Here is a 72,089-nt window from a genome sequence, read left to right on the forward strand (position 1 = left end):
AGGATGTGAGTCCAGGTCCCAGGTATGCCTGCCTTCCAGGGCACAGGAGGTGGGAGGGGACACTTCAGACAGCAATCAGCAGGACCCAGACAAGCGACTGAGTGCCCACACCCTGTGTGACCCACCGAACACCTGCAAAACTTTCCACCCCTCCCGGGCCACCTCCCCAACCTGGAGCTCACAGCTCTCCCACTGCAATGAGAGAAACAAATTCTCGGTTGATGGATGAGGTAAACTGGAGTGGAACCGCCCGTGATGCAAGAGGCCAGAGGCAGCATCTCATTTTCTCTATTCCACCCGTGAAAAGCCAGCCCTCTGCCCCGGGCAGGTCTGTCACTGGGCTCTCGGTGTTTGGCAGTGGAGAACTGCAGTGGAGTGCCTAGACCTTCTCTGTGTCCTTGGGCAAGTTATTCACTTCTCTGGACCTCGGTTTGTTTCATCTCATGAGGAGGACAAAGATGCCTGCCCAGTAGAGCAAAGTGAGGATGAGATGTTATCCTACCTGCCCTCACCCAGCACAGTATGCTGCGTGTAGGGAGCGTTTCATCAAGGATGGAAGGGCAGAGTGTATTTTTGAGTTGTTTCAATTCACTATCAAAGTGGAGAGAACCAGAGACAGTTATTTATCATTTAAGGACACAGAGTAATGTAATAGAGAGTGCTGGGCTGGCCAGGCAAAAGATTTCATTTCCCTGTTGTATAATCTTAGGTCTAGGACCCTCTCCAAATTCAGGTTTTTCTATCATTAATAGAGATCATCATGTTTGCCCAGCTCAAAATACTGCCAAGACTCCACGGAGTTCCCAGATGTAAGGATGCTCTGTGAATCCCAATGCATATAAAAATGTTGTTGTGGTGATGATATTCATGATAAAGATCCAACCTTCTCCCTTGTCATCAGGGGCACAAATGCGCCCTGCTAGGAGCAGAGGAGGCATCTCATGTTAAGGGCAATGCCATGAGGGGGACCGTGTGATTAATGTCAGAGTCTGTAACAGCTGCTTGGGGTGAGCCATTCAGACCATCCGTGTCGAGGACTCGGCTGCTAATTTATTTACATCTGAGGATGACAACCAGGGAAAGCAATTAGGACTTGGGCATCTGCCCTTTGGGGATCCTGATGGCTGGAGCTGAAGCCGTGGTGCTGCAGAAACCTTCACAGAGTCTGCTAACTGCTAACGAACTTCCTTTCGCATTGGCTCAGTCTCACCGTCTCTTAATATGTCAAACAAGTCAGGTCTGTCTCCCAGTCCGTCATCTGTTCCCAAACTGCACAGCTGCAGTGCTGAAGGGGATAAAGGTACAGGGGGCCAGGGGTCTCAAGGACTGATATTTTCAGAGTTCTTTACAGCTATCAATTAATGAGACCTGGCAACAACCTGGAAAGTAGGGCAATATTATTATCCCTGCTTTGTGGATGAGAAAGCAGGCTTCAAAAGAATGGCTCGCCCAAGGCTAAGTCATCCATCAGAAGAGCTGATGCAGCATTAGACGGAAGAGTTCCTGACTCCAAGTCCTTGGCCAAGTGTGTGCTTCCTCAGTGAGCTGATCAGTAAATGAAGGAGACTTACTGACTGCGCTCTAAAATGACGCATGAACCCCCTCCCACATGCAGTGGCAGATGCTAGGTTCAATTTAGATCCCAAAGCTGGGAGAGCTTTTAAACACAGATCCTAAAACCTGAATAGTCCAAGAAAATACCTTTGGATGCACTGCTTCCTTTGGAATACAAAGAGGTAGGTGTGTCTTAGAGTGGATGTTGTTTTGACTGCCTAGCATCTGAATAGCTTCTCGTCCAGAGGCGAAGAGAGGTTGGCAGGGCTCCCTTCCTTTCCCCACCTCCCCAGGCTACCGTACCCCAGTGTGTACAGGCTGTCACCTCAGTCTTGTCAGGTTCTTTGCAACCCTATGGACTGTAACCCACCAGGCTCCTCCATCCATGGGATTCTCCAGGTAAGAACACTGGAGTGGGTTGCCATGCCCTCCTTCAGGAGATCGTCCCAACCCAGGGGTCGAGCAGGGGTCTCTTACGTCTGTCTCCTGTGTTGGCAGGAGGGTTCTGTACTATTACTCATACCTGGGAAGCCCAAAAGAAGCTTAATTAGAGCCAGTGTGTGGTACTGGGAGAGCAAAGCTGGGGGCTGGGGGCCCTGACTCCGCAGAGGTGCCCGGTGGTGCAGCGGGGTGGTTTTTCACCTCCCTTATCTTCCCAAAGCCTGTGCTCCAGTTTTCCAATCAATTCCAATAGACTTTCCTGCCTCAAGTTAACTGGACCCTCTTTCTGTTATTTGAAACCCTGGCTATAGTTTTTCACCTGGAAATGTAAGCGCTTGCCAAGGGTATGAAAACTGCCAGCTGCAGATCCCATTCATTGCTGGTGGAAGGACAAACAGGCAATAATACCAGGGAGGGCAACCTGGCAAAGCTGTCATGAATTCCTTGACCCAGCTCTCCACCTTCGAGAATTTATCTAACGTGTGTGTGCGCATGCTTAGTCGCGTTCATGGAATTTTTCAGGCAAGAATACTGGAGTGAGTTGTCATTTCCTCCTCCAGAGGATCTTCCCAACTCAGGAATTGAACCTGCATCTTCTGTGTCTCCGGCATTGCAGGCAGATTCTTTATCCACTGAACCAGTGGGGAGTCCGCATGAATACTTACACAATTGCAAAGCTACTTACGAAGTTGTTTTGCACTTGTATACCTGTGAGCAAGATTAGTCACTGTAGTAGCATTTGTAATAGCAAAATATTTGAAAGGATCTAAAGGTCCATTTCCAGCAGACTGATTAGATAAATTATGGTATATACATAGGATGGAAAGCTGCCCAACTCTTTTTTTAATGGGATATTTTTTATGTGTTGATATGAAGAATCCCCCCAATAAGCCAGTAAGTTAAAAAAGATTCATAACAGTGTATATAATATGATACCTTTTATAGTAGTAGGGTGGAGAAAGCGATGGCACCCCACTCCAGTACTCTTGCCTGGAAAATCCCATGGACAGAGGAGCCTGGTAGGCTGCAGTCCATGGGGTCGCTAAGAGCTGGACAGGACTGAGCTACTTCACTTTCACTTTTCACCTTCATGCATTGGAGATGGAAATGGCAACCCAATTCAGTGTTCTTGCCTGGAGAATCCCAGAGACAAGGGAGCCTGGTGGGCTGCCGTCTATGGGGTCGCACAGAGTCGGACACGACTGAAGCGACTTAGCAGCAGCAGCAGCAGCATAGTAGTAGGGAAAAAATAAGAATCTGTATTTGTTCTTGCTTCCATACACATAAGGAAACTCCAGAAGGAAACAAGAGAAACTAAAACCAGTAGTTTCCTGTTGGGAGGGGAAGGGGGCAAATATGAAAACAAAACGGGGGCTGAATATTTTTCACTGGGTGCCTTTTTATGTTAAGTTTGTTAGTCATGTCAATAGGCATCTATTCAAACAGCTACTTTTAAAAAGGCCACCCCAGAGTGAAGGTGGACGAAAGACTCATTTGACGGTCTCTGCCTTCTCACCAACCTACCCGTCACCCTCAGCATGTGGACAAAGCACACCGGTAAACAGTGCCTTCGGGCTTGTCAGATTCCAGGCAGTGACTCCCTGGTGGTCCAGGAGCTAAGACTTCTCCCTCCCAGTGCAGGGGCCAGGGTTCAATCCCTGGTCAGGGAACTAGATCCCACATGCCACAGTTAAGAGTTTCATGCCACAGCTAAACCATCCAGAATGCCACAATGAAGAACGAACACCGTATGTGCATCAGCTAAGACCTGAGGCAGCGAAATAAACAAATAAATGTTTTTTAGAAAAATAGTCCAGGGTATGCAGAAGCCTGCCTCTGAGACTTTTCATTGGAGGATGAATGGGAACAGAATCTGCTCCAGAGTGTTGAGGTTAAAAGGCAAAATAGGTTGCTGAAAAGCAAGAAGATGGTTTCTAGTGCAAAAGAAAAAGAAGATTCACAGCATCCTTTGATTTGTAGAATCCAGAGAAATTACATTTCAGAGACATCCACGCTCCTAAGAAGGGTGTCTCCAAGACATACAATGCACTGGACCCTGCTGTCAAGGGACCCCCTCAGACACAGGGCAGTAGCTCATCCCCCACCAGCTGTTGGGAAATATGGGGTCCTGGCAAATTACCTGCATCAGTGGAGTATGTCTGGGGTGATGATTTTACAGATACTGCCTAATGAAGGCGTTTGAGCTTTCTCTCCTGCAGGTGCACGGATCAAACTCAAATGAAGGTCCCCAAGATAAAATGTACTTATTTATCCTCTAAGCCATCTACTTGAAAATCAATAATATTTCAAATTTAATGAGTTGTAAGACAAGTAAATTAGAGTCTGGAGTAAGCCATATTGATTAGATGGTTCTGTCAACTGGAACCCATAACTTTCCTCTGTAATTAAGTATTCCATGGCAGTGTATGATGATGCACTCAATACTGGTTGCTTTCATGAGGCGATCACAACTCTGGCCATTCTTGTATTGAGAGCATTGCCATGGCTAGGGAAACACCCGCGCCCACTCTGCCCGACTCTGCCACTGCCCTCTTCCCCAGCAGCAGCAGGCTTCAGTGACAAGTGGCTTTCCCAGGCACTAATCACCCTTTGCTTCAGTCACAGGGCCTCCGCAAATTTGAACATCAAAGTGAAGAACAGCAATTTTTAAAAAAATTTTAAAAAATAAAAAGCATCATGGAAGAAACTGCCTTCAGTAAGAGAACATCTGTGGAATGATGTGTAACTGTTGGAAGCTCTTTCAAGCTCCCCTAGCAGTTTGCATTTCACAGAAGCTTGAGGATGGGCAAAGTCGATTTCTCACCAAGTTGACTACAGAAGGGACAGAAGGGCAGAATTTAAAACATCCACTGTCACCATTCAACATCAAACGTCCTACTTTTCAACACTAAATCACCTTGCCTACATCAATCTTTCCTGCCCTTTCTGAAGGGAACCTTATTTCTTAGATCTGAGTAATGGTAGCTTTTCAATTAATTAATTTCATTAATGTGAGGTGGAATCTCTGACCTGGTAGGAGTCCTGGATCTTTGAAGGGAAGGGCCCCCTTACCCCCAGCCCATTTGGCTCAAGAAGAAAAATTCAGAGATTGTGTGAGACATTGAACCACAAGGCAAAGCCTCACTGGTTTGAATAGGAAAAACAGAAACATAAGCAGCACTCTCTAGGTTCTGTTACTGAGAGTATGGACCATGGTGTGGTGTGGGCGTCAACCTGGGAGCTTGTCACAGATGCAAGCTCTCCAGTCCCTCACCCAAAGCAGCAGACTCTGAATCTGCATTGCGGTAAGATTCCCAGGTGATTTTTATACTCATTTGGGTTTGCATAGCGCACCTAGATTTGCACTGTAGCTCTGCTCTTACTAATCATATGATCTTAGCCAAGTTACACAGCCTCTGTGTGTTTTTTGGCCCCATATGCAATATATGGGGCTTTCCTCGTAGCTCAGTCCATAAAGAATCTGCCTGTGGATGCCTGCAATGCCGGAGACCTGGGTTTGATTCCTGGGTTGGGAAGATCCCTTGGAGAAGGAAATGGAAATCCACTCCAGTATTCCTGCCTGGAAAATTCCATGAACAGAGGAGCCTGGTGGACTACAGTCCATGGGGTCGCAAGAATCGGACACGACTAAGTGACTAAACCACTACCATGCAATATATAATCTTGAGTGGCAAAAGCAGATTAGCAGGAGAGAAAGAAAAGAGATCTGGAGCCTGATGAGAGAGAAAGAAGCACCTTACGCTGTGCTAGAATATCTGAAGCTCAAGCAGCAGAAATGATTAGGCATCTTATTCAAGAATACAGAAATCCAGTATTATTGGTGTCATCTATCCCATGACAAATCTCTGCTTAAAGCAATCGCACAGTTCATATGGGGGATATCTAGGGAAATAACAGAGAGAAAGACACTCAAAGAGAAAGAGCCATCAACTCTCATTTGGGTAGATACTGATATAGAAAAAGAATGTAAGCAGAGAATAAAGATACGGTAAAAGCCAGAGATGACCGGGAGAAACGCAAAGCTGTTGGAAATGGTAGAAATCGTGGGGAGAACACGGACTTCCTGAACCAGCAGTCCCCAGTCTTTTTGGCACCAGGGACCAGTTTGGTGGAAGAATTTTTCCATGGATGGTGGGAGGGGGGTGGTTTGGGGATGATCCAAAAGCATGGCATTTATTATGTTAATCATAATCGGTATTTGCAGCCACTCCCCACGCTAGCATCAGCACTTCAGCTCCACCTCAAATCATCAGGCATTCGATTCCTATAAGGAGCATGCAACCTAGATCCCTTGCACACACCGTTCACAGTCGGGTTCGGGCTCCTGTGAGAATCTAATGCTGCTGCTGTTCTGACAGGAGGTGGAGCTTGGGTGGTAATGCCAGCCATGGGGAGCAGCTGTCAATACAGATGAAGCTTCACTCATGTGCCCTCCACTCATCTCCTACTGTGCGGTCCAGTTCCTAGAGGCCACAAAACAGCACCAGTTTGTGGCCCAGGAGTTGGGGACCCCCTTCCAACCCATGAGAAATAAGGATGGGGGTCTATTTTCTCCAGAGTCTCAGAGCAAAGGTGAACTCAGCTGGTTTCAGAGTGCACATTCAGTACATGGTGAGATTATTATTAGCCCTGACAGCCTGGCATCTCAACCCCAACCACATATCTACTCTTCCCCCATGGTGGAGCCTTCGGAGTGGAAACCCCACCAACAATGGGGAAATTTCAGAGAAGCCAAGTGGCAGTCTGATACCCACCAGGTTTGCAAACAGACTTTTGCCTTAGAGGATTTCCAGCTTTTATGTTAATAAAGAAGCCTCAGCTCATGGGTCTTGAAGAGCATTTCTAAAATATAAAAGGAAAAACATGGCCTCTATCTAACACGATTCTATTAAAACCCCCAATTTTCAGAATCCTAATATGTGTGACCCAAGAGTCAAGGGATTGAAAAAGATTGTGGGCTCAGGGGGAGCCTGGAGGTGTGAGCTTGAGGCTCACACATGTGCACGTATTAATGACTCCCTCCAGCCCCTTTCAGGATTCCACAGTGCTGTCAGTCAGGAGAACCTAGAGAGAACTCCAATTAAACCAAATGACTGCATCACACAACATTTAAGAATGCACAGATTTTCTCTTTTTTAGATGGCCTCTTAGAGGAGTGATGGCCGTTAACACAAAGAGTGAAATCAATTACAAAGAACCAGCACCATCCAATGTTCAGTTTTCTGGCCCCCCAGGAAAATCTTAAGCTTTCAAAGCTTAAAATGAAGGAAACATTCTTGAGAGAGACCATCAAAGTTCATTTGTCCCATTAAATATCTCTGGTTCTCTTGGCATGATTACTTTCTATAAATGTTTAAGACTCCTAATGTGTCCTCTTTTTCCATGAAATAGAGGAAAATTACTTAAGAGCCGAGAACTTATTTATCTGGCTGACTCATATTCTTTCTTGTAGTCTCAGCTCAAGTATTTTATCCTTGGAGAAGCTTCTCCTGACACACACCCGCCCCTCCACCTGGCTGGAGGAAGTTGTCTTACTTCTGAATGCCTTTAGCAGTGTCCTCACATCACTACCTTATAACTTCTTGTTTTTTTAATTTATTACTATTTGCTAAAAATATTTACTTATTTGGCTGCATTGGGTCTTAGTTGCATGATGCGGAATCTTTCACCGAGGCGCCTGGGCACTAGAGTTGTGGCACATGGGCTTAGCTGCCCTGAGGTGTGTGGAATCTTAGTTCTCAGACCAGGGATCAAATTCGTGTCCTGTTCATTAGAAGGTGGATTCTTGACCACTGGACCACCAGGTAAGTCCCCGTAACTTCTTATTTTATGTTGAGGTTATCTTCACCTGTCTGTCCTCCTACAAGACTGTATACTGTTCACCACTGTACCCCTAACACCTGACACTGTGCCTGGCACAGGACAGAAAATCAGTATTCGTGGAACTGTTAAAATCAGCAGAAAACTAATGGAAAAGGATTCCAGTAGCCCAGAGACTGTGTTACGATAATTAGAGACTTCTGTTGCTTTCTTCCTAGGAACATTAGACTCTTCTTCCAGCTTCATGGACAATCAATCTAAAGAAGATGGTTTCCTTGAAATATGGAGACAACTAAAAATTCTCAAAAGCAGCCTATGCTGTAAGCTAAGCTGGGTGAGGGGTCTTGTCTTTCCTATTTGGCAAGCCCAGGTCTGGGTGCAGGGTCTGCCCATGGCAGCCACCAGCAGTGGAGAGAAGGACATGTCACCCAGACCCCCTTCAAGGAAGAACCTGCTGTCCTCTGCACACAGCCTTCAGTCATTGACACCTTCAGAAATTGCTTCAGCTGTGCCTTCTCTTGCCTGAGGTCATGGTCTTCCCAGGACAGCCTTCATTCCATGGATGAGCAAGGCAAGGAGACAGAGGCACAGCCATTCTGACCAAATGTGCCCACAGGACAACCCCAACAGACATCATCTGCTCCAAGTCCCCCCAGAGACTTCTGGTTTGATCATGCCATGGTGTGACTCCTCCCTCTATCCAATAAATATTGGTTCCTAATAAATACTTTGCTGCTCAAACTCCAACTCAGTGTCTGCTCCAAGAGAACCTGACCAACAACCAACAAATGTTTGAATGAATGAATGATCAAAAAAAAAAAAAAAGAATCTATAAATAGATTAGGGCTTCCTTGGTGGCTCAGTGGTTAAGAATATGCCTGCAACGCAGGAGAGATGTGTAGGAGATTCAATTCCTAGGTCATAAAGATCCCCTGGATAAGAAAATGGCCACTCACTCCAGTATTCTTGCCTGGGAAATCCCATAGACAGAGAAGCCTGATGGGCTACAGTCCATGGGGCTGCAAAAGAGTTGGATACAACTTAGTGACTAGAACAACAACATAAATAAATGTACAAACAAAGAAGTAAAAGATGTAACTAGAAAATATTTCAACTGCGGTAAGTGACTCCAACTGTCACCTAAAGATACAGTTGGACTACTGGGGACTGACTTCCCAGGCAGCCCCACCTGGACAGTGGAACCCAGCATCTATGCCTGACTGTGTCTTTGGTCAATTGCCATAACATCTCACATCACCCTTCCAGTATCCCTGTTGGATGGAAATTCATCAGCCTCGCATTTAAAAAAAGGAAAGGAGGCTCTCAGAGGAGAAGGAACTTGCTCACCTATCACACAGCTAAGTGAGTTGCAAAGTTGGGATACAAAGCCTTCTGCCTGGTTCCCAGGAAAGTTACTCTGCGGTTCCTATCATCTTCCACCATTAATAGCAAATGTACTCTTTGCAATATGGTCAAACAGACTGGCTGAAAGCAAATATTCGGCTGAACATTACCTTCTATCCAGCTGGCTGCTCCAATAAGAAACTGTTATCCTTGTTCCAGACACACCAGCTCATCCCTGTGTGGGCAAACAGATGCTGCCTGGACAGTTCCAGTTTCCTTTCTGGTCACAGTGACATATGCAATGCTGCTTTTCTATGTGATGAATAATAGCAAAAGTAATATTTAATACCAGTAATGATAAAATAGTTTAAAAACCACCTTTATTAGCTTAAGAATCACAAGGAAATTTCTTATAACATTTATCTAAAATGAGGATGGAATGTCATCTAATAATTATGCAATGACATAGCATGATTTCAAACATTAAAAAATAGACTGAGGAGAAAGACTATCAGAAACCCTCATTTGCTCTGATCTTTTTGAAAAAGAAAAATCGCAAAGTTACCATCCTTGCATTCCTGAAATAAATTCCACCTGACCATTACAAGATTATGAGTCAGGAATGAAATGGATCACTTATAGAGACGTGGATGGACCTAGAGACTGTCATACAGAATGAAGTAGGTCAGAAAGAGAAAAACAAATATCGTGTATTAATACATATATGTGGAATCTAGAAAAACGGTGTAAGTTGATTTTATTTGCAAAACAGAAATTGAGACAAGACGCAGATATAGAGAACAAACGTATGGACACCAAGTGGGGAAAAGGAGGAGAGGGGTGAATTGGGAGCCTGGGACTGACACATACACACTGCTATGTGTAAAATAGCTAACTAGTGAGAACCTAGTGTGCAGCACAGGGAACTCCACTCAGTGCTCTGTGGTGACCTACATGGAAAGGAAATCCAAACACGAGGGCATGTAAGTATGCATATAGCTGATTCACTCTGCTGTATAGTAGAAACAGGTGGCTCAGTGGTAAAAAATCTGCCTGCCAATATAGGAGACCTAGGTTCGATCCCTGGGTCAGGAAGATCCCCTGGAGAAGAAAATGGCGACTCACTCCAGTATTCTTGCCTGGAGAATCCCATGAACAGAGGAGCCTGGTGGGCTACAACCCATGGAGTCACAAAGAGTCAGACACAACTGAGTGACTAAACCACCATCACCAGAAACTAACACTACATTGTAAAGCAACTATATGCCAATAAAAATTAATTTAAAAAAATACCAAGATGATGAGTGCAGTTCTGATCTGAGCTAGGTTACCTCCTGTGTCTGCGGCTGGGTCCACCTGACCGATCTCCACAGAGTTTACCGTCCATCGTGCCAGCTCTATCTATTGGCAATAGCTGGGTTTGAAAGAGAGAGTGGACACATGTGCGCTTGCCAGCCTGTGCTGGCATCGAGTTTGCCACTGTCGCATGGATCAACACAATTCACGTGACTGAGCCAGAGCCCAGAGGGAGAGGACCTTCCAGTTACTGGGCAAGAAAGGTGGACACAGGAGGCCAGTTAGTGAAGCCATCGTGTGACCATTCTGGTCAACACCTTCCAGCCACAGAGCACCAGGAATACAACGGAACAAGTTGGGTTTATTACCCATTTCGATGAGGATGAGCCCAGCCTGGAAACCCTTGAGGCATCTTAGTAAAGAGTATCAGAAAGGGGTTGTGATAGGATTTGAGCTCGTCTTAGTGATCTGGGGATACAGGGCTTTGCTTGGAATTAATGCTCCCAGAAAGCAGAGGTAATGCTAAGCTTGGGCATCTTAATACATCTTATCTAGAAGGAGGGAAGACTAGACAAAGGCTAACGCTGTCCCTGACACACACACTGCTACATTTAAGATAGATAATCAATAAGGACCTACAGCATAGCACAGGGAACTCTACTCAGCATTCTGTGATGATCTTTATGGAAAAAGAATCTGAAAAAGAAGAGATATATGCACGTGTGCTCAGTTGCTCAGTCGTGTCTGACTCTTTGTGGCCCCTGGACTGTAGCCCATGACACTCCTCTGCTCATGGAATTTCCTAGGCAAGAATACTGGGGTGGGCTGCCATTTTCTTCTCCAGGGATCTTACCCATCCAGGGATGGAACCCGTGTGTCTTGCGTCTCCTGCATCGGCAGGTGGATCCTTTATCACTAGCACCACCGGGGAAGCCCCAGATATACGCATAAGTATGACTGAATCACTCTGCTGCACACCTGAAACTAACACAACATTGTAAATCCACTCGCCAACAATAAAATTAAGTTTTTTGAAAAGCAGGGGTCATTCATATTAGCCACGGTATGCAGATGCTCAGTCACTGTAGTTTGGACAGTGGCCACGTTTGGTCAGCATTCAGACATGGTCATGCAGTGGTCTCGTTTGTCATGAGCTATCACAGTCGCTGAGCAGCCGGGGCTGATACTGATCTACACAGTCATCTACGACCAACAGGAGGGCACTAAAGTCCCCTTTGATGCTGGCTGGGTCAGGGAGGTCACGGTGCCTTTTCTTCTTATATCACACACACAACCAGTTATCATTGGACTTAATGCTTTCACCATTCATCCCAGGAGGTGATCAAAATAACTCAATACAGAAAAAAAGCTTTGATATAAAAGCACCAATAGTAAGCACTGAAGAATAGAACACCGAGCTCTCTCCAAATACATGTTATAAATGTGCTTCCACAATATCAAAAACAATTACCAAATGAGACATATAAGCAATATAACAAGGACCTATTCATAATAAATATAAGAATAGAAAACCTCATATTAGCAAAAGTCAAGAAGGAAAAAATAGAGGGTGGGAAGGAGTTAAAATGTATGACCTTTTTCATTTTAAAGAAGTCAAAACTCAGCAGTTCTTTTTGTTGTTGTTTGGAGAAATATACATGCCAAAGATTGTTGCTAAACTTAATGAAAACTACTTACAGTGTGAACAAAAGCAGAATATTTACCTTCCACATGATTGGGGGAAAGAAAAGCCAAAAAAGAAAATTGTAGCCTAAAATGGAAAACAAAATAAGCAAATATTTTGCTTATTTGCTCACAAATTTGCTAGCAACTATTTGGCTTATTTGCCAGTGCAGGAGATGCAAGAGACATGGATTCAGTCCCTGGATGGGTAACAGCCCTGGAGAAGAAAACGGCGTTTTTGTCATAAACAAAATGCCTGCAGACCAGACACCCCTCCTTTTTGCACCCCACCCCTGCCTCCAGGGTGCCCGGGTTCACCCACTATTTCTCACAGCATCACAAGCAGTCCACTGCTTGGTCTTGGCTCCTCTGAGTGACTCTCTGCAGAGTGGAGGGCTCCACCTGGGTGGGTCTCAGCACCAGAGATTATTTCTAAGAACAAAACTATGGAGTTGTGCCTGGGTTTGGGGCTTCCCAGGTGGCACTAGTGGTAAAGAACCCAACTGCCAGTGCAGGAGACATAAGAGACTCAGGCTCGACCCTTGGGTTGGGGAACATCCCTGGAGGAGGGCATGACAACTCACTCCAGTATTCTTGCCTGGAGAATCCCATGGACAGAGGATCTTGGCAGGTTACAGCCCATAGGGTCGCATAGAGTCGGACATGACTGAAGCAACTTAACAGCAGCAGTAGCATGGGTTTATCTATAAAATTATTAAATTCATAGTAACGAGAGGCTGGTTAAATAATTAAGTTCCACCCTTACAATAGAATAATATATAGCTATTAAAAATGATGAACTAAATAACATTGAAATAGGTTTTCAGGACACTATGGAATATACAAGTGGACTGTAAAACAAGATGTATGGGCATATCAGGGGATGATATTGTTATTAAAATACCGATAGACATGAGCATAATATGAACCCAGGTTCACATAAAGGTGTAGACATAGGTGGAGTCAGGTACAAAGATACTCATAGATGTGGACACAGACCAAATGTTAAGAATGGTTACCTCTGTGTTGTGGAGTTATACACTGTCTTTATTTTTCTTTTTTCCTATCTCTATTTTATTTTTACCAGAAACATAATTTTTTCAATAAGGAAGGATTAATTGTCGCCCAGGTGTGTTGCCATGGAGCTCTGCACCTCTATGAGTGGATGCCCAGCTCACCTCTGATTGTCTGCTGAGTGGGCTGTCTCTGGATCATGGTCCTGGGAGGCAGGACCACCCTCTGCTCAGTACAGACGCAGTGCCACATGCTGAGCTGTCAGTGAGGACATATTTGCAGAGCTCAACTGAATGCACTGAATTGTCAAAAGACAGACGCTGAGCAAATAGACGTCTAAGCCATTCCCCGGGAAAGAGAAAATGTAATTGATTCTAATTGACCGTAGTTGTTAAGGGCTTCCCCAATGGCTCAGTGGTAAAGAATCCACTTGGCAAAGCAGGAGACCCTGTTCCATCCTGGGGTTGGGAAGATCCCCTGGAGAAAAAAATGGCAACCCAATCTAGTATTCTTGCCTGGGAAATCCCATGGACAGAACAGCCTGGCAAGCTACAGACCATGGGGTGGCAAAGAGTCAGACACGACTAAGCACATATTCACATATAATTGACCAGCTTTCAATCTGACCGGAGGACAGAGACTTCAGAACTCATTTGTCCAATGAAGCAGGAATTGCGGGTGTTAAGGAAAAGATGAACAAACCCTTGGAAGCGTTCATGAGGCTTGATGGCCACTTCTCCGGGAGGTCCTCCTAGCCTATTGGTGCAGGTGTAGCCCTGATGCTTTATCCAGCTGGCATCAATTCCTTTCAGGCAATTCAGAGGGAGGGTTTTTCATGAAACTGTTTGGGGAATGGAGCAAGTCCCCAGATGGGCATATCAGCAGAATTTATTTTTCATTTTATCCCCACGTGTTCGTGTCTTTCTATACTACTACTACTCTCTGAAACGTATGCACTGGTTTTTCCCTGAAGACACATAGTTCTTTCACACATACTGAGCCTAGTTTTCCCATTTTTCAAGTTTCTCTCTGAGAGTGAGATCTTTGAAAGACATGTTAGTTCTGTAAAGCGTCTAGACGTTTATTTACTTACAGATGGCTATTGCTGAAGGAACGAAGGCACCTTAGCACCATCTGACTGTTTGGGCTTCCAGAAGCACACAGCCTCCCGGTGACTCACCTCATCCTTATAAAACATGTGCGAAAGAGCAAGTAGCAAGTGGAGCATCACCCCGATGTAGAAACTGAGGGTTGTGAACTGCAATTCCTGCCTAGCACCATAAGCTTAGGTAGTGTGTTGAATGGTGACCTCCAAAACGTACCTCCACCCGAACCTCCCATGTGTCCTCATTAGGAATAAGGTCTTTGCCAATGGAATTCAGGTAAGAATTTCAAGACCAGACTGCCTTGGATTCGAGTGGGCACTAAATCCAATGACAAGCTCTTAGATGAGAAGGGAAAGGGAGATTGACCGAGAAACACTCCGGAAGAAAGTCGTGGGAAGATAGAGGCAGAGACTGGAGATGCGCTGCCACAAGCCAAGGGATGAAGGAGCCACCAGAAGCCAGAAGAGGCCAGGAAGGATTCTCCCCAGAGAACCCTGGAAGGAGCAGGGCCCTGCTGACAACTAGATTCTGGTCTCCAAAATTGTGAGAGAATCAATTCTGTTATTTTAAGCTACCAAGTTTATGGTAATTTGTTGTAGCAGCCCTGGGAAATGAATATTTTCCTAAAATCACAATTCTAGGACACAGCAGACAGATTTGAACCAGTCATAGGAGCTGACGGGACTGTGTGTTTGTTCACAAGCAAGTATGCGCTTAAGTTTTCTGCCCTGGCTTTTCCCTGTGTAGCCCCCAAATTGGTGACATGTGCAAGACAAGGCTGAAAATGTGAAAAGCAGGGTTTAAGTTTGGAAAGCATGCTTCTTTCTCTTCTAACCCATCTCACCCTGAGACACTACCCAATATTTAACCACATCACCAATCTCGGAAGATAGGAATGTATAAGAGTTAAGAACGTGGGCTACAGAGTGGACCAGACCTATCATCTTAGAACTGCGTGACTTTGGCCAAGTTGCTTCACTTCCCTGAGCTTCAGTTTGTCTGTAAATTTGAACAGTACATGAAATAAACTTAGCAGAGGGCCAGGCACACAGTACTCAAGGTTGAAAGTGTTTAGTCAGCGTTGAAGTGGATATATAAAGACCAAGAGGTAAATACAGGGATTGAAAGCAGTAAGTAGCAGATAGAAGAAAAGTACAATGCAACTTTGACCACCACTCTCCATTTCCCATTTTATTCATCATTGAGGCTGAAGGTGAGTGATCAAATTAGGGAAGATAAAAATTAGGACTTCCTTGACAATCCAGTGGTTAAGACTCTGTGTTTCCAATGCAGAGGGGGAGGGTTCGAGCCCTGATTGGAAGCTAAGATCCCACATGCCACACAGTGTGGCAAAAAAATTTTTGTACATTTTTTTAAAAATTGGAAAGTTGGAAGAGTGGATAAATTTGATGGGAAAAACAGGAAGAACCACTACCAAGAAGAGAATCCCAAGGAAAGGCATCTAATGATCCTTAGCTATTATCATTGGTGCTGTTGAATCAAGATATACCATTGCTGACCTTGGCTTCAACAAAGAAACTCTGGCACAACTCAATAAGCAGCTTGGTCCAGAGACAGAGCTATGAAAAGGGAATAAATTGAAGAGCAAACGAAACTTATTTTTAACATAGTATCTTAAAGATGATGACAGAAAGGACTAGACTTTGAGAGCCACCCTTGGTGCCAGTTAGTAATATGACCTTGGACAAAGTCATAGCTCCTGATTTAGTTCTGTCTGTGAAAGGGGGGGAATTTATTCTCTCCCTCCCTCTCTCCCTGGAGGGATGGGAGCAGATCCGAGACAGAACTTTGTGTGACAGGAGCTCTCTTTGAGAGGAAAATGCTCTCACAATGGCAGGTAATCTGCACCTTTCTGATGGCGCATCTTCTCCACAATGAGAAAGCCTCCCTCTAAAGTGCTGCCGGCTGCGGATTATCACAGAGCTGGGTTTTCAGGTCATTTCTCCCTCCTGGTATCAGGCGCTGATCAGCAAATGGGTTTATGAAGAGGGACTGCTTGCCTGCTACTGTTCATAATTTCCCAGGCAGGAACGGCAGCCAGAAGTGACAGCCAAGCCTCCCAGGAGAATTGCTGAATTTGCCAAGGAGCTAAAATGCACTTCGTAGTTTACGGATTAAACCATTATGCTCCCTGCTATCACTGTCTCCATTTACAGACCCTCAGAGCCACTGAATGTTAAGATCTTCTGAGGATCCTGCAGGCTCTAAACCCTCAGCAGTCCCTCCCCTCCCTCCTTCCCCTCCACCCACAGTGTAACCACCATCAATACATGGAAAATTTACAGTGGGGCAGTCACTCTAGCTCTTCCCCTTTCAAATGTGGGCACCGGGGTCTGGAGACGTGAAAACCTCCAGCAAAATCACAGGGAAGATTAAAGGCAACAGTGGGTCCTAGGACCCCTCAGCCGATGCCTTCCTTCCCTTGGACACTCACAGAAAACAACGTGTGTTACTGAGTCTGATCTCCCATCCCCACCCCACTCACACTCACAACCTGAATCCATGCAAGGAACTCCGAGCTCCAGGAAAGACCAAGACTTCATAGACACCTGGGTGATCCCAAAGAGAGGCTGCTTTCCTGTGACTGATTATTTGGTTCTGGCTTCCGGTTGCGCAGCAAAATTCATCTTAATTACATTCCCTTCAGCCTTCCCTCTCCCCTGGAGTGAAGGTGAACGTACAGACCTTCCATAGCTCCTTCCTCATGAAATATGCTCATGGGCAGCAAGGGTACAATGATATACTCTGGTGAAGTGTTATTTGTTGAAGAAATATCAAACTGAACTGGAAGAAATGAGGGCCATCTGTGACCCCAAACTTTTTCCCCAGTGGGCTCTTCCACAAGAGTGGAGGTTATGGTATCTTTCTGGGGTCTACTTCCCGGTAACCCTACCAGTCACCACCTCCACCCTCTCTTCTAGCATCTGTCTTGTGTTCCGTGGAGCTTAGTCCTTCACCTTGAAACGCACAGGCCTGCCACCTGCTTTAAGGCCAACAAGAGGACTGTGTTCTGCCTTGCTTTATCCACAGCCTCTCTCTGGATTCCTCTGTCCTGTTCTTCCCAATCAGCCTCTCAACCTCCTCCTGCTCCCAAAGCTCCTACCCCTAGGGCACTAATGCCAGCATTGTGATTCACTCTGAGATTCACCTCAAACATCTTTTATTCAAGTAACCAAGAAACAGCGATCGTTTGCTATATTAGGTGTTCGACTAGAGAGTATTCAAGGGCAAGCAAAATAGACATGGTCCCCATAACCTCTTTCTGCGCCTCCACCTCCTCATCTGTAAAACAGGGGCAGAGGACAATTATATCAACCGCACCCAGTCCCTGAGATGATCAAATGAGTTAATTTGGCCTTAAAAGAGGGCCTGGCACAAAGAAAGTGTCTAATATATGTCAGCTGTCATTGTGATTGTTCTTATTGTTGTCTATAAGGACAGAGGTTTATCAAGGCATCATAGAAGCAAAGGTAAAATTCTAAGTGGTTCTACACCATGCTAGGAGGGTGTCTGCCAGGGGAGGTAAGCTGCTCAGGGACATCAGAGTAGACTGTCTGGAGAAAGTGACCTGTAAGCTAAGATCCGAAGGAAGAGCGGAAAATGGTGAGCACAGAGAGGGGAGGAAAGGCCTTGAGACAATAGATGATGCAAAGGTCCTGACATGGGAAAGTACATGATGAGTTCAAAGGCCTCCAGGAAGGCACGTGGGGCTACTAGAGACAGGATGCAATGTGCAATAGGGGAGTCACACAGGGTCAGAGCAAGCAGAGCCCCTTGGAACATCTTTACCCCAAGTAACACTAGGACATATTGTGATATTTAAGGGGTAGGGGTGACACGGTCAGATTTGCACGTTGGAGAAAAATCAGTCTGTTAGGACTCCTTTCCAGCATCGATCTTAGAGGCTCTCCTCAACCATGACTTCTCCTGGCCAAGGCTGCTATGGACGATTATGCAGGCTGGCCCCTGTACCATTTCAGACTGCCGGGGAGACACCACGCTCACAGACACTTCCGCAGACCTAGACGTGTGCAGTGTCCACTCTGCACATCATGTGCAGCAGCCTTCCATTTATGCTCTTGGATTTAGTTTCTCCCCAGAGTTCTAGTTACACCTTGCAGCCATCAGACCTGGGGTGGGAAACGCTGTTCAACACCTGGGTGAGGGACTTTAAATGAAGGAGCTGTTTACAGAGGTGCTGGCGGGCTGGCAAGCCCACGTGTGGCGCTGCGGTTCTCGGAGACCAGCATCAGCTGGGTGGGGTTGGTCATCGCACCAGCCTTGCTCTCAGGGCTCCGACACCCCGTGAGAAACTCTGCCTGCACCCTCCCTTCATGCTCCCCTCCCTGTCTCCTCCTCCCTACCAAGAGCCAGCATTTGGATCTCATTTCACGAAGGCAAGATTCTCTGATGCCCTACCCCGTATCCTTTCATACTCCAGTGTTAATTCTCAGATCTGAGTCCTCTGGCTCAAACTAAGCGTATTTCAAGCTGTGCCTTTTTGGAGACACAGAATAAAAGTCCTTTTTATCTCAAGTGCCTGGTTCATAGCAATCAAAATCAACTAGGCTTTCGGACTATTGTTGCAGGCGTGGACTCGCAAAACCCTTAAAAGTCAGAAATAACAATGATCTCTTTGTTCTATCCTGTATCCAGCCGTCCTCCTAAAGCAAAGAATACTATTCACTTGGATGGAGAGTGCGGGGAGAAGTGAAGGATAACCAGAAGCATCTGGGGATTCCTGAAGTGAAAATACCTCCTTTAAAAAACCCCAACTTGCTCTGTTTGCAAGTCTGAAAGGTGCCACTTGATAGGGAAGCAGGAGGGGCTGAGAGGCTCACACTAACCCTCTTCCTGGGACTGTTTGCTTCTTAAGAAGGACAAGACACATGACCCTGCTTGAGCTCCCTTAAGTACAGTCCCAGTCTAGTCCTGCTTCCTAAAGAGGAATTATCAGCCACCACCTCGGCTCAATCGAAACATCCCCAGAACTTCTCAGCAAAAAGTTTTGCAAGTAGTGTCCTGAATTACTTTTAGAGGTGGATAACTCCAAGATTTTTTAATGTTACTTATTTATTTCATGGAGGGTCACTTTTCCTGGTCTGCTGGGAATCTGTGATGCAGATGGCTTCGAAGTTAGCCAGAGACATTCAGGGCATGGGAAACAACTTACCTGGTTAGCCTTAATCCTGCAACCAGGGACGCGAACGCCACCTTCTGGGCCCCAGCCCTCTATGAAAGGCGTGAGTCGTGTTCACTGGATGCAGAGAACAAGGGAGAAAGAACTAAAACTGCTCACCCTTATCCATCTCTCATTTGCACTCCTGGCCACATGGGAGAGGATCTCACCATTTGGGTCCAAGGTAGTGGACCTTGGAGATACATTTAATGAAGCATCTTGGGCAACGACCATTGTGTTGGCCCCCTTAGGAGGTTATTCTAGCAACTCATGGTTCACAAAAGCTCACACTGGTCCACTTCCCCAAAGGCTGTTGTACCAGAATGAAAGACTTATTTCTCATTGACTAATTAGCTCCTAAGACCCACTCTATGGAAGTAGATGCCTAATTACTACTGGCTCAACTGCCTTACTCCAGTACTCTTGCCTGGAGAATCCCATGGACGGAGAAGCCTTGTAGGCTGCAGTCCATGAGGTCTCTAAGAGTTGGACACAACTGAGCGACTTCACTTTCACTTTTCACTTTCATGCATTGGAGAAGGAAATGGCAACCCACTCCAGTGTTCTTGCCTGGAGAATCCCAGGGACAGGGGAGCCTGGTGGGCTGCCGTCTATGGAGTTGCACAGGGTCAGACATGACTGAGGCAACTTAGCAGCAGCAGCACCAAACTGCCTTATCTTATTCAGGGAGACACAGTGTAATAACTCCAGGAATTAAAGGAGTATCAGCCTCTCTCTTTGATGTCCATGGGGCTTTTGTGTATAGAAAGGAAAAGGCACTTGTATTTGTATTTTCTTTAATGCTCAATTCATTAAACTCATATACCTAATGAAGGACATTCTGAAAGCCTTTTATTCTTAAGCATTTACTCATTGATTACAAGTTTGAAGAATTTAATTCCCTCATACAGTTTAAACTGCAATTACCAATGTTGTATGGATGATTCTTCTAAAAGCTTTTAATGCGTTGAAGAACAGACAAAACAAAGTACAATGATTTCAAAACTATTTAAAACTCTTTCATCAAAAAGAAGCTCCCAAGTGCAAAACTCATGAATTTAATCTTTTTTTCCCCTTGCATATACTATCCTTTTCAGGGGTTTCAAATTCCATAGCTTCCTAGGGCTTCAGTAATCCTAACAGATACCATTTCAAAAGTTTCCTAGAGTTTTCATGACTTTACTGGACCCAGAAAGAAATGAGCTCCATCTCAAATAAGCTTAGAAAGCAAGTGTGGGATTGATAACCTGGTGGCTTTTAGCCAGAACATATCCTGTCTGGCAGTCCTCTGATGATCAGGCCAGATACATTTTCCCCATTTTCACTTATGGGAAACTTACACCCATGCTTTTCATTTCTGAGGTTAGGAGTCCTCTCCCAAAGTGAGAGTTTCTTTAAGTCTCGACTTAACAGCCAACTATTTTCATTGCCCTATCACTATGAAATATTGACTGAGATTGTTGGTGATGTTGAAAATATATTTCCCCCATTTTGGAAATTTAGTTGGGATTTCTCATAGAGTTAAACCCACACGCACAATGTAACTCGGCAATTCACACTCCTAATTATTTAGCCAAGAAAATAAAACCAGGCTCACAACAAGACTTGAATAAGCATGTCCACAGCAGTTTTATTTATGACAGCCAAAAACCAAAAACACTATCCATCAATAAGAAAATGGAATAGCAAATTGTGGTGTTTTCATATAAGAAAATATTACTCAATAATTAGAAAGAATAAACTGCTATATGTATCTATCTGAATTAATCCTCCAAATACTATGTTAAAAAAAAACAGGGGTATAGTTGTTTACAATGTTGTTAGTTTCTGGTGTACAACAAAGTCAATCAGCCACTTAAAGTGAAAGTCGCTCAGTCGTGTCTGACTCTTTGCAACCCCCATGGACTGTAGCCCACCAGGCTCCTCTGTCCATGGGATTCTCCAGGCAAGAATGCTGGAGGAGATAGCCATTCCCTTCTCCAGGGGATCTTCCCAACCCAAGGATGGAACCCAAGTCTCCCACATTGCAGGTGGATTCTTTGCTGTCTAAGCCACCAGGGAAGCATATCCCCCCCATCTTGGACCTCCTTCCCACCCACTCCCATCCCCCTGGGCCCAGATCATCACAGAGCACTGAGCTGAGCTCCCTGTGTTATACAGCAAGTTCTCACTAGCTACCAACTTCGGGAGCTCATCTTCTGGTGTCCTATCTTTTTGCCTTTCATACTGTTCATGGGGTTCTTGGGGCAAGAATACTGTAGTGGTTTGCCATTCCCTTCTCCAGTGGACCATGTTTTGTCAGAACTCTCCACTATAATCTGTCCATCCTGGGTGGTTCTTGAATGGCGTGGCTCATAGCTTCACTGAGTTACACAAGACTGTGATCCATGTTATCACTTTAACTAGCTTTCTGTGACTGTGGTTTTCATTCTGGAGGCTGTGGAATTGTAGTTCTTGCTTCTTCTGTCTTCCCACTAACTATGTTTTACACATTGTAGTGTATATATGTCAATCCCAATCTTCCATTTCACCCCACTTCTCCATCACAGAGCACCACACACTACATGCTAAGACAGTGACTTTTAGCCAGGGCTGAGTTTCCTGCCAAGGGATATAATGGTATTGTCTGGACACATGTGTGGTTGTCACAGCTAAGTGGGAGCAGATTTGGGGGGTGGGAGCGAGGAGGAAGTGAGCGGGTGACAGGGGGCTGCTGGCATCTTGAGGGGTGAGGTCAAGGATGCTGTAAACATCATACAATACCAGGACCACTCCCCACCAATGGACGCTTGGCCTCAAATGTCAGTAGTGTGGAGGCTGAGAAACTCTGATCTGAGACATGTAATCAAAATCCAAAATAAAAAAAAAAATCCAAAAGAACAAGATCTTTTGGAAGGTGTAAGAGTTCTAGCCCCTTCGTGGATCACAGTCTTGTCATGGCCAAGGGGTTTCTGTAACTCAGTGAAGCTATGAGCCAGGCAGGGCCACCCAAGATGGGCGGGTCATAGTGGAGAATTCTGACAACACGTGGTTCACTGGAGGAGGGAATGGCAAACCACTCCGGTATTCTTGGCTCAAGAACCCCACGAACACGGGGTCACAAAGAGTTGGAAATGACTTAGAGACTGAACAACAGCAAAGAGTTTTACAGTTGCCAGTGGGTGAGCGCCCTACCACCACTGTTCTGAGGCTGACACAAAAGAATAAGGTCAAGTTCAAATTTATAGTAGACAAGGGACATCTTGTTGTCCCTTTCTTATAATATGTAGTTTTCTCAACCACTGAGACTTTCTCCTACATTGGCTGAAACATTTTTGGTTTCGAGTCAAGGGTGACCTCTTTGAGGTAGATTTCATGTAACAGTTCTAATGGTTCTCGTGAAGACAACCTTTGTTCTCCTTCCTTCATCCTTCAAGGAAAAATAATTACAAAGAAAACTCAAAGAACTTTCAGAAAACTCTATTGATAATCTTTCCACAGATTAATCATAGTACTTGGATACCGGGTTTCTTGGTCAGCGGACAGCACTTTTTCTTCAAGAAAATGTCACGTATCGACAAATTCCTACCTTTCCAATTCTGACAAAAAGGAAAGAAATATGGCCTTTCCTAGCCTTCTGAAAGACAGTTCTAACTGGGAGAATCAGGAAAGTTGAAAGCCTTTTTGTGGTACAATAATCTTTCAGTCAAACCAGTAAACTCAATCTCCACCCAAAATAAGTGTGCCTGCCTTTCTCAAAGTGCACAAATATTCATTCACACCTGCAAATATCCCTCCCCATCTCAACCACACTTAGAGACACCCGCAGGCACACACACATGCACAGTCCACGTGCATTTCCAGTCTTTAAAGTTTTTGAGTCAAACATTCTACAGAACAGATATATTTTCAGTCTTCCCTAAGTTAAAGAGGCAGCAAGAAACCCAGTTCAATTCAAATTCACTATTGAAAACCTATTTCAAGCCAGTTGACTTGGTAACCAAGCCACTGTTACAGTTTAGAGCTCTGCCCTGAAAAGATGAGTGGATGGAATAAACCTCTGATAAGCATCAGGATTGTTCCTTCAGGCAGCAGGTTACAATTTGAAGTGTGAAGTCTGTGTTCTTTTACTTCCTTCAGATTTGCATTTTTCCATCAGAAAACTGAAACCAATGTTTGTCAGCTGCACCTTCAGCATTGAGATGGAAGAAGCAAAGGCTGCAGGTGAAAGGGACCTGGCATCCTGCCGCAGATAAACATGACAGTCAGTATTCACCCATGGAGACTTCCCTGGTGGTCTAGTGGTTAGGGGACATGTGTTCGATTCCTGGTCCAGGATGATCCCACATGACTCAGGGCAAGTAAGCCTGTGAGTGGCAACTACTGAGCCCATGTGTTGCAACTGCCGAAGCCCTGGAGACTAGAACCTGTGCTTTGCAACAAGAGAAGCCACCTTATTGAGGAGCCCATGCACCACAACAAAGAATAGCTCCTGCTCACTGTAACTAGAGAATATCCACATGCAGCATCAAAGATCCAGCACAGCCAAAATAAATAAATAAATGAAATGAAAATAAATAAACAGAACCAGCAGCATTAAAAAAACAATATTGACCTATGACTTAGGGCCAAGATCACTTCTAAAAAGCATACCCACAGAGTGGTAAAAAACATTAAGAGCAGGAAACAAATCTAAGCTACCTTTTTTTTTTTTGGCCTCGCAGCTTGTGGCATCTTAGTTTCCCAACCAGAGACTGAACCCTCACCCACAGCAGTACGGAGTCCTAACCACTGGACTGCCAGGGAATTCCCAAACCTAAGCTACCCTTTGTCAGTTACATACCATGGCGGAATGTACTCAGTCATGGCTGTTTGCACAGAAAACAACCTCGATTCAAAGTGTGAGTTAGATATTAGATAATTAGGATGAGAGGGATGCATTTTCAAAGGTCATCAACTCCAACTATGGAAAGGGCAGTGAAACCATTTATTAAGCAGTTACATATGTGCCCTGGAGGATGATGTCAAACTGTCTGATGGAGAGAATCTCATGGAATTCTTACAGAGACTGTGTAAGGTAAGTTTTCGTATCCAGACTTTAAAGATGGGAAAGCTGATACTAAGAATTAGGATAACTTGGGTCAGAGCTTAAATTCAAACCCCTATTACTCTGACTGTAAAGCCATAAGCCTATTACTATGTCAGGAATCCACAGCAGAAATCTCAGTGGGCATGGGGAGTTCAACCTGGTGTTCTGTGATGACCTAGAAGGGTGGGATGGGGTAGGGGGTGGGAGAGAGGTTCAAGAGGGAGGGGATGTATGCGACCTTGTGGCTGATTTACAGCGTTGTATGGCAGAAGCCAACACAATATTGGAAAGCAATTATTCTCCAATTAACAATAAATTTTAAAAAAGAAATCCAGATGAAAAGTAAACATTCTGGAGCAGATATGTGTATACTGACATGGATATAACATGTGCAAAAGGCATAAGAGCCTGTGTTCATAATGAAGATACTTCCAAAGGGAAACAACATTGGCAAATACCACCTCTTTTTGTTTACATAACTGAATTTTGAATATTAGAATTAATCAAAGTGAATAGAGAGAGGAAATGGTAGATTTCATATGGAATTGACAATAGACTTCATGTTGTAGAGATAATATAATTGCATAGAAATTGAACCAGTTCCTAATTTTAATGGAATAGGTTTCATCAATGCTCTAGAAATCCAAGTACTATATGAGAGTGACATTTGTGGGAAAAGACACTTTCATTGTTAAATTTTAGTCACTGATACCATATATCTACACCAACATTTCTCAAATTGTACTTCATGGACCTTTCCTCTTAAAATAGACTCCAGGATTCAAAACCATTTGAAGAAAGACCAGTTTAACAACACAGGGAATTTCTTACTCTCCAAGAAAGAGGCAAAGTAGGCTAGGATGACCAAATGTCCTTGTCCATGGGATGTTCGTTTCACTGAACACATAGCAGAGCATGTTTTCTATAAGGAAAAATTTGGGAAATGTTTGTCTATACACAGTTAGGGGCTAAGAAAAAAGTTTGGAGGGAGTTGAGAAAATGAAAGTTGAAACATTTCACTGTTCAATAACCTTCACAAATCGTTACCTTACTTTATTCTTCCACCTTCGGGCCTGAGAGGACCTGCATCATCCTCAACAGCCATTAACATGAAATTCCCATTTCCTTCCACGTCTGTGACTTTACTTCCTTGACCTTCATTAGAATGAAAAGCATTCAAACTCAGGACGATTGACCTTGTGATTACACGTGGCTTAATGTTTCCGTTTCCCCTCAAATTAAAGTAGCAGGCCATTTCTTCTACCTAATTTCATTTTAACAACTTCCTATTGATCTTTGGGGAGGTCTGAGGAAATCATGGGGAAAGGACTTTGAAGCTCAGTTGGCAGAAGTGTAGATTTAAATCTGTTCATCATGGTGGTTTGGGGGCAGGTTTTTTTAAACATATATAATTTTAATTAATCTATTTATTTTTGGCTAAGCTAGGTCTTCGTTGCAGCATTGACATTTCTCTAGTTGCAGGGAATGTGGTCTACTCTCCAGTTGCTTCTCACTGTGTTGGCGTCTCTTATTGCAGAGGACGGGCTCTAGGGCGCGTGGACTTCGGTAGTTGAGGCTTGTGGGCTCATTGGTTGTGGCTCCCAGTCTCTACAGCACAGGCTCAAGAGTTGTGGCTCACAGGTTTGGTTGCTCTGCAGTTTGTGGAATCTTCCTAGATCAGGGATCGAACCCGTGTCTCCTGCAATAGCAGGCAGTTTCTTTACCACTAAGCCACCCGGGAAGCCCTGGGGGCATGTTTTATGCATGTGATTTCAGTTCATGGCTGCTGCTGCCGCTAAGTCACGTCAGTCGTGTCCAACTCTGTGCAACCCCATAGACGGCAGCCCACCAGGCTCCCGTCCCTGGGAGTCTCCAGGCAAGGATACTGGAGTGGACGCCCCCCAAAGTGTCCAATAAATGATTTGGGGCGACATAAGGTAGACAGATAAAACATCGCTGAAGAAGTGCGTGCAGAGGTATGGAAAGATAGAATTTTGCCTTCAGATTTCTCTCCTCTCATCATAATCTTGAAAGGATTCTTTATCCTTCATGACGAATGTTGGTAATTCTCAGAGAGCATCTGGGAGTTGTTTTCTGCATTACACAGGCAAGATAATGAGCCTGATTTCAGAGTGGAAGTGTCCATACAATTGGGTGGTGGCCTATGAAGCTGCAGGGGAGCGCCACTTCCTGGAAATTCAGTCATGTCACCAAGCATGTTGATGCTGATTGTGGAAACAAAATAGGCGAGAGAATCTGCACTGATTGTGCACCTACTGGATACTAGGCTCATAGGCCAACTGCCTCTCCAACATTAGAAGTTTAATCCATGTCACAAGACAACAAAGTAAATATCACTGACCTCACTTAGACCCAGAGGCAAAACAATGGTCTGAGCTACGAAGCTGGGAGTGGCAGATTGCCATCTCTAAACTGTGCAATTCTGGAAGTCCACATTCCTCTAATGTAAAACACTGCCTTCAGTGAAAGGGGCGGGGGGTTTCACCCTCCATCTTATTTTATACATGATCAGACCAAGAGCATTTTGGGCAGCCCCATCCTTTTCTTGATGCTGTAAGAAGAACACAATCTGAGAAATAAAACTATTCATTTTCTAAAAAGAAGGAACATGGCAAAAGTCAACTTCTCTTCAGCCCAGGTACCCAACAAGAGCAGAAGTCAGGGCTAAATATTTAGCCAAGGGCTTCAGTGGGCACATCACATGTTAAGATATTGAGGATTCAGACATGAAATTTAATACTCCCAGCCTCAAATGCTCATAGCACTATGGGACCACACGGGGAAGTCTCCTTTTCCCAGAAAACACCAATAGATTCAATTTGCAGTCATCTAAAGCCAGATGGGTTTTTTTTTTTTCCTTTTTGATTGACAGTAAGCACAAACGTAAAGTATAAAACTTAATAACTCTTACATATGCTTACCCATGTGTAACCACCACTTCAGTTGAGATGCAGATCCTTTCCAACATCCCAGAAGGCTCCCTCATGCCTCTCCGAATCAGTACCATTCTCCCAAAGCAACCACAGGCCTTATTTCTAGCAGCACAGATTCACTCTGCTTATTTCTGAACTTCGTATAATAAGTCGCACAATACAAGCTCTCCTGAATCTGGCCGGCTTTACTCAACATTCCATTTGATAGGGTCGTCCATACTGTTGCATATGGCAGTGCTTTGTTTTTTCCTATCGTTATGTGGTGTGTAAATGTATTGCAATTCATTGAACATTTATACTGTGAATGGGCATTTGGGTTATTTCCTGTTCGGGCTGTTAAGAATAAAGATGATATGAACAGCCTTACACATGCCTTTAGTGGAATTGCTTAGGCCATAGGCTAAGCCTGTGTTTAACTTTAATACACCTAAAGGCGATATTCCAAGAAAATCTGTGCAAAGTCACTTTTAACCAGTGTGGACTCCTCTCAACTCTGAAGGAGAGTTCCCATGGCTCCACATCCTCACCCACATTTGGCACGGTTAGTCCTCTTCATTTTAGCCATGCTAAAGGGGAAGGAAATGGCAACCACTGCAGTGTTCTTGCCAGAGAAATCCCATGGACAGAGGAACCTGGTGGGCTGTAGTCCATGGGGTCACACAAGAGTTGGATATAACTCAGCATCCAAACAGCAACAATAGGGATGAAAGAGTAGCTTTTGTCATTTAAATTTCCATTTCCCAGTGGTAGGCACCTTTAATTATGGTAGGCACCTTTTCATAATCTCATTGTTTATTTGGAGTTCCTTTCTTGTGTAGTGCTTGCAGGAGTTTTTGGAAATGAGTTTGATGCAGCTTGTGACGGGCCAACTCGATTTCCAACTGCACACTGCATAAGAGTTACAAAAAGGAGGGCTTCCCTGATGGTCCAGTGGCTAAGACTCCACGCTCCCAATGCAAGGGGCTCAGGTTTGCTCTCAGTCAGGGAACTACAGCCTACATACAACAATTAAGAGTTTGCAAGCCACATTGAAGATCAAAGACCTACATGCTGCAATCAGATAAATGCATGAATGCTTTAAAATCTAATGTTTAAAAAAAAAAGACTTACTAAAAGACACTTTCTTCTCTCCAGCCCTTCCCCTCTCTCCAGTCCCCCCCTCTTTCTCCTCCACACTTGCTCCCCCTCCCCACCCACCCACCATGGAGAGCTTGTGTTAGCTAGAGATGGGAAACTCTATTTTAAGCTCAATGGGAAAACCCAATTTCATTTAGAAAACTGAAAGAGATGATGACACTTTGGAAGTGTTCATCTCTGCCTGCTTGTTTTCTGCTCGGTGCCCATTTCACATCTCTATTACGGCTCTGTGATTTACCGTATTTCGTCAGGAAGAGCCCAGCACACGCTCTGTCTCCCAGCATGCTAGAAATACGGCATTACATATATTTAAAAAACCTAAATCACTGTGAGGCCTGCAAAAGATAACCCAGGTATTGATTTAAACATGTCTTTTTGCAACATGCCCTCTGCACACTCCAGGGAACATAAAGTGACATAAAGCTTCCAGAAGGGCCACTCATCTTCTCTTCTGCTGTCACCCTCGGCCACAGAACCATTCCTTCCTGAGTGCTCCCTAGAGGTGAAATCAAGGGGCAGGGTGGCTGAGAGAAGAAAGCTCTGGCTGCAGTAGATTGCTGCAGGCCGTCTGCAGACGGTGCTGTCTGATCTCCCTTTAGGCTATTTTTAAAAATAATAAGCCGTGGTTTCTCTTTCATATCACCTTTCTCCCACAGTGGAGAGTTCAAAGAGGTTCTAGCTTAATTCATTCACTCCCCAGCACCTTCCGAGGTAAGGAAAAATTTGCTCTCCCAGGTTTTGAGAAGGATTTTAGGGTCTGGGTGTATGTATGTTCCAGGTTCTAGAGGAAAAACAAACAAGCAGAAAAAAAAAAACACAGACGGAGATTGGCTTCCTAAAATCCATCACTACGGAGCCAGGAGACTTTGGAGCCCGAAGGAGCATCTAATAGAAACAACTACGCTCAACCCTGCTCAGGGGCCATACTAATCCCTATCGTTCCAGTTTCAGTATATGTGCTGCTGGAGTGTGCACTAGAGGTGAAGGGCTCAGACCCGAGGGGCCTGGGGCTGCCCGAGGTCACACAGAGAAGAGGTTGGAGGTCCCGCCCAAGATCACAGAAACGCTTCATGACTGAAAAGAATAAGACCCACTTTTCTGACTTTCAATGCAATGATCCAAGAGATTAAACATCAACAACATTAAGAAGAATGAGCCCGAGGAAAAGAAGGGGAACTATTTTCATCCTCAAGATTCCGAAGAAGTGAAATCAAAGTTTAGCTCAAGATTTTAGAGGAAATTTGCCTCTGGTGGGGTCAAACAGGGAATAAGCAGTGGGTTAGAGCCCAGATCTGACTGATGCCAAAGTCTTCTCTGAACCACCCTCTCCCTACTGGAAGGTAAATATTTGAAGTACTTTATAATGTTCTAAGAAAGTACTTGGGAATTTTCTTTAAAAGATGCTAGAAAACTAGGCAAGTGGTGTAAGGGCAAAGTAGAACAGAAAACCTTTTTCATTTCATACCCTTTTTTGCTGTTTCAATACTTGTTAACCATTATGCATTTATTACTGTCATTGTCTGAAAAAAGAGAAGTGGTTGACATATTTTTAAGGATTTTCCTGAACTATCAAATATCATTTAATTAAACAAAAAGAAAAAATTATTCTCCTTGTTCAGAATGTGTGCCCCCATTAAAGCATTATTTTATCTTCTTTCTACCCACAGTCCTCTCACCCCCTTTTCTCTAACTATATTTTTCATGTATCCTGTGGGTTTGTTACTTGACAATTACAGCTAAAAATATGCTTGCTTCTGCCCACTCCCAATTTATTATTTTTGTGAGCTCTCACTGCATACAATCTCTCATTATGAAGACTTAGCGTAGGGCTTTACAGTCCTTGTTAACTCAAGAGACACTTACTGGCCACCTTCTGTATGCTGAGCAACTGTGACCCTGCCAGCCAAGAAGTCTGACCCTTGAGCAAAGTGCTACCATGGCATCAGGAGAACACAGAGGTAAGCTAAGATAAGCTCAGCTAAATTAATCAGCTAAGATATTCTTAGAGGACAGAGAAGAAAGGAAAGTGAGTCTGTGGAGAGAGGCAGGGAAGGGCAAATAGAAGTGACCTCTGGGACTTTCCTGGTGGCCCAGGGGCTAAGACTCTGTTCTCCCAATGCAGGGGGCCCGGGTTCAATCCCTGGTCAGGGAACTAGATCCCACATGTCACAAGTAAAGAGCCTGTGTGCTGTAACGAAGACTGAAGATCCCACATGCCAAAACTGAGGCTTGGTACAGCCAGATTAATAAAAGTAAATGTTAAAAAAAAAAAGTGACCTTGGACTTAGGTCTTAAAGGAGGCAATGAATTTTCCAGAAATCAAAGAAGAAACAAGTTACTCCAGGTGTGTGCAGGGGAAGGAGGTGGAGAAATTGACTCACCAGAATGTCCAAGGGCTGCTCCCTAGAAAGAACCAGGCAGTCAGGAATGGGAATGCAGAGAACGCCAGCCAGGAGGCTGTGGGAGAAGGGAATCATAGGGCAGCATAGAGCACAAAAGCAGAAGCATAAAAAGAGGCCAGGCGAGGGCAGGTGAGGACAGAGAAAGGAGGCAGGGCTGCAGGATATATCCACCGGGGGTCTGGATAAATCCCAACACCATCCTCCAAAAGGGAAATCTGTTACCAGCCCAGGGACACCCCCTTTGGTGACAAATCCACATAAAGTCACTCAAGGACGTGATGCATACAAGGGGGAGAGAGGACACTTTGGTGGCACGAGGGGTAGAGATGGATGAGGGGACGTGGGAGCTTCTGGGATGGTCAGCGTGTCCTGTTGGTTTTCCTGGGCAGGGGTGTTTGTCCTTATTAGGCTGTTTGGTAGTTTTCGTGTTTATGTTTATTTTACAGTGTGAAAGGTGACAGACACCTGAATTAAAGATGTGTCTCCCTTCTTGGGGCCTCAGGATGGAATGTGGGTGCAGGGGAGGTGAGGGCAAGCCTGGGGGGGCCTGGCCACGCCCCAGTCACAGGTGCGCATGGTTCTCAGAAAGGCACTGAGGCAGGGGTGGGGCTATAAAGAGGCCCAGACTCGTGACAGAGGAGGGAGGGGCCCGTGGGGAGCCTAAGGAGACCCAGGGAAAATGGGTCTGTCCGAGCCCGCATCACAGCCTCCCAAAGCTCAGGTGACAACGATGGGGCCCTGTGCTCAGGGGCAGGGAATTCTGACCCACGGGAGAACTCAGCCCCTGCCCCCTCTCCCCACTTCAGCATGACCCAGGGGTACCTCCCCAACCCACGGCTGGTCCTCTTTCCAAAAGGAAGCAGGAGACGAGATCCACCCCATCTGATCTTCCTTTGCGGCTGGGACAGGGTGTCCGTTCCAGCTCTCTGGCTCAGAACCCTGGAGCCAGATGGCTGGGGGAGGGAGGTACACACAGTCCTGCGTGGGGAGACAGCAAACACCCCCATCCCCTAGAGGCTGCCCTAAGGGCACAGCTGGATTCAGAACACCCTCCTGTTCTGCTCAGGATCCCACTTCCCTACTTCATCCTGACCCTGCGGGGTCAGTACCACAGGGCAGGGAAATGAGCACTTGCATCTGGCATCACACTGAATGGATCCGAGGCGACCAGGGTCTCGCCACTGAGGACTTCCCTCTGCAGCCTCCACCACACCCAGTCTCTCTGGTCTTCCCCAGAGCGGTGAGGACATGCCTGGACCCAAGGGCTCATTTATGGACTGAATGAAGTATTCTCTACCTGACTCAGGGTCTGGCACTTACTAGATACTCTGTGTTCATTGATTTTAGAGGTGGGTAGAATTCACAAGCAATTGTTTTAAAAGCCAGAATGAGATAACCTCCAGAAATGATCAGCAACGTCAAAGGGCAGGAAGGATGGGGAGGATCCAGGACTGTTATATGACGTGGTGGGAGGGTGAAGTGGTCCCATGACCCTGGGAAGCTGGTCACCAGAATCTACCAAGGGTAGAACGCAGCACTTCCATCCCTAAGTGTCTACACACCCAACACAACAGAAAGTACGCATCCTGAGAGATAAGATGGCCATTGTAGCATCTTTCATAGCAGCCAGAAACTGGAAATTACCCACATATGCAGCATCTGCAGAACAGATACATAAATAGTGATGTATACCCACACTGGACTATTGCCCAGTTGTGAGGTTAAATAGATTCTGATTTGACTCAGCAACATTAATGAACCACCTTAGCCAAGGGTGGAGCTAAAGAAGCGCACACATGAAGGGGCACATCTCCAGTGTCCACTTATGCGTGTCTTTCAAGAAAATAGACAAAACTCACTTGGAGGTTAGGAGTCAGGAAAGTTGTCACTCCTGGGGCTGACACAATGGGTTGGTGATGGGAATGGGCAGGCCAGACATCTCTGGAGTTCTGGAAGATTCCATTTCTTGCTCTGGGTGGTGATTCCTAGGTGGTCTCTGGGTGTGTTCACTTCATGATAATTCAATAAGCTATACACCAGTTGCATGTGTGCATGTGAGCTAAGTTACTTCAACTGTGTCCAACTCTTTGCAACACCATGAACTGTAGCCCACCAGGCTCCTCTGTCCATGGGATTCTCCAAGCAACAATACTGGAGTGGGTTGCCATTTCCTCCTCCAAGGGATCTTCCTGACCCAGGGATTGAACCTGCCTCTCCTGTGGCCCCTGCATTGCAGGTGGATTCTTTACTGCTGAGCCACCAGCGAAGCCCTATACACTGGTTATATGTCTGTTTTTCTAAGAATGTTATATGTCAATTTTTTTAAAGGTTAAAAAGGAAAGAAGTGTAAAAAAAATCAGGCCATTAAATCCTGGTGCACCCCAAGTTATAACCTCCATCCCATATAATCAACTGTCCATCTTTTCTCAGAGTCTTCAGAAAGCTTGCGTCTTCTCAGGAATAGCTGGCCATCACTGAGCACTGACTGTGTCAGCATGCCTCTCGGGGAGTTACATGCATTCACTTCTTCAGTATTCATCGGAAGGACTGATGCTGAAGCTGAAGCTCCAATACTTTGGCCACCTGTTGCAAAGAACTGACTTATTGGAAAAGACCCTGGTGCTGGGAAAGACGAAGGCAGGAGGAGAAGGGCATGACACATGAATGTGGTGGCAGAAGATGAGATGGTTAGATAGCATCCAACTCAGTGGACGTGAATCTGAGCAAACTCCAGGCAATAGTGGAGCACAGAGGAGCCTGGCATGCTGCAGTCCACGGGGTTTCAGAGTTGGACACGAATTAGCAACTGAACAACAATTTCTTTAACTCTTGTAATGCTTTATGAGTACAATGACCACACTTCTCTAGATTCTGGGTCGGGGCCCAGGTTATTCCTGTCACCCAAACAAAATTATTAACAGCACCCCACCCCCTCTTTTACTACCCAAAGTGCCTGGGTTTAATGGGTAAATTGCATAGCCATCCTGCCCATGAAGTGGGTCACATCATTCTCATCTTTTGTTTGTTTGTTTTAGCAACACACAGATAAGTTTGGTAGTTTTCCCAAGGACACAGAGCTAATAAGTAGTAAAGTCAGAATTGAACCCAGGGTCTGGCTCCTCATCACTAGGATATATTGTCTTTTTGGTTCAAATATCATTTTCCCTGAGATTCAGAAATTTCTTGATATCTACACTTTCTTCTGTTGCTACAGTTTTAACCTATTCTCTGTGGCCAGGGATTTCTTGAAAATAGGAGGAGAGCTGCCCATTTCCCACAGTGAGCCCCATAGCTGGTCCACCTCAAATACAGTGGCCTTTCCAGATGCCTGAAAAATGAGAGGAACTCATTTTCCTCCATTAAAAAATTTTTTTTCATCTTTTTTTAAATGATATGAATATACTTCTTTTCACGTTTCCAATGCTTTAGCTGTGTCTGTAAATCTGTTTCCCACTTTTCCATTCATTCATCCAGCAAATTATTCAATGAGCCCTGCTCTGTGTCAGGCAACTGCCAGCCTAACTGGCAACAAAATGGTCATAACCAAGATGAGGGTAGCCTGTGTTCCAAGGAGCCTGTGGCCCAGTAGGGAAAATGACACTAAAGAAATGATGACACGAACAGTTATTCACTAAAACCACAATAAGGGCAGTGAAGGGTGTTCTGGGGGATTTGACCTGATGGAGTTAAACATCAGCAAAGGCTTCTAGAGGGAATAACATTTGGGTCAAGTCCTACAGGATAATTATGGGCCCTGGCCTGGGAAAGGAAGCAGGGAAAGGATTCCAGGCAAAGGGGAAAGAATGAGCAGAGACCCTTGAGGATGGAAGGAGTGTGGACTGTTCAAGGAATCCAGGGTCAGTCTGAGAGCCTGGAAAACCTTTAACATGTATTATTTGACCATTTGCCTTCGTCTCCTCTGTCCTCACCTGTTCTTTGGAAAATACAATAAACCACACATGAAGTGGACAACTGGATAAGTACAGCCTATGTAACTGTATCACAGCACAGAGGAGCACTCCCCCAGGGAGGCAGGTATAACCGGCAGGGGAAGCTGGCTCTCACAGCACCTGAGACCAGCGAGTTCTCGCTCAGTGGGAAGCATTTGGACCCATTCAGCAGAGACGCCCAGCCCTGCCTGCCCACCGTGCTTCAGGTCCCGGCTTTCAAATCACTGATTCCAACTAAATGAGCAGGGAGGCCACCTGCACTCACCCACGTATCCCGAGAGCAAAGACTATTTTTAGAATGTTTTTGAGGACAGTTTTACAAATGAAAAGCCTACCCCCAAATGCCCTTGGTTACCAGAAACTTTCTCTTTTCCAGAAACACATCGCCAACTGATCCGCAGAGACTATGTGTGTCAGGAGCCCTGGATCACTGATCCCAGTGGCCTGATTCCGTCTCCCCTTCTGGTCTATCATTGTGCTCAAAGACCACGATCTCCACAAACAACGAGGGTAGAAGCCCCTGTGGTTGGGTGATGTGACCACCCTGCCTAGATACAGCATCTGTCTCTAAGACTTGGGTATCTACTTGTCTTAATATTTGCATCTTTATTTACAAGTCTATGTGCCTACCTTATTCTAAAAATGATTTAAAGAGGCTTATAAGGATAGAGAAAATAGAACAAGATTACAGAAAGAGGACATAAATTCAAACAAGGAGGAAAATAAAAGGAAGAACTAGACGAGGGCCATAGAAATGATTCAGGAATGAGATTATTACAAAAATGCATTCTTAGAGCTCTGTACATTTGCTGCTGAGCTTTCTTTTTCTTAATCATTTTTTAAAAATTTATCTACTTATTTATTTTTGGCTGCACTGGGTCTTGGATGTGGGGCATGAGTGCTTCATTGCTGTTCACAGGCTTTCTCAAGTCGCAAAGAGCAGGGGCTACTCTCTGGTTGCAGTGGCTTCTCTGGTTACAGGACACCGGCTTTAGCACAGGCAGTCTTCAGCTGCAGCTCACGGGCTCTAGAGGGAGGGCTCAGTGGTTCTGGCACACAGGCTTAGTTGCCCCTTAGCATGTGAGATTCCCAGACCAGGGATTGAACCCGTATCCCCTGCGTTAGCAGGTGAATTCTTAACTACTGGACCACCAGGGAAGTCCCGGCTCTTGAGTTTTCTAACAGCCAATATTGTTGGAATTTGAGGGCACTAATTAATCAGATCCTTCTTTAGAAGATTCAGAGCTAATTAAACAAATAGAGCTGAGACAAAGCATTATTGCTGTTTTCATGCTGGAATACCTGGATTGGAAAACTGGATTTGGGTCTGAGGTCCAAATAGTCTTCCCCCTGAAGCATATTGACCAGGGTCCACTGTCCCAGATATAGTTGTGGACAAATGCTGACTCCCCCTCCCCGAGGAGCAGAACCTGCCTGGACCACCCACGACCTGGAGAGGATGAGAACAGCCTTGCCCTTGCCCTGAGGGTGGGCCCCAAGGGCGCACGGAGGCGATGTCAGCGGCAGCCATGGTCCCAACGTCACCACCTGGTTCAACTGTCCTCCATCGCAGGAAGGAGGTTATAAAAGGCAGAGAGATGGACAAAAACAAATTTGCAGCCAGACCTTTTCAGTCCTGTTCAAGAACACAGTTCTCTGTTGCTTTGACCTCACTAAACATCTGTTTTGCATGGCTTGTCAAATTTCTGTGTGCACACAGATAGCTCAAAGATTTCTGTTGAAATGTGGATTCGGATACTTGGGTCTGGTGTGGGGTTGAGATCCTGGATGCTGTTGATGCTGTGATGCCAGTGCTGCCGGTCCACATCAAGAGCACCCCGAACCGGGGCCCCTGACCTGGGTCCACATAGAATTCTTCAACTCATGGAGTCAGTGAATTTGGATGATAAAAAATACGTACATCTGCGTTTTTACTATCTTCTGAACTTACCAATCCTGGGACTTCCCTGGTGATCCAGTGTTTAAGACTCTGAGCTTCCACTGCATTGGGTGTGGGTGGGATCTCTGGTTGGGGAACTAAGAGCCTGCTCAACCAAACTAAGCTCCTGTGCCTGTGTGGCACAACCGAAAAAAGAGAAACGTATCACTCCCTTCTATTATGAACGTAGATGACAACTACCCTTAGGAGGAGCACCTGTAATTTTGTCCCAAATAGAAACCTCAGGTCTCTTCAATATCCCTCCATCGCTCCAAATTTCCCTTTATGATCTCTCCAAATACCACTGATGACTGTTTGGGAATTACAGTAGAGATTAGGCCCACCGCTAGCTCTTATTGTTTCATATGCTAATAAAGAGCCACGTACTTTATCATAACACAAATGAACACCCTAGGATATTTTTAATATTGCAATAGCCATATTTCAGTAAAATTGTTTTTTTTTTTTGTAATCCTATGCAATTTTTTTCATGTGCAATTGGAAGTATTATTCCAGAAAACAAACAAGCAAACAAAAAATATTATTCCAGGAAAAAGTTCATAGACATCCCCAGAATTCTAGAGGCACGTGGTAATGTAAGAATCCCAGATTTCAGGACTTCCCTGGCAGTTCAGTGGTTATGATTCTGAGCTTCCACTGAAGAGGGCGTGGTTTCGATTCCTGGTCAGGGAACTAAGATTCCATATGCCCTGTGGCACAGACAAAAAAAAAAAAAATCCTTGATTTGGAAGGGAGGTTCTACCAGGAGGGGCCTCTACCCAATGGTGCGTGCACGTGACTCAGTTGCTCAGTTTTGTCTGACTCTTTGCAACCCCAAGGACTATAGCCTGCGAGGCTCCTCTGCCCATGGGATTCTCCAGGAAAGAATACTGGAGTGGGTAGATAGCTACTCCCTTCTCCAGGGGATCTTCCTGACCCAGGGATTGAACCCACATCTCCTGCGTCTTCCACATTGGCAGGTGGATTCTTTACTACTGCACCCCCTGGGAAGCCCCCTCCCCCAATGGTGGTGGGGACATATTCTTAGGATGGATTCTGAGCTGACAGCGTCGATCTGAATCCTCCCTCCTACGAGGTGTAAGATCCCAGGAAAGTGTTTACCCTTCCTGTGCCCTGAGAGCATGTAATTCAAAAAAGGATGTCAAAGAATTAAAGGAGCGGGGAATGGAATGAATTGGGAGATTGAGATAGACATATACACACTATTGATACTCTGTATAAAATAGATAACTAATGAGAACCGACTGTATAACACAGGGAATTCTATTCAGTGCTCTGTGGTGACCTAAATGGGGAGGAAATCCAAAAACAGAGGATATAGGTATACATGTAACTGATTCACTTTGCCGTACAGCAGAAAGTAACACAACATTGTAAAGCAACTATACTCTAAAAATATTTTAAAACAATAATTAAAGAAGTTACTGTTTTCAAGGTGTAGGAACAGTCCCTGGCTGAAAAGTGAGTACCTTACAAGTGTTGGCTAAACAGAGCATAGGAGTGCTATTTTCAGAATCTCAGCTGAACAAGCATCTCTTGAGCACTCACCAAGGAGACAGAAATGGAGACTGCAAACTCCCTGATCTCATGTAGCCCATGAGTTCAGGAGAGAGGGCAAGCCAGAAAACTGAACACGCAGCTCAGCAAGCAGCTCATCTCCAAGCAGAGCTGGAGGGTGTGCTTAACTGACATGTACCCCTCTACCCTCACCTCAACCTCCAGTCCCAGAAGCCCCAGTGACCCCAGGCTCCCCTCAACACTCAGTTTAAAAACCACTGTTGGAAGCCATGCATAAGCTGGATTAATCCTGGATGGATCTGTTTTGTTCTTTAACAGCTTTACTGAAATATGAATGCAATACGACAAATGGAGAAGGCGATGGCACCCCACTCCAGCACTCTTGCCTGGAAAACCCCATGGATGGAGGAGCCTGGAAGGCTGCAGTCCATGGGGTCGCTGAGGGTCGGACACGACTGAGCAACTTCACTTTCACTTTTCACTTTCATGCATTGGAGAAGGAAATGGCAACCCACTCCAGTGTTCTTGCCTGGAGAATCCCAGGGATGGGGGAGCCTCGTGGGATGCCATCTATGGGGTCGCACAGAGTCGGACACGACTGAAGTGACTCAGCAGCAGCACATCAGGACAACTGGATAAGCACACACCTATGTAACTAGCACCACACTTAGAGAATAAATACAGCCGTCACACCCAGGGTTGCCTCATCCCTTTGTAACCCTCTCTCGTCCCTCTCTGCCCTTCCCGTTACCCACTCCTCCACCCGCATTCCCATCCCAAGGCAACCACTGTTTGGCTATTTAAATGAATTACAATGAAATAAAATTAAAAGTCACTTCTCCTGGAGCACTAGTCATGTGTCAAGCGTTCAGTGGCCACGTGTGGTACCATATTGTACGGTGTTGGTAGAGGACATTTCTGTCGTCACAGTGCTCAGTTGGACAGCACTGCTCTGAATACTGGATCTTTTCCTGTTAAGAGCACTAGATAAAAGTGATCCAGACTTCTTCCGAGGCTCCCATTTCTTTTATAAAAGTTTCTTTTCTAAAGTGTATTTATTTATTTGTTGCTGCGCTGTGTCCTCCTTGCTGTGTGCGGGCTTTCTCTGGTTATGCAGAGCAGGAGCTACTGTTGTGTTGCAGAGCGCAGGCTCTAGGGTGTGCGGCCTTCAGCAGGCCCAGCTGCCCTGTGGCGTGTGGGATCTTACTCCTGGACCAGGGTTCAAACCCATGTCCCCTGCACTGGCAGGCAGACTGTTACCCACCAGACCACCAGGGAAGTCCCCAGGCTCACATTTTAAAAGATGCATGCATGCTAAGTCCCTTCAGTCATGTCTGACTCTTTGCAACCCTATGGATTATAGCCCACCAGGCTCCTCTGTCCATGGGAGTCTCCAGCCCAGAATAATACTGGAGTGGGTTGCTGTGTCCTCCTCCAGGGGATCTTCCTGACTCAGGGATAGAACCCAAGTCCCTTATGTCTCCTGCATGGGCAGGAGGGTTCTTTCCCACTAGCGCCACCTGGGAAGACCTTTTTAAAGATGTTTACAGCTAAAGATACGTAGGGCTATTGGGAGCTTATTTAATGAAATGAATAATCACAGTGGCCCTATGAGGTAGGAACACTGAATGTGCCCATCCTCTAAACGGGAAAACCAAGGCTCAGCGAGGTTAAACAGATGGGACAGCGGGGCCAGCCTCTACAATTTGCCCTTGCGCTTGCCCCTTGCCTTATTTCTGAGCCAGCACACTTCAGTGGTTAAGAGCACAGACTCAGGAGTCTGCCTGCACAGGACTCAGCCTGGCTCCACCACCAGCTGTGTGATCCTGGGCGAGTCATCGGTTAGCTTTGCTTCTGTGTCCTCCTCTGCAAAACAAAGATAAGGATAAAGCGTTCCCCTAGGGTTGTTGTGAGGATCAAATGAGTCAAAATATATAAAGCCTTTAGGAGGGTGCCTGGCACACAGGAGGGTCTCTATAAGTGTTTCCTATTTTAAACCCTGTTCCTCACTTCCATCCTGAACTCTTTTGTACAACACACCAGTTTCTCAGAAATAGAAGCACATACTCTGAACAATTGGCCATTTACTCCTCCCGCTATTCCCTCGCTTGATGTCCCCACGAAATTAAGTCCCCACAAGGCTCAAGGCTCTATGGGGTCTGCACTGTCACACATAATGATGAATGAGGTCCCTATGGCTTCAGACTTGATACTTCTGCTCAGACTTCCCCCCAGCGATCCGTAAGTCACTTTATTTCCTTTTTAAAGTACACACAAGGTGATCTGAGGAAACAGTAGCACAGAATCGTTTTCCCACTTCACTGGTTTTTCGAAAGAGTTAAGTGGTGTTAGGTTCCTGATTTGTACCTATTCTTTTCTTACTTTTTTTTTCCTTCCCTTTGACTGCCTCACATCTCAGCCAGAGCAAGAACATAGGTGTTTCTCAAGGAAACTCAAATAACATATTATCACCATAAGAATCCTCCTGACAGATTATCATTGCAAGAATCATTAAGTCTCAGTATAGAAGTCCATTAAGGGAAACTTCATTTGGGAATCAGAGACTTAAACAGAAATGCAGACTTGCAAACAAGAGACTGCCTTTTCTAACAGACAAGACAGAAACACCCATTCACAAGGTTTTTTTCTCCTTTAGTGAACAATTCTCGTTTCAGTCTCTATTCTCAGCTCCCTGCCTGCGTTCAACATTTGACTCCCAAGAAAAGACTTTCACCTGATGAAGATGGAAAACGGTGGTCCACCTCATTCCACTCTCCAGCAGTACCAGTGTCCCCAGTACAAATGTCCACTGGTCACGGGACTGAACTAGGAGTCCTTCTGGACTCAAAACAACTCTGGACAGTTGACTGCAGCCATGAAATTAAAAGATGCTTACTCCTTGGAAGAAAAGCTATGACAAACCCAGATGGTATATTAAAAAGCAGAGATATCACTTTGCTGACCAGAAAAAGCTCTAACAACATACAAACACATGCACAAACACACACAGATGCACACACACAAACATTTCTTCAGCTCACTTTCAGATGATGTCGTTTACATTTGAAAGTGACAAAATTTGTATCCAACCTAAAAGTGTTAAAAATTTCTTCCTAATTACTGAAACCAACATTTTTTAAATGGATAGAGTTTAGATTAGGAAACCATGAATCTATCCCATGAGCATGCAGAAGTTCTCCTTGGGTACATATTGATCCTTAGAAACACAATTTTATTTTCTTGGACAATTAAAGGGAGATTATACCACTGGGTATAAGAAGATGCTATCACTTCTTATCTCCTGGCATCCAGCCGATTGCTATCTTAATTTAAAAAACCCTAAAGGTCAATGCTTATTTAGTTCCTTGCAATAATCTATTTTGCCATAATTTTGCTTTTCTATTTAATTCCCTTATCTAGAGCAGCATTTTCCAACTCTAGTTTTACAGAAAAGAGATCCATGAGGTGTTAATAAGTATCCCTAATGAAAAATAAATGGTTGTATAAGCAAATACATTTGGCAAAAGCTGACTCATTGGAAAAGACTCTGATGCTGGGAGGGATTGGGGGCAGGAGGAGAAGGGGATGACAGAGGATGAGATGGCTGGATGGCATCACCGACTCGATGGACGTGAGTCTGAGTGAACTCCGGGAGTTGGTGAGGGACAGGGAGGCCTGGCATGCTGCGATTCATGGGGTCGCAAAGAGTCGGACACGACTGAGCGACTGATCTGATCTGATCTGGGCTGAAAAAAGCAGGTTTCTTTCATGCAGGACTTCTCAGAGCCTTTAATATGCTAATGGGTAGAGTGAACAGGATCAAAGAGAGCAGTTTGTAATCTGCAGGTAATTTAACAACAATCCATGTTAGAGCTTTTATAATTATTATCTATGACAAATTCAAGGCTTTCTAAACATACATGTTAAGAGTACCCTTTTTCCACAGAACAGCTCTCTGGATTTTTTTTTTCTTAAGTAAAAATTCAGTTTATTCACAAGTAGGACCTGATTAAACTTAAAAACTTTTGCACAGCAAAGGAAACTATAAGCAAGGTGAAAAGACAACCCTCAGAATGGGGGAAAATAATAACAAATGAAACAACTGACAAAGGATTAATTTCCAAAATATATAAGCAACTCATACAACTCAATACCAGAAAAACAAACAACCCAATCAAAAAGTGAGAAAAAGACCTAAACAGACATTTCTCCAAAGAAGACATACAGATGGCCAACAAACACATGAAAAGATGCTCAAAATCGCTCATTATTAGAGAAATGGAAATCAAAACTACAATGAGATTTCACCTCACACCAGTCAGAATGGCCTTCATCAAAAAGCCTACAAACAATAAATGCTGGAGAGGGTGTGGAGAAAAGGGAACACTCTTGCACTGTTGGTGGGAATGTAAATACATACAGCCACTATGGATGACGGTACGGAGATGCCTTAAAAAATTAGGAATAAAACAACCTTATGACCCAGCAATCCCACTCCTAGGCATGTACCCTGAGGACACACAAAATGAAAAAGACACATGCAATCCCATTGTTCATTGCAGCACTATTTACAACAGCTAGAACATGGAAGCGACCTAGATGTCCAGCGACAGATGAATGGATGGAGAAGTTGTGGTATATATACACAATGGAATACTACTCAGCCATAAAAAGGAATGCATTTGAGTAAGTTCCAATAAGGTGGATGAACATAGAGCCTATTATACAGTGAAGTAAGTCATAAAGAGAAAGATAAATATCATATACTAATGCATATATACAGAATCTAGAAAAATGGTACTGAAGACTTTATTTGTGGGGCAGCAATGGAGAAACAGACATAGAGAATAGACTTATGGACATGGGGAGAGGGGAGGACAGGGTGAGAAGTATGGAGACAGTAACATGGAAACTTACCACACATAAAACAGATAACCAACAGGAATTTGCTGTATGTCTCGGGAAACTCAAACAGGGGCTCTGTATCAATCTAGAGGGGTGGGATGGGAAGGGAGATGGGAGGGAGGTTCAGAAGGAAGGGGAGATATGTGTCCCTGTGGCTGACTCATGCTCAGGTTTGACAGAAAACAACAAAATTCTGTAAAGCAATTATCCGTCAACTAAAAAATAAATAAATTTAAAAAAAATTCAGTTTATTCATCTGTTTATGACACAGTACTCAAGAGACACAGTGTTCACATCATAGATTTCACTTCCAAATCCTTGGCATGTTCATTTCTTTGGCTATAAAGAGGGACTAGATGGGAAAGTCAGGTGATGTGGAGGCACCTGAACTAACAAAAGAGTGGGTGGGGCGGGCAGCACTAATGTCACCCTCCCAAGGATGGGCACAGGGGCTGTTAGCCCAAGCCGACTGTGTGGAACTGTTAGCTGGAGCACGGAGCAGCCACCCTGGATGCTCAGGCTGTTGTGGGGTTCAGTCACCCCCACCACGCAGGTTCAGCAGCGCTTTCTAGTAGTCGCCCTTGGTGTCTTGCTGAATGTAGTAGTACAGGGACTTGCCGAACTTTACTTGAAATCAGATCTTATTTTCAACATGTCCATGCCACTGTGGGGGATTCTAATCAGGACTTTACCATGAGTGCCCTAGCCATTCATGGAGACGTACAGTCTGTCAGCAAAATACAGGGGCTTGTTCTGAATGCACTGGACCAGATTCAGGAAAACATTTTCCAGGTCACCTTTGACCTCCTTCTTGATGCTCTCCAGCATGTCATCAGGGCTGTAGCTCTGGTACCTTTCAAATACTTTCAGGAAGTGACACCTGCTCCACTCAATCATGATGCTGATACACTTGGGAACATTAGTTTCTTTCCTCTTCACACCAGCATCATAGAGATAGCGGGAGTCCTGGTCAGTCAGTTCATAATCAACAATAGAGCCATTCTCTGCTCTTCCACCCTTTGTGAGGGCAACCATCAGCTTGTGGAAGTCGCCAGATGTGTTAGAAACGATGTCCCTCTCCAGACCGGTCTTGTACACTTCCATGTAGACTCTGTTGATTTCCTGCAGCTCCTGGTTGGTCCTTGAGCAGATGATCTCAATGAGAGAGTCCTCATCAACCCCCAGTCCCTTCATGGATGCATTCAGCTCAGGAGCAGCATACAGAACAGGTATTTTCAATAGGCCCAAAATCACCGCCTCCAGGTGGCAGAGACAAGGCTGACTTCAGTGCTGATGCAAGTTCCTTCTTGGTCCTTCGCTGGCAGGCGAAGGTGATATCCTGGCTCTGTTCATTGCTGCGGTTGGTCAGGATGTTGACAATGGTGACCTCATCCACACCTTTGGTCTTGATGGTTGTCTCAATGTTCAGAGCATCCCACTCAGCATGAAAGTTGGTGTATGCTTTGACTAACCCATGTGCACTTGGAGGTGTGTAGTGATCACCCTATAAGGTGAGCTTGGGCAGAATTTCAAGAATGGTAGACATTTTGAAAGAAACTGGGCTGGGTGCAATGCACTCGGTGTCCCCAGATGCAGAGCGCACTCTCTAGATTTAATGTTCCATGAAGCATACTTGGGGGAAGGTTAACCCAGCTCACTCCCTATTGCTGTAAAATAAGTATTTTATTCATGTCTGTGAGCAAAGAATTAAGGTAAAATATAGAGCAGTGTAAAAAAGCACAGTTATATGAAAGAACCTTATCCAGGATTTACAATCTCCAAACAAAGCTAGATCCTGAAAAAAATAAAAATAAAAACTAGATCCTGTTTGGATAGGAAGTCATTTATTCTGCCTCTCTCACCAGAACTAATGATCCTATAGTTTTTTATGGTCCCAATGACTTTCTATCTACCTAAAAAAGGATGCATCCATGCACGTGAACCATTTATTAAGAGAAAAACTTATGGGACATAGAGAAAATCCACAGGTTATTTTGATCAGTCATGAATTCACCCACTCATTCACTGAAATATACACATGTGCACACACACACACATATTGAGTTAGCCAAAAAGCTCATTCACGTTTTTCTGTAAGATAATATGGAAAATCCCAAATGAACTTTCTGTCCAACCCTATGTATATTATAGATATATGTAGATATATATACATAGACACCCATATGTATATATGTGTATATGGACTCGTTATGTATCAAATAACAGGTCCTGGAGATAAAATTTTAAATTTAATGTTCTAATTTAATCTTAAATTAAATGTTGTAGGTCCTGGAGATAAAATTTTAAATCAAGTAGATTACTTCCTTGTCCTCCTGGAGTTTTACATTCTAGTGGACAAGTGCGATAATACATGGATAAATAAGGAAATATACAGTATGTTAGTATAAGTGCACTGGGGAAAAATACATCAGGATGAGAGGCTCAGAGAGTGACAGAGTAGTAGGGGAGGGTGTTGTTTTAAGTAAAGGAGTTGGGAAGGCTTCACTGACAAGGTGATATTTGAACAGAGACCTGAAAGCAGCAAAGGCCGAATCTTGCAGAGGGTGGAAAGGCCTTGACTGATGAGTGTGAGTACTGTGCGGTAGAATGTAGCCACTGTGGAGCCCGCGGCGAGGAGAGTGATGAAGCTGCGAGAGCAGTGGGTGGATCTGCAGCAATACGGATGGGCCTAGAGGCGATCACACCGAGCAAAGTCAGACAGAGGAAGACAAATATCATATGCTATCACTTATATGCAGACTCTAAAAAAAATGATACAAATGAACTTATTTACAAAACAGAAAGAGAGTCACAGACTTAGAAAACAAATTTATGGTTACCACAGGGAAAAGGAGGGCTTCCCTTATGGCTCAGGTGGTAAAGAGTCTGCCTGCAATGCAAGAGATCAGGGTTTGACCTCTGGGTCAGGTAGATCCCCTGTAGAAGGGAATGGTTACCCACTCCAGAATCCCATGGACAGAAGAGCCTAGTGATCTATAGTCCTTGGGTCTCAAAGAGTCGGACCCGAATGAGTGATTAACACACACAGGGAAAAGGTGGGGGGAATAAATTAGGAACTTGGGATTAACATATACACACTACTATATATAAAATAGGTAACCTACTGTATAGCACAGAGAACTATACTCAATATCTTGTAATAATCTATAATGGAAAAAATCTGAAAAAAAAAATCTCACCTGAATCACTTTGCTGTATAACTGAAACTAACACAATATTGTAAAAATAAAGTAAAATTTAAAAATCAAAAATGAGGAATGAGTTGAAGAAGCTGTCAGATCATCTGGACCTTATAGGTATTTGTCAAGACTTTGGCTTTTACTCTGGGGAACTGCCTCAGGATCTTGAGCAAAGATCAAGCTTCATTTTGGTTTCAAAGGATCACATTTTCTGCTTGATTGAGATGAAATATGGTGGACATGGAGGGCAGAGGTGGGATCAGGGAGAGCCATCTAGGTACAAAGGCCATGGTGCCTAGGACCTTAGAAGCAGTGATGGATGGACCTCCAGGAGTGAAGTTCCTTATGGGAGAAGTAACACCTGTCAAATTGCTCATCACTCAACAGACCCCTCAGGAGCTTGGCTGACATGTGGAGCAAGGCTCTATGTCTTTCTGAGACTGGGGTGTCCAGCCACCACGGTTAATCTTGCTCAGTGAGTAAATTAGCTTGTTAGAAACCTGTCATCTTCTTCCTCTCCCAGAGATTCTTAAATCAAGATCTAAATTGAGATATCTGGCAGATTACCATAGCTACAGGTGCCTGGCAACCAGGACTAGACTGATGGCCATTGATCTATGGGTTCCGGATTCTTCCCAGGGATGGAATGCACTGAAAAGGGCATCCAAGTTCCTGAAATAGTCCAAAGCAGAGAGAAAACCACACAGTCGTTGCCCTGTTCTATCTGACTGGCCTTTGTCTCACACAGACAAGGGGGCCAGCTCCCATCCCATCATGGGTTCACTCAGATATGGGGCCATCCAAACTACTCCCACCAGAAGACATGTAAAGATCTAAAGGCAGAGACAAAGACACTAGTCATGAGAACAGAGGAGATGAAGACAATCAAACAAATACTTAACCATTCAGTGTTGGAAAGGAGGGAGCAGAGAGGGAGCAGGACAGAGGGTAAGAGGGAGTCAAGGTTGGAGACTAGGAGCCTTGGGCCAGATTGGCCCAAGCCTATTTTTTTTTTTTTTTTTGTAAATAATGTTTTATTGGAAAACAGCCATACTGTAATCATTTACATATTGTCTATGGCTGCTATCATGGTGCAAAGACAGAACTGATTAGTTATGATCCACAAAACCTTTTGTCACCCAGGTGGTGCCAAAGTGGTAAAGAACCCACCTGCTAATGCCAGAGACTGAAGAGACATGGGTTCGATCCCTGGGTCGGCAAGATCCCCTGAAGGAGTGCATGGCAACCTATTCCGATATTCGTGCCTGGAGAATCCCATGGACAGAGGAGCCTGGTAGGCTACAGTCTATAGGATTGCAGAGTCAGACATGACTGAAGTGACTTAGCATGCACATATGCACACAAAATGTTTAATATGTATTACTTGATCATTTGCCAAGAAAAAAAAATTGTTCTCTTCTGGTCCAGTGGTTCCTAAGATGGGCTGGAGGACCTGGTCATCTTGTTCACCAGAGAGACTGGCTTGGTTCAAGGCACAGAACCATGGTGGGCCACGAGGCATACTAAAGAAACAGTGACAACTTACAAAATTAGAGCCAACATTGCTTTTATGATGAGGAGATCTGCCACCACTGCAGCTGCTTGTCTCAGCTGGCAGGGTACCGAAGAGTATTTCCCCCTCAGGGCTTACCCTGCATGTGGGGAGCCAAGACATGGTGGGCATAGAGACAGGACAGGAGGAGGAGCAAGGCCCCCAAAGGAGAATGATTGATACATCAGGACTTCAACGCTGTTTCCATCAACTTCACTGCTGTGGACTGTGAAATTGTGTCCCATCCCTGAAAAAATTTCATGTTGAATTCGTGCTGAAGCCCTAACCCCCAGTGTGTTAGTATTTGGAGGTGGGGCCTTAGGGAGGTAATTAGGTTAAATGAGATCATGAGGGTGGGGCCTCATGATGGGATTAGTGCCCTTAAAGAAGAGACACATCAAGCCCTCCCTCCTCCCTCTCCCTCTCTCTGTCTCCCTCCCCTCCCCCTCTCCCTCTCTCTCTCTCTGTCTCTGTATCTCTCTCTCCCTCCCTCTCTCCTTTCTTCCCTCCTCTCTCTCACTCCTTCTCTTCCTCCCTCCCTCCCTCTATCTCTGTCTCTCTCTCTCTCTCCCTCCCCTCCCCACTCTCCTGCTCTCTCTCTCTGTCTCTCTCTCCCCACCTCCCTCTCTTCCTCCGTCTCTCCCCTCGACCTCTCACTTCCAAGTGGGGCACGGTGAGAAGATGGCTATCAAACACGAAAGGGGGCTCTCATGGGAACCCAACCATGCTGGCACTCTGACCTTGGACTTCTAGCCTCCATAATAGTGAGAAAATAAATTCCCATTGTTTAAGCCACAATTCCCATTGTTTGTTATGGCAGCCACAATCAACAAAGACATTCACTAAACTGTTTGACCCAACACAGTGTGGCTTGGGGAGCAGCTGAACAGGCATGACTGCAGAGAGAAGATCACAGAAATATCCTATTCCTTCTTCCTTAAGTGATAGGGACTCTCCTGCTCTAGGAAAACCAGATTTTAATTTTATCTCTTCCAAGCACCCAACCAGAAATCAAGCAGAAAAATGTACCTGGTACAAGATGCTGGCTCCATTTTTCCAAGAAACTGTTCCTCGTTAATGGTCCATGGACACCGCCCAGTGTTCCCCAGGTTTCCCTGCAGTACTTCCATTTGCTGCTAATTATTTTCTGGAGCAAGAGCTCATGGAAACAGGCTTCAGAAAGCTTCTAAAATAGCCAAGGATTCTGGTTTCTTTCTTGCAACCTTAATTTATTAGAGGGTACTACTGCCTGGAGAATTCCATGGACAGAGAAGCCTGGCAGGCTACAGCCCATGGGATCGTAGAGCTGTACCTGACTGAGTGACTAACACTTCCACTTCACTTCCACTTCACTAGTGTTCACCAAAGTGATCATCTATGTTGGGTTGGGAGAATTTTGAAAGATTTGGGAATTTCAAAGACTTTGTGGGGCAAAAGGCAAAATAAGAACAATGGTGAGGCTTCTCCCACCCACCCCTCATATCATATTGACCGAACCAAGGGAAGACAGTGAGTGAGTTTTTATTCCCTTGACCTTCCATTACATAAGCCTCAGAAATTCTCTGAAGGTAAGAAATGGTGAGAGGAACAGACATTTTGTTTTACAGGATTCTTCAAACCCGAGGTCTCCTTGGTAAAGCTCTGTAGCCACACAGCTCTTCTATCCTCTGTTGAGAGCCGGAACCGAGTTTGCTTTGATGACAAAATAATTTAAGACCTTTCTCTAAAAATGTTGAGTCGGGCCCTGAGAATGCTGTTGACTGTGCTGGAGTTGTTTCCTGACGCCTTGTGTTGTGTGCTGTGTGAGCTTAGTCGCTCAGTCGTGTCTGACTCTGCGACCCCGTGGCCTGTAGCCCGCCAGGCTCCTCTGTCCATGGGGAGTCTCCAGGCAAGAACACTGAGTGGGTTGCTTTCCTTCTCCAGGGGATCTTCCCAACCCAGGGATTGAACCCAGGTCTTCTGCATTGCAGGTAGATTCTTTACCATTTAAGCCACCAGGGAAACTCCTTGATGCCTTGCTGGATGCGAGGGGTACAAATAGCTTACACTTAAAAGGTGGAAGAAATTGTCTCTGGGGTCCTACCCTTTCTGCAGAATGACGGGAATCCATCCCTTTCTTCTCCGGGAGCCACATGGCAACAAAACGGGCCCATCTTCCATGCAACTCATTTTCCCTTCTTGAAGATCTGTGGTGGATTTGCCTTTTTTCTTCAGCATTTTTTGTCCTTGACTGTTGATTTCTTCTACCTCCTGTTGTTTTGTTAAACCTGAAAAGAGTCTAGAGGGAAAGGAATGAACACAGGCTCTGATTTCCCTGTGGGAAGGGGAAGTCTGGGGCTCCCCAGGTTGCTTTTCTACTGAGCTGGAAGTCAGTGCTATTCTGAACTGTGTCTCTTCTTTTGAAGCCTGGGGAACATTAAAACACACAGTTAAATTTAACTGGCCTGAGAGGCTAATGGAAAAATTGGAGACCATGAAGAGGTCAAGAGCAAGGGAGAAATATCAATGGTCAATAAACATGCTAATAAATGTTACATTTTACAATAATCAAAGTTGCTAATGCAACTCAAATGACAAGATTTCATTTTCTGCCCGTCATATTAGCAAACAGTATTAAAAATATATATGTAATGGCCTCTGACCTGTATGTTTTCACCCATGAGGTTCTGAGGGAGGTGCACAGACACCTCAGCACTCTCTCCTGAGTAGGTGCTCAGGTGGGGTTTGTACCCCCTTGCAAGTCCTGCTTAGGTGGCCTTACTAGCGCCTCACTCTGGGGTGCCGGAGCCACCAGCACCACCTCCGCGAAGCGCTGCCAGGACTTCTCGCTTGCACACTCTGTACCACCCCCGGTGCAAGAAGGCTGCATCCCTGGCGCACAGAGGTCGAAAGTTAAGTCTTTGGTAGATGAATGGATAAAGAAGCTGTGGTACATTTACCAAATGGAGTGTTACTCTGCCGTGAAAAGGAATGAGATGCTGCCATTTTTAGTAACGAGGATGGACCTAGAGATTATCATACTGCAGTAAGTGAAGTAAGTCAGAGGGAGAAAGACAAACATCATATGACATCGTTTATATACGGAATCTAAAAAAAATGATACAGATGAACTTACTTACAAAACAAAAAGAGATTCACAGACTTAGAAGACAAGCTTATGGTTATCAAAGGGGAAAGGGTAAGGGGAGATAAATTAGGAGTTTGGGATCAGCAGATACACACTAACTATATATAAAATAGATAAATGACAGGGCCTATTCTGTAGCACAGGGAACTATATTCAAGATCTTGTAATAACCTAGAATGGAAAAGAATCTGAAAAAGAGTATATATATATATATATATATATATATATATATACACATATACATATATACACACATATATGCATGCACACATATATGCATATACACATGTGTGTGTGTGTGTGTGTGTGTTACATTGCTCTACACCTGAACACTTGAAACTGATAGGGACAGAGTAAAGACACAAAGTAGGTGATTAAATAGCTAATTTCACTAGGGAATTGTAAGTAGAGAAAAAAGTATGGGAGAGCCCTCTAAGTTAAACATCACTCAAAGCAAGTTTGCTTAACCACAAAACCAAGCGGGCTTACTTAGCAACAAACCCATGCAATGGAAACATGAGACATGCCCCCGAGACAGTGCTACATCCTGCCCACTGATGTCAGTAAGTTACTGATTCCTAGGACATGCTCCTCTATTCACACTAAAGACAAAAATATAAGCAAAAGTGACATTATACTAAAACCTGAGGTGCTTTACCATACTTTAGTATACATTACTGCCTTTTGGGTTGTTTCCATTGCGCTGTGACAATCCCAACCTGACCACCTGCCATGGAGGAGGAGTTGATGATGGAAGCGTGACATCTACGCAAGGAGGAAGAAGCTGTCTTCTTCCCCTCCCCATGTCCTTTGATTATAGAAGTGTAGCCCACTAAGTTCTTGGCAAGGTACTTCTGTGCCACCTGCTTGTAAGCCTCACAAGCATCCTATTCTAATAAATCACTTCTTATCTATCACTTGCCTCTTGGTCTGATGAGACATAAACAACTGGATTCCCCCGAGATACATTTCTGAGATTTTACAACTAACACAACACTATAAATCTATTGTAGATCAATTTTTTTTAAAGTTTCCAGGAAACTTCTTACACTTTCTAAGATCACACAACCAGTCTACAGCAGAGCATGGATCTGAACCAACAAATGTTTGTCTCCACGTCAAGGTCTTGGTGCTCCACTGCTTAATGAAAGGGCTTTCAAGAGGTTTGGACTTAAAATGAACCCCATCACCTCCCAAGGTATTCCTTTAGGTAACTGATCCACAATATGGGGCCAGGTGTATTTCTCCCCCCTCCCACCCCCATGAGCCACACCTCCCTGAGGTCGTGTTGCCTGGGCCTAGAAGGACAGACTGTGTGCTCTGTAGGAATTTTGGGCCAGCAGATAGATCTCCAGCACACCCAGAACCCTGCACCTCAGCTGCTCCCCATCATCTCAAGAGTGGGGAACAGCAGAGTCCATATGCCTCACCCTCCTGATGGATGTAAGGAAAGCACATTGTCAGCACCAAACATCACTCTGTGTCTGTAAAACTCATTATAAACATCACCAGGAATGAGAGAAAAACAAAGCATCTCTATTTACAGTGTGAGAAAGAGAAAAACAGAAACCTTCCAAGCATATGCTTGATCATATTTCTGTACTGGGAGGGGAAAATTACCTGTAAATCTTTCCTTTGTGGTTGATGCAAAGCTGATGGATCTTCCCTCTGGAGATAGATGTTTATGACTCCCTGATGGCTGGGGCAGAAAGCAGGCCCCCTCTTTCCCGTGCCAGCCCACTGGGACCCACATCAAAGCTGTTTTGTTTAAACTGGGCCACGCCTGCCCAACCGACCCCACCCCATGCCTTTTTGGATCCTCTTTCTCTCTTTGTGGAATCTGCAGTAAGCTCTGCAGCTGACCTCAGGGGTCACCCACAAGAGCTTTCCTGTTTGAAACTTGTTCCGCAGGCTGCGTTCCCACCGCCTTTGAGTCATTGTCCTCCAGCCCTGACATCCACACCCCCAAAAGATGAAAGAGCTCCACCATCTCCGCCATCCTGAACACAAAGGCGGCAGGGCTTCTTGTTGTTGTTTAGATTTGCTCTTGGTTTTTAAAAATAAAAACCTATGTTGCACTTGTTCCTTACTACAAAAGCAATACCTATTTATCATAAAAATATTCAAACAGTGCAGACAAACAGAATGGAGAAATAAAAAGCACCCATTATTGCACCAAAGAGTAAGCACAGGGAGCATGTTGGAATACATCTTTCTGACTTTTCCCTCGGCAGAGATCTATCTACCTAGTGCTATGAAAGGAGATCACACTGAAAATCCAGGAATGAACCTGCTTTTTCATGAGGCCCTATGTGGGGAACATCTTTCCATGTCATTAGATATTCTGTATGTTTTATTATATTTTACAACACGAACCGGGTTTAGTAGTTTTCATCTGAATATAAAAGCAATTCACACTTAAAAATTTCATCTCCTTTGCTCAGGCCGTTGCTTTCCTGGGGCTGTTGAGGAAATACTGTGGGTCACTCAGAAGAAGCCATGCTAGATTTTTTTTTTTTTCCTTCTGAAAAATGAGGACATTGCTAATGTTCTCTTAACTCCTAGGGGCTTTGACTACCTGCTTTGGAGAGCTTGATGACACTCTTGTGCAAAGATGTTCCCTCTCCCTTACATCCTCAGGTCAAGTCAGAAGAGGCCCAGGCTCTTGCCCCACTTCCTGTTTCCTCCCCACCTGCTGCCATATTGGAAGTGATACCAGTTATCTTCCCCCTGGGGAACCTGCCTCCCCAGGAACTATTACACAAAATGCAAACCTCAAAATCACAACTCTTTGGAGGAAAAAGTCAGCCCAACTTCCCCATTGACTAGGAGACCACTGGGATCTACCCTGCCTTCTAGTACCACTGCTGTCTTTGCTCCGTTCATGGCCTTTTGGTGCTCTAGGGCCAATGATGTTTCTGGGTCATTGGTGGTGATGCCAACCCCAGGCCCAGTCCAGCTCCGCACATGGCAGCCACTGTGCTGGGAGACAAGGATATCTCCACTCTTTGTACTGCAAGGCCAGCTCCAGGTGCCTCTCACTTAGTATCCAGGGCCTGATGCTCCTGGTCCTGTCCCTCCTAGAAGAGCTATTTCTACTGGGACTTCAGCCAGGGGAATCAGATCAGAAATGGGTTCAGGAACCCAGGTCTTGCCAAGCAGAACCACTATTTATCCCATTTTCCTCTTATGTGGATCCACAGCCATACACCTGGCATCGTCACCTCCCTTTTCAGCACTGTATGTATTAAAGAGCTCCTTTATCCCCCTTTCTGGTCAGTAGGACACTGGGGCAGTGATGGAAGGATTCAGACCCTCAAAACAGTGAGCCCCCCCAGGCAGCTTCACCACGTTGACCCTAGATAGCATTGCTGGCTTTCTGCTTTCAAAACAATAGGAAATAGTAACATCGAAAGGGAGACCAGACCCCCACCAAGAGGCCGGGGAAGAAAGAGGACATTTTATTCGTGATGGAGGAGGAATAATTTCCCTTCCTCACCTTTTATTCTCTAACCCAAACATAAGCCAGGGAAACATTCAATGTGTTTTGCGGTAAAAAGTAAAATCCAAGCTAGGTTTTAAGTGGGTCACCCTGCTAAACAGCAAAATTAATCTTCAATGGATCATTCCCTCTGTCTTTAAATGAACAATTATTGTTTCTAGAGAAACAGCGTGGTGCCGTGAAAAACCCCTGGGGTTGGAGTCATGAAATCCAAGTTGTTCTACCCCTCCCTCTTACCACCTTGTGACTCTCAGACAAGTATTAGGCTCCCTGAAGCCTTTCTGTCTCTGCCTAAGTTTGGACTTGACTGCTGCTAAATCACTTCAGTTGTGTCCGACTCTGTACAATCCTATAGATGGCAGCCCACTAGGCTCCTCTGTCCCTAGGATTCTCCAGGCAAGAATACTGGAGTGGGTTGCCATTTCCTTCTCCAATGCATGAAAGTGAAAAGTGAAAATGAAGTTGCTCAGTCGTCCCCGACTCTTAGCAACACCAAGGACTGCAGCCTACCAGGCTCCTCCGTCCATGGGATTTTCCAGGCAAGAGTACTGGAGTGGGGTGCCATTGCCTTCTCTGTTGGACTTGACAGTGGAACCTTAATACCCAATGTCTGTTAACCAAGAGTCCATGCATCCTTGAACAGTGCTGAACAGTTCACCATCAACATTTGCCAAGGCAGCTTATTTTGCTGTGCATCATGATGATTTTATGATTTCCAGGGGAAAAAAACAAAAACCCTGAAAATCCAAATACTTTCTCAATATGTGGGAATCATTAAAGTATCCTAGCAAGGTCAGTTCAGTTCAGTTCAGTTCATTTCAGTCGCTCAGTCGTGTCCGACTCTTTGCGACCCCATGAATCGCAGCACGCCAGGACTCCCTGTCCATCACCAACTCCCAGAGTCTACCCAAATCCACGTCCATTGAGTCAATGATGCCATCCAACCATCTCATCCTCTGTCATCCCCTTCTCCTCCTGCCCTCAATCTTTCCCAGCATCAGGGTCTTTTCAAATGAGTCAGCTCTTCACATCAGGTGGCCAGAAGACTGGAGTTTCAGCTTCAACATCAGTCCTTCCAATGAACACCCAGGACTGATCTCCTGGTTGGATCTCCTTGCAGTCCAAGGGACTCTCAAGAGTCTTCTCCAACACCACAGTTCAAAAGCATCACTTCTTCGGTGCTCAGCTTTCTTTATAGTCCAACTCTCACATCCATTCATGACCACTGGAAAAACCATAGCCTTGACTAGACAGACCTTTGTTGGCAAAGTAATGTCTCTGCTTTTGAATATGCTGTCTAGGCTGGTCATAACTTTCCTTCCAAGGAGTAAGCGTCTTTCAATTTCATGGATGAAATCACCATCTGCAGCAATCTTGGAGCCAGAAAAATAAAGTCAGTCACTGTTTCCACTGTTTCCCCATCTATCTGCCATGAAGTGATGGGACCGGATGCCATGATCTTCGTTTTCTGAATGTTGAGCTTTAAGCCAACTTTTTCACTCTCCTCTTTCACTTTCATCAAGAGGCTCTTTAGTTCTTCTTCACTTTCTGCCATAAAGGGTGGTGTCATCTGAATATCTGAGGTTGTTGATATTTCTTCCGGCAATCTTGATTCCAGCTTGTGCTTCTTCCAGCCCAGTGTTTCTCATGATGTACTCTGCATATAAGTTAAATAAGCTGCATATAAGTTAAATAAGCAGGGTGACAATATACATCCTTGACGTAATCCTTTTCCTATTTGGAACCAGTCTGTTGTTCCATGTCCAGTTCTAACTGTTGCTTCCTGACCTGCATACAGCAAGGTATCATAGTTGATTTACTATAATTTATTACCCTCCCTGAAATTCAGTTTCCTCAACTACTATGATATCTAACATCAATTCTATAGGCCAGACACTAGTCTAAATGTTTAGGTATATTAACTTATTATAATTTCATAGCTGCAACTCTATAAGGTAGATCCTATTATTATGATCATCCTTACAAGTGAGGAAACTGAGTCAAAAGCTTTTCAGTGATTTTCCCAAGGTCACAGCTCAGAAGTGGCAGAACCAGGATTTGAACCCTGCAGGCTGGCTCCAGTGTCCATAGTCTTCAGTGTATGTCATGACACCTCTAGCTCTGAGATGATGGAATGGTGAATGAGATTCACCTCCCAGGACTGTTGAAAGGACTAAATGTACACAAGACACTCTACCTGACACACAAAGTCCCCAAGATATGAAAAAATATTACTATGCTATTATTTCCTAAATAAATCTGATTAAGCATTCTGTTACTAGTTGAAAACTATCAAAACTTCATGACAACATAGAGAAACCCAGCTATCATATACATAATGAATTAAAGCGAAATACAGTTCTGGTTGTGCCTATGTACAAATTACATTCACATTGTATAAGTGCATCAGTCAGTTATTGCTGCAAAACAAACAACAAGTACTTATTCCCCCTATGTCTGTTGGTGACTTTGCTGTGGTTCAGCTGGGTTTTTGCCCCTGAAGTAGGTTGAACTCAGGTCTGCTCCACACATGTCTGTCCTGGGGCCCAGGCTGAAGGAGCTTTTTCCATGGCAATGACAGTGGTACAAGAGGGCAAGCCCAGAAGCACAAGTATAAGCCTCTGCTCACATCATCCCATTGTCAAAGCAAATCAGGGACTTCTCTGGAAGTCCAGTGGTTAAGACTCCACGCAACCACTGGAGGGAGCAGGAGTTTGGTCTCTAGTTAGGGAACTAAGATCTCACATGGCACAGCCAAAATGAAAGCAAAGTAAATCACATGCCTGAGCAAAATACGGGGATAAGAAAGTACACTTCACACCCCACGAGACCAGTGTAAGTCACAGGGCCAAGCATACTTCTCCCCGTGGGAGTGGAGGTGAGCGGGGACGTGCTCTTGAAGGACCAGATATAAATAGAAAAAAAAAAATGAGAAGTATGATAATTTGGTGAGATTGAGGGTATTTTTGTCTTCCTTTCTTCCCAAAATAACACTTACTATATTGTCTTTGAGATTGAAAGAGAAAAACAAAACAAAAGGAAACCTCAAGAATCAGTCCTAAAAAAACAAGCTGGGGATTAGCAGATACACCCTGCCGCCGCCGCTGCTGCTAAGTCGCTTCAGTCATGTCCGACTCTGTGCGACCCCAGAGATGACAGCCCACCAGGCTCCCCCGTCCCTGGGATTCTTCAGGCAAGAACATTGGAGTGGGTTGCCATTTCCTTCTCTAAGATACACACTACTACCTATAAAATAGATAAAACAACAAGGACCTACTGTATAGCACAGGAAACTATTCAATATCTTGTAATAACCTAAGTAGAAAAGAATAATCTATAGTAAAGAAAAGAACCTTTCAGGAAAAAATCTGAAAAAGAATATATAATGTAATGTAACATATGTATATAACTGAATCACTTTGCTATACATCTCAACATTGTAAATCAACCATACTTCAATTTTTTTAATTTAAAAATAAATAAACAAATGCAAACAAATTTTTTTTAAAAGGAATAATTTGAAAAGAAAGATTGACACTGAAAAATGTGAAAGTGTTAGTCGCTCAGTCATGTCCAACTCTGCAACTCCATGAACTGTGTAGGCTGCCAGGCTCCTCTGTCCACGAAATTCTCCAGGCAAGAACACTGGAGTGGGTTGCCATTTCCTTCTATAGGGGATCATCCCAACCCAGGGATCAAATCTGCATCTCCTGCATTGCAGGCAGATTCTTGACCATCTGAGCCACCAAGGAAGCCCAAGCCTGACACTAAGTAACCTTTGTTCACTCATTCAGCAAACACTTGCTGAGTCCTCCTCCTGCTGCTGCTGCTGCTAAGTCACTTCAGTCATGTCTGACTCTGTGCGACCCCATAGACGGCAGCCCACCAGGCTTCCCCGTCCCTGGGATTCTCCAGGAAAGAACACTAGAGTGTTGCCATTTCCTTCTCCAGTGCATGAAAGTAAAAAGTGACAGTGAAGTCGCTCAGTTGTGTCCGACTCTTAGCGACCCCATGGACTGCAGCCTACCAGGTTCCTCCGTTCATGGGTTTTCCAGGCAAGAGTACTAGAATGGGGTGCCATTGCCTTCTCCGGCTGAGTCCTCCTACGCACAGTTAAATCCAGTCCCTGTCCTCAAGCAGCTCACAGTCTAGCAAATGAGCAATCATGATCATGACAATGGTGATGACGATGACAATGATCATGGTGAGAGACGAAATTAAGTGGCCCATATCCAGGTGCTGTGTAAGCCATTTACATGGTATAATCTGTAATTCTATTACAAAGCTCCATAAAGGAGGTTCTGTTACAATCCTATTTCATAGGAAAGAATCAGACTCAGCCCACATGTGGCAGAATTGGAGTTCCTACCAGGCAGTCTAGCTTTAGACCCTGCACTCTTTAGCACTTCACTCCCCATACACTCGGACCCCTAACCTGTCCCACCCCTATATCTTCACAACAACCTCTCTCCATGTACCTGAGTTAAAAGATTACTTACACAACATGCCCTCCTCTGGGAGGTTTCGCAAACACAAAGTCTGTGCATTTAACCAATTAGATTCCATAGACAGGTGTGGGCAAAGAGTGCCAGCCTTCAGTAAAGAAACTGACTTTTTGATCGGCTTGGAGAAGACGTGAAGAAAGGGAGACACAATTGTGTTCATTTCCTAGGTTGATGGTGGCTGAGGATCCACTGAGGGTGGCAACTGGCTTTTCTCCGCCTTGTATAGAAGCAGTAAAGAGTAGGCCTTGCACGCAGCATCAAGGGAAATGGGCGAAGCCAAAGGGGACATTTCCAGATTACAAGGACCTTTTTTTTAGAAAGAGACCCCTAAGCAGAGGGCAGATCCCTTTTCCAGAGGCAGAGTGTTGAAGCAGGTCAAGCAGGGAGCGAGGTACAGATGGACGAGATGGCTTCACAGGACACCCTAGAATTCAGCAATTCCTCCATCAGGTTCTTTTTTCTACCTCCTTTTCTGTAGATGGTTGTTGGTTGTTTTTTTTGGTTTTTTTTTTTTTTTAATGTGAACCATCTTTAAAGTCTTTACCAGGCTTGTTACAGTATTGCTTTTGTTTAATATTTCAGTTTTTTGGCTGGTAGGCATGTGAGGCCTTAGTTCCCCAACCAGGGATCGAATCAGCACCCCTGCATTGGAAGGCAAAGTCTTAACCACTAGACCACCAGCGAAGTCCCCTACCTCCCTTTCTGGAGGCTGTTTTCAGAATGTGCCAAGCAGCAGAGGTTTGGTCAGATACCAAGGTCCAATTCCATCCTGATGATGGCAACCACTCCAGTATTCTTGCCTGGAGAATTCCATGGACAGAGGAGCCTGGCAGGCTACAGTCCACAGGATCACAGAGTCGGACACAACTTAGTGACTACCTTACCTACCTGGATTTCCTCACCTTCCCAGATCACCCGGGGTTCTGCTCTTGTGCATCCTTCCTCTGGGAGGTCAGTGAAGGGGAAACTAGCCCCCACTTACCCCCACCAAAAGACAACAGAACAGGGGAGCCCTGTAAACACTGGCACAGAACTCAGCTCTTTCAGCTACAGTCACGGTATCTCATACTCAGTAGCTAACACTAAGAGTACCAATGAAAAACAACAGCCAGCACGAGGCCATTTGCTGAATCAAGTGGGAAAGAACTTATCTGTCTGTCCGTGTCCGATCCAACCCATCACGAATGACCTGACGAAAGGGCTGAATGAAAGCGGCAGCGGCCCTGCCAGAGAAATCCGACACGGAGGCTGCCGGCAGTTCGCTTTTCTTAGAAATAACGGCCAGTCGCCTTAAGTACAGTAACAGAAAAATCAGAGTCCGACTCTCCCATTAAAACTGGGTCACCCCGCACCAGAGTGGGCCTGGGTTAATAGATAGCTCCCAGCCAGCTCACCTGATTAACAAGCTGTGAGGTTTTCACCAATGGGTTTCCAGATTTATCAGCCCTCACCTGACCGACAGGAAGGAAATTAAGAGATTAAAGAGGACCTATTTTTAATAGGGTTTTATAACGCATTCCTTCCGGCCAGCTTCTGCTGCTGTCCCAGCCCTCGCGCTGTTATCACGTAAAGATGTCAGGAAGTGCACTCGTATATGTAGAGCCCCTGCCACCGCCCCGCTCTGGTTCTGCTGTTCCATGATGTGGGACCCAGGACAATCCTCCAAAGCTGGGCAAGGAACAGTCCGGGGAGGGGGCCGCCCCGCCCTCACTCTCCTTCCCCTCCCCGTCTGAAGACGGTAGACAAGGGGCGTTGCCCATGGCGCCCGGCTGCCTGTAAGTCACGGGACACGCTGTGAACATACCCTCCCATCCCCTGGCCTCTTCTTTCATTGCTGCCTTGGTTCTTTCTCGATAATCTTATCATAACTCCTGTCAGGAGGTGACCTTAAAATAAATTCTCACTAAGATATCACTTTTATTTCATTTATTTATGTTTTATTGAAGTATAGTTGGCTTACACTATTGTGTTAGTTTCAGGTAAACAGCAAACTGACTCAGTTACATATACACACACACATACATTCTTTTTCAGATTCTTTCCGTTATGTTATTACAAAATACCGAATATAGTTTCCTTGTTGGTTACCTATTTTATATATAGTAGTGTGTATCTATTAATCCCTAATTACTTAATTTAAGCACCCCTGCCTTTCCTCTTTGATAACCATAAGTTTGCTTTTTATACCTATGAATCTATTTCTGTTTTACAAATATATTCACTTGTATCATTTTTTAAAATTAGATTCCACATATGAGTGATATCATATGACATTTGTCTCTCTCGGTCTGACTTACTTCACTTAGTAAAATAACCTCTAGGTCCATTCATATTTCTGCAAATGGCATGGTCTTATTCCCTTTTGATGGCTGAGTCAGATTTTATTGTATATACATATATCATATCTTCTTTATCCATTCATCTGTTAATGGACATTTAGGTTGCCTCCATGTCTCGGCTATTGTAAATAGTGCTGCTTTGAGCATGGCGGGGGGTGCGTGTGTCATTTCAAATTATACTTTTCTCCAGATATATGCCCCTACAGTGAGATCACTGGAGCATATGGCCATTCTACTTTTAGTTTTCTGAGGAATTTACATGCTATTTTTGAGGAACCTCAAAACTGTTAGTTCTCTGAGGAACCTCCATATCACACATAGAGACTGTACCAATTCACATTCCCACCAACAGTGTAAGAGGGCTCCCTTTTCTCTGCAGCAACGGCACCACTTTTACAGAATGTGATCTGGGGCCCCACTGTAGGTGGAGTGCCTGGTGGAAGATGGAGGCCCTATTCTGTGACTAGTTGAAGGATCAGAAGGGGGGCCCCAGAGAAAACAGGGACTAGGACACGGGGGAGTGAGGCAGCGGTGAGGGGAGAAGGCAGCACAGAGCCTATGGGGAAAGGGACAGAAACTAAAGGCAGACAGGAGCCAGGACAGCATGGGTGAGCCTTGAAAAGTGACATGAGCCAGTGCCGAAGGAATCATCTGTGCGGCCCCACTCATAAGAGGTACCCAGGGAAGCCAAGTTCACAGAGGCAGCAAATAGAATGTGGTTTCCAAGGGCTAGGGGTGGGGGTGGGGAGTTAACTGCTTTATGGATACAGAACTTCGGTTTGGAAGATGAAAAGCTCTGGATGGTGGTGATGGTTGTGCAATTATGTCAATGCACTTAATGGACTATATATTTAAAAGTGGTTTAAATGGTTCATTTTGTTATATATATATATATATATATATATATATATATATATATTCATGATAAAAAACGTTCAGGGCATCGGACTGAGGTTAGTTTAGTTTTGTGTGGAAGACCTAGTCTGGTAAGAAGCAGATTCACTGTTCCTCTGAAATTCAGGGGCAGAGGGCAGAGTCGGGGGCAGGGGCAGCTGGACCACTAGGCCTCTCCAGGAAATGCCCTCTCGATAGCATCTGAACTTGGGAACCTGGGGTCTTTCCACCGGCCGAGGGGAGGTGGAATCCTTCACTGGGAATCATCTCAAATGTACAGCCGACATTCCTGATTCCTGCTCGCCCGGGAGGCAGCCCAGGGGTCTGGCAGTGAATGGGACTGCCCTCCCCTTCCTTAGGCCTCTCTGGGAAGGCTGACGGATTAAAATGGAAAGGTGTGAAGGGTGACTTGTGTATAAGCTCTGACTTTCAGATTGGGATGAAAACCCTAGCAAATCTGACCACATGGAGGTCACAAAACTGTACAAGAAACTGGAAGAGACTGTGGTACCCAGAAGCCCCGCTGCAGCTGGGGTAAATTAGGTCAGCGTGTTCTTTGCACATCCACTGGGTCTGCCCCGAGTCTGGTCTCGTGCAAGAGGGGAGACTTCCTAGACAGTTTGGGAGCTTCTGCTGGGGGAGGCTGGGCCTCCTGAAAGTCTGGGCTGGCGGTCACACTAGCATCCTGTTTTGCTGCAGGCAAGCATCTTTTTTCTCTGTTATTTTTGTCTCTGGCCTTGGCTTGTTTTTCCCAGTGCCGCTCCTTGGCTCCTAACATTTCTTCCCTGGTTTATTAAGAACTGAGATAAATCACCTAATAAATCTTGGCTAAGCCTTTTTTTTTTCCCCAAACCTCCTCGACAATTGCCAAAGTCACAAAGTTGCATCTTTCCCGCAGTGGGAGGCTAACAAAATAGCTGGTGTGCTCAGAAAAATGTATAGATGAAGAAAACAAAGGGAAAATCTTTAATTATTCAGAAGCCTCCCACTTCTGGTACTAAATTTACTCACCCGGGTTTGATTTAAAGATGCAGAGCTGTATGTACCTGAGCAGCAAGCAGGCAATGCCACGCCCATCAGCAGAGGAAGCAGCCTGCCTCCCTCTGCAGCACAAAGAAGACGTGCATAAATTAACTGTCTTTCCCTGTTGATGGGATGGTTCCTGGGAGTGCTCCTAGCATTTAATTATTAAAGGTCTCCCTCCCCCACTCACATAGATGCAAACCTCTGCTCCTTCGATTTCTTAAAACCATTGAATCACACAGTTCTGGCATTTGAAAGGAATTCAGACATCTTCTAATGTCACCTCTAATTGTCACAGAAGCACAAGATTCTATGGATATTAAAAGTTACCTATTCTGGACTTCCCTGGTGATCCAGTGGTTAAGAATCCGCCCGTCAAGGGAGAGGACACAGGTTGGAGCCCTGCTCTAGGAAGATCCTACATGCCTTGGGGCAACCACTGAAGCCCACATGCTCCAGAGCCTGTGCTCCTCAACAAGAGAAGCCACAGCAATGAGAAGCCCAAGTGCGGGGACTAGAGAGGAGCCCCCACTGACTGCGGCTAGAGAAAGCCCGCATGTACCAACGGAGACCCTGCGCAGCCAAAAATAAACACATAAGTAAACGTTACCTATTCTGACACCAATTCTCCCTATGATTGACTGAACTGATAATTAGAATACACAAATCTACTTAGCACTCCAATAGCACTTTATACAATACACACTTCGTTCATACTTTGCTCATTCAATGTAAATAGTTCTTTTTTAAAAGTTTAAACTTTACTTTTTGAAAAGTAATATGTTCACACAATTGGTCATTTGAAAGGTAAAAGAATTAAAAACCCTAACCCTACAGACACCTAGTTCTCCTCCATAGAGGCAACTAACAACAATGCTTTCAGTGTCCTTCCTGAGATATTCTATGTCTATACACTTAACTATGTCATTTTCTTCCCTCCTTTTTACACAAATCTTTTCACACTGGTCTGCATTTATACTTTATTCTGGAGATTTTTCTGTTTCAAGCTTCATTCTTGTAGAGAGTTCTGTGACATTTCATTACATGGAGGGGCCATAATCTAGGAACATTATGGTTGCCTCCAATCTTTTGTTTTATAAATTATGCTACAATAAATAATCTCCTGCTTCTGATATTTTCTACCATTATTTCCTTCAGAGAGACTCCCTGAAGTGTAATCACTGGGTCCATAGGTATGTACATTTGCAATTTTGATTGTTTTTGTTGTTCAGTCACTCAGTCGTGTCCAATTCTTTGTGACTCCATGAACTGTAGTCCGCCAGGCTCCTCTGTCCATGGGATTCTCCAGGCAAGAATTCTGCAGTGGGTTGCCATTCTCTTCTCCAGGGGATCTTCCCTACCCAGGGATCAAACCTAAGTCTCCTGCATTGTCAGGTGGACTCTTTACCATAGAGCCACCAGGGAAGCCCCACAATTTTGATAAATCTTGCCAAATGTCCTCCCCTAATTTCAGTTCTCACCAACAATAGATGGTGTGTGGCTTTACCAACAGTGTGTCAGGAAGCGTTTGACTTTTGCTATAATTAATCATTAACCCGCCTCTCCCCTTGGCCCCCTTCCCTCATTAGAATGTGAGCCCACCAAGCTTCGTCAGAAACTAACATGGTACCTGGTACATGACAGATTCCCAAGGAACACTAGAAAGCGCTTGTTTCGCTGCCACGTGTACTAAAACTAGAACAACGCGGAGAAGACAGCACAGCCCCTGCGCCAGGATGATACACAAATTCCCCAGGCGCACCATAATTTTAGAAAGTAGATCTTAAGAGTTCTCAACACACCAACAAGTAATAGGTAAGGTGATCATTTCTCCACATATACGTGCATTAAAGCAGCACAGTGTACACATTAAACTTACATAATGTCAATTGTATCTCAATAAAACTGGAAGGGGGGGTGGACAGGGAGGAAAGTGAATCTCTCCCCAAAGTAAATTAATATACTTTAATAATGTACATAAATGGATGGGTGAATTGATGAATTATAGGGTTCTTTAAATCAGAGCTAGAAATGATGACTCTCATTTTCTCCATTCTGTGAGTCTGGGTATGCTGCATTTCATTTTATTTAAGTGCCATTCATTGGTATAAATGTACCAATGGTATAAATGGTATAATTTGAAACCAGGATGATCTGTCCTCCAAATTCAGACTCAGCCTGAATTTCCAATGTTATACTATTTCCAAACATCACATTTCCCTCTGAGGACTGTGCATCATGATATTGGCATGTTAGAGCATAAGAATCTGTGGAAGAGACAGCAAATTTGCCTCCATCCTTTCCTACTAATAGGACCCCAATTCTGTTTGGGGTGACAATATGCTCAGGTAGAAAGGCAGTTTTAGCCCCCTCCATTAAGCAATGAGATGCAAGCAGAAGTCTCTAGAAAGTATTTTCTGAGAAAGTCTTTAAAGGGGAATACCCTCTCCTGCCTGAGATACAGACATAATGGCTGGTGCCTTGGCAGCTACTTTGAGTGGTTATGAAGAAAAGGATCACACTACACTACTCAGCCATAAATAATAATGAAATCACGCCATTTGCAGCAACAGGGATGGACCTAGAGATTATCATACTAAGTGAGGTAAGTCAGAAGGAGAAAGACAAAAATCATATAAGTTATAAGAAGAATCTTTAAAAATATATGCAAATGAACTTAGTTACAAAACCAAAAGAGACTCACAGACATAGAAAATAAATTCATGGTCACCAAATGGGAAAGGTGGGGGAGGGATAAATGAGTAGTTTGGGATTAACCTATACACATGAATACACATAAAACAGATAAACAACAAGAACCTACTGTATAGCACAGGGAACTATATTAAATGCCTTGTAATAAATTATAATGAAAAATAATCTGAAAAATTATATATATATATATATATACATACAACTGTGTGTGTGTATATATATATATACACACATCACTTTGCTGTGCACTAGAAACCAATATAATGTTGTAAATCAACTATACTTCAATTTTTTAAGTTTAAATAATAAATAAAATGCAAAAAGAGGGATCACACCATAAGAAGAGAGTAGATTTCTAGAAGTCTGAGTCTGTTCATGGAGCTACTACATCTGTCCTCAATTGCCCACATTAGGACTTCTCTTTAGGTGAGAAAATAAAATCTTGAATAATGGTGTTAGCCACTACATTCTAGGTCCTTACTAGTCATGATCAAAACTGATTCTTCTCTGACACAAGCCCTCTAACGCTCACTCCCCTACTAAACTTAGAGAACTCACTCTCTCCCAGTCTTCTTGCTTAAGAAGAATCAGAGCACCATGCTAGCTGGTGTTACCCTGCCCTGTGCCCTGACACATGCCATAATGAAACCTCCTCATTCCTGTCTGCCAGCCTAGCATGGTCAGGTCTGCGGCTCCTGGTTCCATACCAGGACTAGGAATTTACCAGTAACTACCAGGACACTGACGGCAGACTCCTGGCCTGTCTGACTTCTCATCTCCTTATGGCCTCTCTAGAGAAGTGAACCTGGGGTCAAGGGAGCCCAACAGTTAGCACTCATCACTATTCGTTCGCTCTTCGGCAGTTTTTTTTTTTTTTTTTTACAAAGCACATTTGTGAGCTGTATGTCTTTTGACTGTCACAACAACTTTGACCAATGCACGGAGAGAGTATTGGTTTGGCCCCCATTTTAAAGTTCAGGAAACTGGTTTCTGGAATGGTTGAATCATTTTTCTAAGGCATACAGCCAGGATGCAAACTCAGCATTTTGGTGCCAAGGTCCTCACTCTTTTCAATATGCCAAAGGTCCCAATCCACTTCTTCAATTCTAATGTCACAACTCAGTTAAGGCAGCCTCCTTGGAAGCAAATTAGTCTGGCCATCAGCTTCCTGTCTCTGTCTAGTATTTGATTATTCATCATCACCAAAGGGCTGATCCACTCACCTGAATCAAGAGAATATCTACATGGTGTACAAACAATTGGTTAAATCAACACCATCTGTGTCCACTGCACAGTTACTGTCTGTAATGGGCAATGATGACATGAACAAACAATGATAATTCTGTAAACATCCAACAGATGAATCACTTCTCTGAGAACAATGGCAGTTTCTTCACGGTTGCTTTGAGCATAGTGGGGGACAGTGACAAGCGAGGCTGAGAAGATGCTGGCTCTCAAAGAAGAGAAGACACAAGGACAGACTGGCACCTCCCAATTAGTCAGGGGAGGTTTCCTGGGGAAGACAGTGTGTCAGACGCTGTATCATTCAGGAAGGAAACAAGTTCAAGAAGATAAGTGCCAGTTCAAACAGAGGCAGAAATGGAAGAATAATAATAAGAGTCAGCATGATCTTTGCATAGTACTAGACAGAATTCTTCAGTGTGGGAAATAGAAATTGGCTCTGGCTGATGTAAGCACAAAGGGCATTTGCTGAAAAGATACTGGATCACTTGCGTTAATTGCCAAGAATTCAGGAGGACCAGGCTCTGAAAATGAACAGGAGCAAAGAGATGCGGGGCATCCAGGACCACACTAAATCCCAGCACACTGTCTGGCAGCGGACACAACTATCCATTAGCTGTTTCTGCAATAACGCTGTCTAATCAACAGCGACAAACACATGGTGAGAGATGACAAGTGTTTGTTGCTTGTGTGTTTGGGTCACTCAGAGGCTAGGAGGCAGCTTTGGAGTCTTGACTGGACCCCTCATGAGACTCCAGCTTGGCTGCTACTAGCTGTTCTAGGCCGGCGTTGCCTGGGGTGACCCGGCTCTGCCCACACGTCCAGACCAGGCACACCCACATGGCAATGGCAGAGGAGCAGAGGAATTACAAAGGCCCAGGATGTCTCTTGAGGCTCAGAACTGGCAACACCATCACCTGATTGACCAAAGCAAGTCACAGGACAAGCCTGCCCTAAGGATTAGGGGAACAGAGTGTCTCTTTTCTTTGGCGGGAGGTGGGGTGGAGAAGGGCGGGGAGCAGTGAACATAGTTGCTTTACACTGTTGTCTTAGTTTCTGCTGTACAGCAAAGTGAATCAGCTATGTTTATACATAAGTTCTCTTGAACCTCTGCCCAGGCTATCCTGACAAAGAATGAGAGGTGTGTGGTTTGTCTCAGCCTAGATCAGCCCGCCGACAGGTAGATGAGCCACAGACATATGAGCAAGCCCAGCCCAGATCTGCAGAACCATCTAGCCAACCCCCAGTAGAACCAAACACAAGAACAATAAACACTTATTGTTATACGCCCCTGTGGTTTTGTGGTCATCTGTTACCAGAAATCCCTGGGACAACAGATAACTGGTATAGCCTGCCAGCAGGTTGCACATCAATAAACTCATCTCATTCTTAGCCTGCAAGGCAGATGTGAGAATTTTCATTTGCATGGAGAGATGAGGAAAGCTGTCTAGGGTTGCTCACGCTGGATTTGATAGTAGTTTTCTCCCCATGACCCTGGAACATAATTAGAAAGAAGTGGGTTCATGACCCTGACTGGCACTTCTGGGATGAAGCATTTCCTCACCTCATCTGGGCACACAGTGACTCTGAAATGAACCAGGAAGACTTGGGCAAAGACCGAGAAACTCTTCCAAGGCTAATCCCATCAGAATGGACCCTGGAAACAATGCAAGGTCATTCCCTGCCCTTGAAAGTTCTTGAAATCAGGGAACTGCCAACAAGGACCTGGAACACTTCATGATTTCTCCTGGCAAGAGGCTTGGCTATGATAGGATTGGGTCTGTCCCCTGTTCTTAAAGGGTTGCTGCTGCTGCTGCTGCTGCTAAGTCACTTCAGTCGTGTCCTGACTCTGTGCGACCCCATAGACGGCAGCCCACTAGGCTCCCCTGTCCCTGGGATTCTCCAGGCAAGAACCCTGGAGTGGGTTGCCATTTCCCTCTCCAATGCATGAAAGTGAAAAGTGAAAGTGAATTTGCTCAGTCATGTCTGACTCTCAGCGATTCCATGGACTGCAGCCTACCAGGCTTCTCCATCCATGGGATTCTCCAGGCAAGAGTACTGGAGTGGGGTGCCATTGCCTTCTCCCTTAAAGGGCTAAGGGTGCACTATCCATACAGATAATTCCATAGAACTTAAGCTAGTACCATAGATGCAGTGTGGTAGGACAATCAGGATGCCTAGCATATAATAGGCACTCACCAGACATCAGGCCCCTCCTTTGCCCTTGCACACAGATTTACAAAATCATATCATGCTTATGTGCTAAGTCACTTTAGTTGTGTCTGACTGTTCGCAACCCCACAGACTATAGCCTGCTAGGCTCCTCTGTTCATGCGATTCTGCAGGCAAGAACACTGGAGTGGGTTGCCATGCCCTCCTCCAGAGGAATTTCCTGACCCAGGGGTCAAACCTACATCTCCTGCATTGGCAGGCGGGTCCTTTACCACAAGCGCCACCTGGGAAGCTCACAGAGTCTTATCACCAGGTCTTTTTATTTCCACAAATCACAGCTCTTGGGGCCTGACAAACTCAAAATTATGTGTTGGCTCCTATATATATATACTGTAGGCCTACTATGTGCTAGGTGCCAAGACTATAGAGACCAAGAGCTGACCTGGAGCACACAGACTCTAGGGGGAAACAAAAGTTCTCACAATCAGAGTTAATAACTAACCAAAGTTAATGTTTTACCATCATGCCACGCACTACACTTGGGAAGATACAATGAGAACGTCGGATTGTTATGTTAAAAGGTGATTTTATTCATTTAATCTCTATTAAAAAGTATCATGACTGATTTTCAATTTTTATAAGGAAAAAGGCACAATATTAATTTCCTGCATTGATGAATATATTATACATTTTAACACATAAAAGCTGAAATCTATATTAGCTTTGATACACATCTCTTCTTGCCTAAGTCCACAGAACTATAAAAATCCTACTTTACAGCTGAAAATAAAAACTTCATAATAACATAAAAGCTAAATTTATGCATTCATTTAAACTCTATTATAAAGACACCACAAATTATTGTTTTAGTGCCTTTGAAAATAAATATCATTAAAAGGTGAAGGATCTTTTTCCAAGGCAATTCCTGTCTACAAAGCCACATTCTGAGGGAAAATTGGCAGAAAGTTCAAGGAAAACACGAGAAGACCAACTTTAGAGAGTTTCTTTAGTAACAAAGTGGAATTGCCAATAAGACCTTAACTTTACTGCATACATGCACCAAGCAGCCATCACCAGAAAGACCCAGCTGTATGATCCCTATTACCTCCTCCCAGGGGGGTTTGGAGACCATCATGAGAGCTGTCCAACCTCATCTGTGCCCTCAAAGTCTTTTCCTGGAAGAGGACATTCTGACCATCCAGGCCATGTGCTTTCAACACAAGGCCTTCTGTAGAGATTCATGGATTAGCATCCAAGGGCTAATTCTTCATCAAGATGACCAGCAGGAAGGGAGTAGGGTTCAGAGTGAGGGAGACAGGAGATGCTGAGTCTGAATTAAGGAAAAGTTCTGAAGAAAAGGGATGCCAAGCACAGACATAACTGAGCAGGTGATGTGGTTGGGGATGCTCCCGCCGGCAGCAGGAAGAGCCACAGGGTCTGCCAAGTGGGAACTGGGTGAGGAGGAGACCTACCGAGACCAGCACATCACAAAGGCTCAATAAGCATGCAGTGAAAGGCCCGCTGGACTACAGCAGACCAACGGTTTGGCCGTAGTTATTCTGTCCATATGGTGAAATTCACAAAGTCAACATTACCCCTGAAAATCTGTCAAATGGCCCATGCGTCTTTAAAAAAATTATTTATTTATTTTTTGGACCACGCCTTCCTACATGTGGGTTCTTAGTTCCCGACCAAGAATGGAACTAGCGCCCCCTGCATTGGAAGTGCAGAGTCTTAACCACTGGACCGCCAGGAAAGTCTCTGTTACTTACATCTTGACAGTTAAACTTGTTGCAGCCATATCTATATGCTCCAGATCAGAAGCCAACACAGCAACACACTGTTACCTCTCCCTGAGCTCATCACAAGCAGGTTTTTTCCCAGCAATGGGACCCATGACTGTATCTTCAAATAAGTGCCAGATGAAGCATCTGGCTTGTGTTAAAGATCATGTTGTAAGAAATGACACACACCTTTAAACACCAAAAACACACTCAATGTAGCAAGAGGTACGTGTGATAAGAGGCTTGTGGCGACTCAAGCCAAATAGGAGAGAGCAGATTGACCTCTCAGCACACTCAGTCCAGGACAGAAACTTACAGCGGTCCCATGGGGGCCCTGAGAACACTCCTCGTCCCAGTGAGCTAAGGACTTGATGAGGGTCAAGCAGTCAGTGTGTCCGGAAACATACAACAGATCAAGGTCAACAAAAATAAAAACAAAACCAGGTCTCCCTCTGACAGAAAATCCGCAAAGCTGGCCAGTACTGGTGATTTGAAGGCACAGGATTTCAAACACATCCTTGATTTTCTGGGAGAGTTCCAATTTAAATATTTTGACACCATGATAATCCTGACCTGAGCCTTGAAAGATAAGTAGGACTTAAATATTCTGCCAAGCAAGACAGCCAAACAAAAGACAATATGAAGTGGGGAAGGGAGTAAC

General features: G+C 44.7%; 1 long non-coding RNA gene, 1 other non-coding gene and 1 pseudogene across 2 annotated transcripts; 2 read left to right on the forward strand and 1 right to left on the reverse strand.

Annotated features, from left to right (window-relative positions):
- The first annotated feature begins 29,158 nt into the window (after positions 1 to 29,158).
- LOC139178717 (uncharacterized) lies at positions 29,159 to 34,983 on the forward strand. Its single transcript, XR_011563199.1, has 2 exons — positions 29,159 to 29,978; positions 33,471 to 34,983. It is a non-coding gene; the product is annotated as an uncharacterized lncRNA (long non-coding RNA).
- Positions 34,984 to 43,620: 8,637 nt separating this feature from the next.
- Positions 43,621 to 48,467, reverse strand: LOC109575952 (annexin A2-like; annotated as a pseudogene).
- Positions 48,468 to 65,180: 16,713 nt separating this feature from the next.
- On the forward strand, positions 65,181 to 65,286 carry LOC139178750 (U6 spliceosomal RNA). The gene has a single exon (XR_011563242.1). It is a non-coding gene; the product is annotated as a U6 spliceosomal RNA (small nuclear RNA).
- Positions 65,287 to 72,089: the final 6,803 nt, after the last annotated feature.

Source organism: Bos indicus, chromosome 22 (genome assembly GCF_029378745.1).
Source record: "Bos indicus isolate NIAB-ARS_2022 breed Sahiwal x Tharparkar chromosome 22, NIAB-ARS_B.indTharparkar_mat_pri_1.0, whole genome shotgun sequence".
In the NCBI taxonomy this organism is placed as follows: Eukaryota; Metazoa; Chordata; class Mammalia; order Artiodactyla; family Bovidae; genus Bos; species Bos indicus.